The sequence below is a fragment of the Muscardinus avellanarius genome (assembly GCF_963383645.1).
Source record: "Muscardinus avellanarius genome assembly, chromosome: 12".
Lineage (NCBI taxonomy): Eukaryota > Metazoa > Chordata > Mammalia > Rodentia > Gliridae > Muscardinus > Muscardinus avellanarius.
The window spans coordinates 86,269,031-86,341,119 of record NC_137798.1 but is presented as its reverse complement, the minus strand read 5'-3'; the positions used below and the strand labels follow the sequence as shown (position 1 = coordinate 86,341,119).

General features: G+C 35.8%; 1 pseudogene across 1 annotated transcript; it reads left to right on the top strand.

The window, feature by feature from the left end:
• The first annotated feature begins 15,053 nt into the window (after window positions 1-15,053).
• LOC308271062 (small ribosomal subunit protein uS5-like) lies at window positions 15,054-67,673 on the top strand (annotated as a pseudogene). The gene is made up of 2 exons: window positions 15,054-15,095; window positions 67,107-67,673. The product of its transcript is annotated as a small ribosomal subunit protein uS5-like (transcript).
• The last annotated feature ends 4,416 nt before the right edge of the window (window positions 67,674-72,089 follow it).

Below are 72,089 nucleotides of genomic sequence, written 5' to 3'. Positions count from 1 at the left end.
AGTTATTCTTCACCAAGGCAGTGATAATGATTAAAATGATTAATGAAACATTGAAGACATAGTTTGCCAGTGAATAACACAGCAGAGAGATTGTGAAAAAACATTCTGGAGCCTGACTTCCTAAAATTGAAACCTAAGCACTACATTTAGCTGTTAATCCTGAGTGAGCTACTTAAAGTCTTTAAGTGTCTAACACATTGTAATATATGGATAATAATAGTATCATATCTACTGCATAGAGGTTGTTTAAAGGTTAAAATTAATAACCTTTTCCTATGGTCAGTATTGTAATTTAAAACATAGTCAGGGGCAAAAACATATTAGCTACTAATACTAATCCTAATTCCTGTTTCAGAAGAATACTTTCATTTAGTTTTGATTGGGTAGAAATAAGAATATCCAAGTAGCAGGACCCACAACAAAAATCTCCTGAGTAATGGTTACATGAAAAATAAAATATCATTAATGCTTTACTAACATACCTCATTAATGACAAACATTTCCTCTGTATTTCAGGTAGAGCACTTAGATCCTTGGGGAATGAAGAATTTAAAAAAAAGAAAAGAAAAGAAGCTAAAGCAAAATAGCACAAAGCTACATGACAAATCCCTTATGGGTCTCCAATGATATAACCATCAAGCTGCAGTCAGAAGGAAAAAGTTGCAGAATTGTTAAAAGGAATGAGAACTCACTAAGGGTAACTTCCACTACGGGTCCTTGAAAATTCATCTTTCAGAAAATGAAGCAAAGAAAATAGTGTCATCTTTTTAATCAATGAATAATTTATGGATGATCAGCAAGAACATCTATGCAGGCAGCTGATTAAATGCAAAGTATTTTGATAACAAAAAGTTACCACCGCAGGCCTCAGAGTGGAAGAAAAGTGTCCCCAGCAATTAATGCCAGTCCATATATTGATGGATGTTGCACCATCTCTTCTTGGCAGGCTATTTCCCCATCACACCCCCCTTGATCTCTGGTAGGAAAAGTTACCTCCTCTTTGAGTTTCTTTCTCCTGTCAAAATGATAGAGGTTAAATGTGGATAAGAAAGGCAATTAAAATAGATCTGTCACAAGCATGCTATCCCAGTTTGCCATCCTGATTTCCTTCTCTGCTGTGAACTGTTACCGAAGGATGGTAATTGAAATTTGTCAATGTTGACAGCTGATGACTAATATGGAGATTTTCATTACGTATCCCTCTCCTGGAATAGAAAAAAAGATGAATGCATATTAAACTCCAGATGGAGGCAAGTGTGGGACAGGAAAACACAGACACTACTGAAGATTGCAGTGCAAAGACTGTTTAAAAAAACTAAGACCCTCTTAAATTATTTTTTATGGAAGCAGAGACTGCATTAGTTTTCTTTGTCTTGCTACTGTGTAACCTCAGAATTTTTAACATTATCATTATCCTCATGGACCATGTTTGTTAATATGACCTGAAAACCCCAACAAGTCCCTTATGGCACTGAATTTGAAAAGGCTTAATACATCTTGCTGCTGCTTCGAGTTTGAAATGCTGTATTTTTACAACATAGAAGCCCAGGACCCATTTCTCTTATTCATTTGCATTATTTTATATTTTTCATGTGGTTTTTACACATTTCAGAATCATTAAAAGCTATTTTTGTGGTACTGGGATCCCTGGAAACCCTTCTACCTCCAGGCTACACTCCCAGACCCATATTTATATTTTTATTTGGAAACAGGGTATCTTAAGCCAGCGAGATTGGCTTCGAACCTGCGCAATCCTTCTGTCTCCACCTCCCAAGCCCGAGGATTATAAGCGTGCTCCACCATGCCTGGCTTAAAAGCAATTTAATTAATTATATTGACCAAATATAATTCTTCCAAAAATGCCAATAAATCTTCTTTAAGTTAAAATTTTGCTCAGTTTTTGCATTGGTCAAGAATGAATACCAATTTAAATGGATTTTCAGTGTGTAGGACAGAGAGTGAAGGCATTCCAAATCATGATGTCCTATCTCAGATAATTATCACTGCATATAAAACTACCCCATACTACATGGCTGAAAACAGCTCATTTATTATAGCACAATTGTCTGTGGGCCAGGAATTTAGCCAGGACTCAGGCAATTCTTTAGTTCCACATGATGCCAATGGAGTTCCCTCAGTAATACTATACTGGAGGAAAGATTGGGATTGAGGATATAAGGTGACTTTGCTTACATTTCTGTATTAACAAAATTTTCTTATTAGCTGTATTATTTTTTTTGAAATGGTAGGGTTGTTTTTGCTTTTGTTCTTGTTTTCTGGGTCTGTGGATGGAACCCAGGGGCAACCTCTCAACTACACCCCCTGCACTATTTTTTATTTTTTATTTTGAAACAGGGTCTCACTAAGTTGCAGAGGGCCTTCACTAAGTAGCTGAGGCTGTTCGCAAATCACAGTCCTTCAGTCTCAGCCTCCCGAATGCTGGGATTTCGTTTTTTTTTTTTTTTTTTTTTTTTTAATTGGCGCATTATAGTCATACATCTCAATGTGGTACAAAATGGTAGAGGCACACATGCACACATCACTCATTTAGCCCTTCCCCAATTTTCATTCCATTCCCTCCCCCTCCTTCCTTCTCATGTTTGGTTTAGTGACTGACTGATATGCTTATGAATGTGCTTCATGTACATTAGAGAATTTCCCTCTCCCCACTCCCATCCTCTTCAGTTAGGTCTTATTTGCCCATCTATGGTTTACTATATTCTTGATGCTCTGGAATTTGTGGTGTTGCTGACCCAAGAGATACTGTTCTTCCCAAAGCAAATTCCTAGAGATAGCAAACTATTCCACTGTAAGAGTAACTTTTATATGCAAACCAATCAAAGCTCAAGTCCCCAACAATACTCCCCAGCACATGCACACACAGGCACACTCGCATGCACGTGTGCACGCACGCACACACACACACACACACACACACACACACACACACCCCTATCAGGTTCTGACAGAGACCTTATACTCAGATCAACAGTCCCCTCTCCTAATCATTTCAGGTTAACATACTGGTCTACTTGAATGGACCTCTCCACCTAAGAGTCTGCTTGAAACTATTGGAATTAGCCAGTCCTAAACCTTTTTACCTCGCCTAGCCCATTTTGTCCTATTGAAATAAAAATGAAGGTCCTCATTCATGCTTTCTTCTCCTCCCTTCTGGCCCTTGACCAGCTCCACTGCTTGCTCCTCATGGCCGTGTTTGAAGTGACATACCTTCTCTTCTTGGAAACTGCAAGTAAGCAACTCTCCTTTAAGTGGCAGCTGGCTTCACATCTGTTGGCCTCACTATACCTGAGTAAAGATAAAACTTACATTGAATTTTTTTTTTTACCTGGTGGCTTAGAAGAGATGGATGGAAGGCAGGGACTATCTTAGAGAATACCTGTATATCATTTCCGATTAGTCAGGCTTCTCTTGTGTTCCAAGAGACTTGAGCAGAAGCTACAAGGCTTCTTGGGACCTTGCTCTATGAAGTCTCATAATGTCCTTTATCGTGAAGTGTTGAAGTTAAATTGCTAGCGCAGCCCAGATTCAAAGCAAGTGAATTAGGCTTCGTGTCTCAGTGGGCAGCATAGTAAAGAATGTGCAACCATTTATAATTTACCACAAGCAAGTTTACTTCAGCCAAGCCTTTACAAGATCCCTGGTTGATGATTAGTGCCTGTGGTAATTCTAAAATAATTCGAAAGGAAGTTGTTTCCTAATTTTGTGATCTCCTTGGGATTCATCTTTTTCAAAAGTATTTCCTGGGGTTTTTGCATAGTTTCTCTCTCAGTTGTACCAGATTAATATAGTCCTTGGTACACAAAAGCAGAAAAAAAATATTTTCTATTGGTCCTGGGGATTGAACTCAGGAGCATTTTACCTCTGAACTATATCCCAGCTCTATTTTCTTTTCTTTATTTTTTGAAACAGGGTGTCTCACTTAGTTGCTGAGGGCCTCACTAATTGCTGAGGCTGGCCTTGAACCTGTGATCCTCCTAACAGCCTCCCAAGTACTATCATTATAAGCATGTGCCACCGCACCTGGCTGAAATTTTTTTTTAAGACAGGGTAAAGTAATTTTACTTCAAGAGATTTTGTCAGTGCAGAGAGTAACACAAATATGACACTGTGATGATTATTTAGAACTAGGAAATAAAAAAATAATCCTTAGAGGTGTGCAAATTCCCTTAATGAGGCATTAGCATTGGGTTTGTATCCCATTTATTTTCTAAACTATATGCTTTCTAAACATGTTTTTGCATTTGGATCTAATGAAAAGAATTCAGCTCTTACCAGCTGAAATGCCTCTAAATGTGAAAATGATGAAGCTTAAAAGTAAGGACCTCAGTTGATCAATCACCCGCAAGCTAATGGTCCCAATTTACCCAGAGAGCTTTCCCTTGAGACCAGCTAGCTAAGAGCTAAGCCTCTTTCCAAGGCTGTGTTTAGTGTTTCTGGGGTAACTCAATGTCTGATAGAAATGTTGTCACCACCTACAAAGGAAGAGAATTCACAACAAGGCACGTTTTACTCTTTTTAAAGCCTCAGCTATGAAAAGAGACATTGAGATGTGCAATGAAGCATTTTTAAATGTTTCTCCTATTTATTTTCTATCAACATGTGGCAAAATATAAATATCCCCTAAATCCACTTACATAAAAAAAAATTACACATGCAACTACCTTACATTTCACTAAAAAGGAGCAGTCATTTCACCAGACTGCATCCAAGAGGCAATCGCTTTCCTATCACCAGACTATTGTGCTATTTTACATAATCAGTATTCCGGGGATGGTATTTTGCTAATAGGCAAAACCCTACAATGACAATTTAAATGGTTTGAAACATGCATGAGATAATTTGGAGTCACAGCTCTGCCAATTGCTAAACAAGTACAGCAGGAATGTCGGCTCTGCAAGCATCAAAAGTGCTGTTGGGGAAACAGCTTGTCCAGTCCGATCAAGGTAGCTTTGCTCATATCCAGTGAGGAACTAAGGCAGCTAATTACATCATTTCACACTGCTGCTGGGCGAAAGGAAGTGTCTTTGCTGGATAACGCCATTGCTCACCATGAGCGGGAACACAGAACAAGCAGATGGCTTTTAGTGCAAGCTCAGGCTAGAATAACAACAATAAAAAAAAAACCTCTGTTTGAGACTGAGTTCTGCTGCTAATTAGTTCTGAACTTAGGTAAAGACTGTGATTTCTCTTAAACGGATTCTTCATCTCTTTAAAAAATAAAGGTAGGACTTAGCTTCCTAGAGCTGTGAAGATTAATTGAAATATGAAATGAAAAGTAATACAAAGTCTGACAGATTGTAAGTGATCAATAAAAGTTAATATCTGTGGCTTGAGTGAGGAATTAACATATTTTGTAAACTATAAAGTTCACATTCATAGGCTTGAGGGGTTCATTGACTCTCCAGAAAGTTACAAGATTCTATCAAAAGGAATTCAAAGCTTTCATTGAAGGTTCAAATAGGTCCATAACACCACCAACAACAAAAAGTAAGACTCACTATCTTATGTGTTTTTCAGTAGAGAAGAGGAATGTTTATGGGTTTTCAACAGATATTCTTGAAGCATTACTAAACACCAGGCATCTTGCTAAGTCCTGAGGATAAAACAATGAGTCAAACACCATTCCTAAGGAAGGCAGGTACAGAGAAAAGAATAACAGAGATAATTGACTAATCCACAGATAAATGCAAATTTAATAAATCTGAAAATGGAGAGCCATGTGTTTTCCAAAGTATATATTAGGTGAAACCACTCTAGATTACTCACTAGACAGTTTTTCAGGCCTAACAGTCAAATCGATTTGGCTCCCCATGTTGAGGTGGACAGGGGCTCATTCACCTCACACTTGGACAGGAGTGGATGAAGGCTGGCAGCCTCAGCCCAGGCTAAGTGCAAAATGTATAGTTACTGCTTCTTCTCAGTTGTCATGTCTAGTGCCCACCTTTCACCACAGTGACACACTGCTCTTGCCAATCTGTCTGAGGTATGGGACACACAGCTAGCCCAATTATCCTGTTCTATAATCAATTTATTACAAAATTTCAATGAACTGAAAACATAATACAAATTTAGCTTTATTAACAACTGCCCCCTACCATCAAATGATCGGTTCTCCCTTTCGTGCCAGAAGCTGTTCTTTAAACAATGCTTTGCTTCTCTATGACATTTTTGTATTTATTCTTTAAAGTGTCCAATAATATATCTATATATAGATATATATTTACACAAATGTAATTAATAATTTCTGGCTTCTTTGTCATGTCTTTTTTTGAAATGATGGTCATTTTATTTTTTTCTTTTATGATTTTATTGGTGCAATGTAATTAATACATCATAGTGATATTCAAAGTGATACATTCACATACACATAATATATCTTGGGATTTCATTCTTTTTTGCTTTTATTCCTTTCCACCTCTTCCTTCCAATCACATTACTTCCCCTATAACATGTTCTTATTAGTAGTTCAGATAATGTTATATTTATATCTGTTTGAAACTGTATTATGCATGTTTAGAAAGCCATACATAGGTGTGTATATGTTGATATAATACATAGTATTTTTCATATATGATTATAACGTATATGTTATATAGGTAGAGATAACTAATTATTTTAAATTAATTAATTAAATAAAACAGGATAACTAATTATTTTCCTTATCTGGCTCTTCTAGTAAACAATCTCATGGTCATTCCTCCAAGTCAATTATTATACCTTTAGTAATAGTAGTAGTAGTAGTAATAGTAGTAATACTGGGGATTGAACCCAGGATCATTCTACCTCTGAACTATATTCTCAGCCTTATATTATTTTTATTTTTGAAACTGGGTCTCACTAAGTTGCTGAGGGTCTTTCTAAGTTGCTGAGGCTGGCCCAGAACCTGAAATCTTTCTGTCTCAGCTCCCCAATTCTGGAATAACAGGTATGAGTCACCATGCCCATATATATAGTTTTAACTGTTGCGGAATATTCTGTAGTACATATATTCCATGATGGCTTCCACCTTTTTCCTAATATAAGCTACTCACTTTTTCTAGGATATTACACAATAAGCACCATTGCCATAAACATCTCAGTTTTTTATATATTGGTAATTCCCAAGAGGGAGTCCTCTCTATCAAGTCATGTGTCTTTATAATTGTAATAGCTACAAGCACTTTGTTTTCCCAAATGACTAAGCAATTCTCATTTTGTTTCCACCACTGGAGGCTCATGGGAGATACTCAGTGTTAATTTGTACCTTATTCCCAGACTCCAAACTTCCCCCAGAGCACTTTACCCAAAGATGACTTGTATGAGTCACAAACTAACTTTTAGCACCTTAGAGACTGAGACTTAAACTCCACTGGATCACCAAACACATGTATTGAGCCTCTAAGAATTCTTTATTGAATATTTTTCAGCTATTTTGCAGAACATGTTGGGAAACATAGGCAAATGAGAGAACTGAAAGCAAGTACAATGAGCGTTATATAGAATTGAAGTGCTGGGAAGTGTGTGGTAGACAAAGGTCAAGAAAGACTTCCTTCACTGCAAATATCCCACTCTGCCACTTTCTAAACTCATCATATTAGTTTCTTGTGGCTAATGTAATAGGTTCCCACCAATTTATTGGCTTTTAAAAATACCACAGGAATGCATCCTCTCATATTTCTGCAGGCCATCAGTCCAAAGTCATAATCACAGCACTGGCAGAGCCAGACTTCTTTCGGGAGCTCGGGGAAGGTGCTTCTTCATCCTTGTGGGATTCTGATGGCTGTCAGCATCTGCAGTTGCATCTCCTCAGTCTCTGACTCTTTGGTGGCATTGCCTCTTTCTCTTCCGTGGTAAATCTTCCTCTGTCCCCTCTCCTAAAAACACATGTAATGGGACCACTGGAATAATCCAGAATAATCTCTTTATCTCAAAAAGTTATATTTACATCTACAAAGCTATATTTTTTTGTTGTTGTTGTTGTTGTTGTTGTTTTGGTGGTACTGGGGTTCCTAGAAACCCATCTACCTCTGGGCTACACTCCCAGACCTATTTTTTATACATTTTTATTTGGAAACAGGGTCTCTTAAGCCAGCGCGGTTGGCTTCGAACCTGCACAATTCTCCTGTCTCTGCCTTCCAAGCGCGGGGATTACAAGCGTGCGCCACCACGCCCGGCTAAAAGCTATGATTTTATACATCAAGTAACATTCATAGGCTGCAGTGATTAGAGGATGTATATCTTTGGGAGGGAGCATTATTTGGCCTACTACCCTTATTTATTTTATTTATTTTTTGCTTTTATAGAATCTTCATTCTGCAATTCCTATTAGAATGAGAAAAATTAGCATACACCTTACCCATGGTTCTGGAAAAATAATATAGGCAGTGATTCAGAAAGCCTGAGATTTTTATATTGCTTGGGTGGAGTGGGAATCAGAAACATTCTGCTTGGTCATTTTATCCTCTGGTCTTAATATGTCACAATGCTAACTATCTCTCAGGATCCGTGTTACTGTTATATTTAAGACGAAAGAGATAATACTTATAAAGCATTTCACATATGTATGTCTAATGCTCATATGCTATCATCATTTAACTCTTCCAACAAAAAAATAGCAAATTAAGAAAGCTCTGTAGCACTGGGCAAGATTTTCTCTTGCAATAGCTGCTACCTCAACATTAGCATTCAGTACTTTTCTTATTTTATTTTCCATTATCTCTTGCCCCTTTCCAGTCCTTTGTTTTCTCCATCTGATTTGTATGTTCCCAGATTTGTTTCAACTGCATAATCAGGTTTCCAGTATACCTTTTACCCAAACCCTGTCTACCTAACCATTTACTCGTATTTGTTTATAATTTTTACTTGGTTATGAAACATAAGATAGATTTCATGAACTAATTCAATTATCTACAGTCCTAAAATGAGCAGAATTTTTTCTGTTTTCTGTATTAATTGAAAAATTGTTCCAGAATTATTGTTATTGGACACTTAGTTAAAAATTTTAAATTACTTATTAAACATGGCAAATGTTTAACATTTGTGTATCATGTGCATATATGATATATAGTTACAACATATATATATATGTTAGCACAAATATACTCAATCTCATATTGTTTGTAGCTGACATTTACTTTTGATGAGAAACATTCACTCATTTTTCCCATGCCTGATGTTGCTAGTCAGTCACTGATGCCATTTTTTGGTAGTACTGGGTAGTGAACCCAACAGTGTTCTGCTGCATCCCCAGCCCTATTTTATTTTATTTTTGAAACAGGTTTGCTGGGCTTGGTGCTGCACATCTCTAATTACAGTACTTGGGAGACAAAGACAAGAGGATCACAGGTTCCAGGCCAGCATCAGCAATTTAGTGAAAATCTCAGCAACCTAACAAGACTCTTAAAAAAAAAAAAGTGCTCAGAGGTAGAAGAAGAGAGGGAGATGAAAGAAAGAGAAAGGAAAAAAAAGAAATAGAGAAAGAAAGAAGGGAGAAAACAAAGAAGAAAGGAAGAAAGAAAAGAGGAAAGAAAGAAAGCTTCCTAATATACTGAGTCCTGGGCTTGAACCTGAGATCTTCCTGTCTCAGCTTCCTGAGTACTAGGATTATGTGCATAAGCCACCATGCCTGGCTCACTGGTGCACTATTTTCAGTTGAGATTTGTCTCCTAAGTCTGTGAATGGAACATTCCAGAAATCACCAGTATGACTGAGCTTGCACCTGAAGAGAAAGCTCTTTCCCATTCTTGGATAGTCACCTTTCCTAATATCCCTCTTCATCTGAAACATTCCAATAAATTTCCTCAGGTAAATGGTATAGGAAATGCATTCTCAGTGCATGGTAAATCTGCAGGAAATTCATATTTTTAATCATTCTTCCATTGGAAATGACCCTTTGTGCTCCTTCATTCAGTGAGTTGCCTTTCCTGATTAAGGAATTATAAGAACCAAAAATCAGAGAGAAGAGGAAGGCCAGTTCTGTTTTCCTTCAGGATCCATGTTTTTTTTTTTTTTTTCACCTACTTGCTGGCATTTTCTCTTTTTTTTCTGTACAAAATAATAATAAAAAATAATAAGTAATAAATATTTATTGTAATGTTATGTAGCACTTCAAATTCTCTGCATAAAATGTTGAGAGATTGTAAGTCTATCAAAAAGTGAAAATGTGTTTCGAGGTGCTTTCTGGTCATAAATTAATTATAGTGTTTATATAATAACAACAGACCCTGAGGTGAAAGACAAACATCTTATGAGAATGTCAGATGACTGACACCCCAGAGGAAAATCGGAAATTAAAATCTTCACAGAGGAAACTGACAACCTGTTTTAAAGCCCAAGTGTTGATGCACTTGACTAAACCTCCAAGATTGAACTATTATGTACAAAACAGAAACCAAGGGCACTTCTGGAGCCCTGTCTTGCTAAACAGTAGCTACACATCTGAGACCAGAATTACTCACTCCAGGATTTATGCTTTGTAGTCAAGTGGATCTCGAGCCAAAGTCTGTCCCGGTGCCTGCTTAACTGGAAACTTTAAAGAAGACCCTCTGCCTCTCTGAGTCTCCTGTTTCCTTCTTTGCAGGAGGGAGTGGGATGTAAAGCGCCAAAGCAGTGCCTTAGTGACTTCATTAGACATCAGCTTCCTGCTGGGCAAATGATTTGTCTAGAGCTAGCGTAGATCAAGTAGGTGCTCTTTGGAATTCAAAGATTAGAATTATTTTAGTAGCCAGCAGTTTCCCAACAGACATCACTGGTATATGCTAATTTTAAGTTACGCTGATTTCTATGCTTTCTGATCACTTCAGTCTCAAAACTAGCTAAGTGCTAGTTGATTTTCTGTGGTTCAAATTATATTAATATATAGATGAATATGAAAAGCTTCCCATTTTTCCCCACTAAGTTGTTAGAGCTACTGCTTTCACAAGGGGCATTAAGCCTTGAATCAAGTTGCTTTTCTTTGTTGGGCATCAATTGTGAGGGGGACCATAAAGGTCCCTCTGCTACTTCAGAGGGTGAAAACTATTAATAGGGCATTCTAGACTCTCCAAATAACCCAGTATCCCTAATCCTCACCCTTTAAACTGAGTAGTTTCAACCTTATGTGTTATATGCTATGAGATTCTGTGTAAGGTGGTTTTAAAGGATTCATAAATTCAAATAAATAAATAAAGCACTGTTTAAGAGGGGATACTCTCTGCCTGGTCAGATCCTGCCTATCTCTCTGATCACATTCCAGAATATTCTCTTTCTTAGTCTCAAATGGACCAAGCTCTTTCCTCCTATAGAGACTTTCCTCATGCTATTTGTTCTGCTTATCTTTTAAAACTAATTTTCAACTGGCCAATACTGTCTTTAATTCTTTGGACCTTGCTCATTTATTACATCTTCCAAGCAAATTATCTTATATCACAATGCCCATCTGAGTTACTTTTTGTCCTGGAGTTGCCAGATGAAAGACAGGATACCTAAACAAATTTGAATTTTATACAAACAAATAAATTTCAATGCCTTACACTAAAATATTATTTTCTGGGTTATCTAAAACTCAAGTTTATCTAGCTGTCCTGTATTTTTATTTGCTAAATCTGATTACCTTGTTTTTATTTTGTATTTCACTTTTTCTCAGAAAAATAGAATTTTTCCTTCACAGCAGTTGAATTTCAATTGTGATTATTTAACAAACATATCTCTGATCCACTGGTCTGTAAGGCTCCAGTCGGCAAGGTTTCTCTTCCATATACCAAGTAACTAGTGCCTGCTGTAGTGCTTAGTACAAAAGCAATCTGTATTCATTGAATTAATGATTAATACATAAATAACTAGAAGGAGGCATGAGTTTAAATCTCAATATTAAAAAATTACAAATTTATGAAAGGCTTCTTTGAAAAAGAGGTATATAAACTGCAGTGTTATTTATAATTATGTCTTTAAAAATTAGAACTAGATTTATATAACCCCCAAGACTATCTTGAAGTCAAAATTCCTTAATTTCAACTTTGCAATAAATAAAGTACTTATTAATACTCCTATAATGATAACTGAAGTTCTAAAATATGTCAGCATGACCACAAAAACAGATATGTTTATTTCACCAACTACTATACACTAAACACTTTGATTTTAAAAGGATACAAATATGCTATCCCAATATATAATATTTAAAAATTATTTTGAGCTAGAGGTGAATTAGAAACAAATCATGTAGAAAAAAGCCTTCTCAGAGCCTCCCTTAGCTAGCTACAAGAACAAATGTGTGAAAAGTTAGACTCTCATAAATTCCTTCTCTCAGGAGGCTTATGGCGATAAAAAGATGGAAAATTAGCACCAATATAGGTCTGCAAACAAACCTTACCAAAATTACCTTTATCTTCTATTATATACTATTATATATATATATAAATAACATCATGATATATATTACATGTCATATTATAATACACATAATATATCATTATAGACATCAAAATGACCTATATATCCTAGTCATTTTGCCAGTTTACCATTCCTAAAGCCAAGCCCTTTTTTCTGTCTTGTCACATCACCTTAATTTATCCTTCTTTATTGAAAAGGTATTTAATTCTCAAATCTATACTTTTCTTTAGTTCTTCACTTTTCATTGAAGGCGTCTATAAAAATATGAAAGAATAAGATTTTTTCCTATTAATCTGTTATTTATTTATTTGTGGTAAAGGGGTTCCTGGAAACCCTTCTACCTCTGGGTTACACTTCCAGATTATATATATATATATATATATATATATATATATATATATATATATATATATATATATATATGGCTAGCTTCGAACCAGTGTGATCCTCCTGTCTCCGCCTCCCAAGTGCAGGGATTACAAGCATGTGCTACCATTCCTGGCTGTTAATCTGTTATTTGTCCATTTATTTCTAAAGCCCTGGCACTTAAGAGAGTAGAAAAAACATCTCCCCTCCCCTATTAATTATATGATCTATTGTCCTTCAATGACCTTTCAAAATAGGGATTAGATATGTTTTACAGAAGAAAAAAGTTGAAACACATGTCTTAAATTATACAGAGAGTATACAAGAGATTCTGGATTGTTCCAGTCAATCCTCATTTGACCTTGTCATGCTCAAACTTATATTTCTCAGCCCCCCTCAAACTAGTTAGCTATACCCAACTACAATACATACATATATATATAATCTTCTTTCTGATCCTCAGTCTTGTTGCTGGCTTGCAAGACCTTGTTGCTTATGAGACCTTGAAAATGTGAAAATTTCCTACAGTAACAATCTAATGCCTTTGCCTGATCTCCTGGGTGTTAGGAAGTAGTTACAATGGAAGTGAGAGACTTTATTTCTAGCATCTTCCTGGGGCCAGCCTCAAAAGTAGAATTTTCCTCAGGGAGCAGTTACATATCACTCGGAGTCACTCCAAGGTGCATAGCTCAGAGCCTGTTTCTTCAGGTCCTTTAACAATTTTATACGTACCTAATACCTTGTTTTATTTTTATGTTTTTACTGATGCATTATAGTCTCTCACATCATCATGTTGTTCATGATGACAGTGACATCCATGTACACAGCACTCAGAATTTTCCCCTGGTTGCCTCCCCACTCCCCTTCTTTCCCATATGAGAGATTGAGATCAGCATTGGTAGTCTCACACATGTACGTACTCTCAGTGGAAGTGCTTTCTTCATCAATTCTCCTCTCCCCCATCTCCTCTACTCTCCCCCAAACTGACCTCCTTGTTCATGCTCACGGGAGTTTCTCTTCCATTTTCTAAAGTCCCTCTCAATCCAAGCATGGTGGTATACTACTGGAATCCCAATACTTGAGAGACTGAGACAGAAGAATCACAGGTTCAAGAACAGCCTCAAAAAGTAGTGAGATTCTCATCAATCTAGTGAGACATTTCAAAAGTAAAGATAAAATAGGGCTGGAGATGTAGCTCAGAGATAAAATGCCCCTGGATTCAATGCCATGTTTCAAAAATAAATAAATAGGGGAGATTCAAAATGGCAACTGAGGGACACAATACTTCTCAGTAGGTGAAATAAATAAAGTTCAACTACCTAGAAAGCAGCATCTTAACCAACAAAATAAATGTATCTCAGGAACCAAAACAGATCCAGGAACCTCAGAAGAAGGAATACAGAAACCCTGAACTGTGAGATCCACTGTAAAAAAAAAAAAAAAAGTTCGGGCATCGGACCTGCTGCAGACACAACCAGGCTGCCCACCAGCGCCAGCATGGGTTGCCAGCCCAAACCACAATCCCTGGACCTGACTGACATCACCATGGCAAAATAACCCAAGAGTTTGAAAATGGACTTAGAGCTCCAACATCTTAAGCAGCAAGCGACATCCGAGTCAGAAGCCTGTGTGCTCACCAAAGACGGGACCACAGCGGCACAGTGAGTCCTCCAGACACCTGGATAAAGGAAGCCAGGTATTTGAGTGCGTCCAGGGAAGCTGTGGGTCTTTAGCATAAGCCCCAGGTCCAGCAATAGGCCTGGGCATCTGTCCCCTGCCCCAGGATTCAGCACTATCCTTGTGCACCCTGCCCCCCCAGGACCCACGCTAGTTGTCTGTGCCACCCACACCCCTAGACTCAGTGCTTACCTTGTGTACATAGCCCAGGTGCCCTGCCCAAGCCCAAGCGCTAACCTCGGGGACCCTGCCTGCTCCCCGGCTGGCAATAGCTGAGTTCGGCCCACCCACACCCGGAGACCAGGAACTATCCTTGGGCCCCCAGCCCATGCACCAGGTCCAGTACTAGCCTTGTATGCCCACCCCACACCCTGGGACCTAGCGTTACCCTCATGCATCCTGCCTGAGCCAGAGACCACTGCTAGACCCTGTGCTATGCCTGCACCCCCGGCCGTCTATGCCCGCCTTGCACCCCGACCTACCTCTGGATGGCTGTGCTCGTCCTGCAGTTGGAGATTCGGCTCTAGTCTAGAGCGCCCAGCCCGTGCCCTAGGTCGGGCTGTTGCCCTGTGCACCCTGCCCGAGCCCAGGACCAGGCACTAGGCATCTGCGCCCACCCGCGCCTGGGGCCAGTGATAGCCATGTACCCAGCCCAGGCCCTGGGAACTGACATCACTCTGGCAGTAATTGTGTGTGCCCAGGGACCCTACAGCAACTCTTTGCCTAGAGTGCATCTTGGGACCCCATGGGCTAGCCCAGTTAGAATTTCCAGAGACACAGGAAAAGTCATCAAGATGCAATACCAGCACAGGGCCTCAGGGGGAAGTTCCAAGACTACTTTGGATATCCTCCACCCCTGGTAGGGAAGCACAGGGCTGAGTCTAGGGTGGAGAGTGCAGAGGCACTGACTATAGGTTGGAAATACACAGAACCCAGGACTTGTACAGAATTTATTAACAGTGACACCAGATGCCCTGACACCTAAACCCAAAACTGTCAAAAAAAAAAAAAGAAAGGTGTCCAAATACCCAGAGAGTGGCTTAAGAAGCTGACAATAGAGTACAGAGCAAATTAAGAGACACTGGATTATACTCTGAAAGCTACCACAGCAATCAGACATTCAAGTATTATATGGACCCAACCCCATATTAGGATATTAGGACTGTTTTTTTGTTTTTTTTTTTTGTTATTGTTTTGTTTTTTACCCTTCTTTCTTTTATTTGGTTATTTTTTATATATTTGATAGCTTGCTTTGTTTTCTGGTCTCACTGTCACTAGTTCTTTTTATTTTATTTTATTCTTGTTCTTTTTTCCTCTTTCTTATTCTTTTTTATTTCTTTTTCCTCTTTCGGTGGGTTTTTTTTTATCTTTGATTATATAATAGTTAGCTTTTGTATCTTGTGTTGATACTTTATTTGTGTTTGTTTGTTCCTCCCACCACCCCTCTTACAAACTTCCCCACTCTTACCTATTTACTCTCTTCCCTCAAAACTTTTTCCCATATTATATCTTCTTGTTTAATATTCAACTTATTTCATATCTCTATACTTAAATACTAACTAGAAGAGTCCTACTATTTAACTCTCTCTCATTCTCAACAAGATATTACCTCATCATACTTAAATTCTTACTGAACCTAAACATATCCTCTATCTAAGCCAACTCCTTATTTACTTTTTCTTTCTCCACCTCCCTCTCTCATATCTTTTCACCATTCTACTTGGCTTGTTCCACATTTATCTGAGGTCTTTTTGTTTTTTCATTATAGAGCTATTTACATTTCAGTAAAAAGAAAAAAAATTACAAAATTTTAGACCTAGATAAATCCTTTGAACTCTTAAATTTTAAACATTTAACTTCAGAAAAGGAACTGTTTCATAGAATCTAGTCTCTGAATGGAAATGGTGGTTCTGTATGGGTGTAAAGTCTTATGACAATTCATAGTTCTTAAATTATTCTCTATAAATTTTTATCTAAAATCAGCACCCTTGTTTCAGGAAAACATATTTTGGAATAGTTAAATATAATATTATCATATTTCTACCACTATAACAAAATCCCTGACACTAGATATTTATAAAATAAAAAAAGATTTACTTGGCTCATGCCAAGTACAAGTTCAAGATCAGATAATACTACTGGTTTGGGGCCATCAATGATGATATCACATCATGGTGAGAGTGTGTGGCAGAGAAAACCAACAACATCATCATCTGGGAGTAGAGAGGGAGGATAGATGGGATTACACAGTCGATTAGAGGGCATCTTCTCAGTGACCTGAGTTTCTTCCATAATGGACATGTCCTCAAGGTCCATCGCAATTCCCAATACAAACATTGTGGGACCAAGCCTTTACATGTGATTAAAACCATAGAAAATATCAATTTATTTATTAGAAACAAATCAGTACTTATGTACTCATCAGATTTTCCCCCTTTTTATTATTGGTGCATTGTAATCATGTATCTTAATGAGGTAGAAGATATCAGAGGCACACATGCACACATCACTCATTTAGCCCTTCCCCAATTCCCACTCCACTCCCTCTCCCTCCCTCATCCTCCTGTTCAGCTTAATGATTGACTTTGATGTGACTCATCTGCTTTAAAACAGAGTTGCTGCTTACATGGCACCCATGCAAAAGGAAGAAAAAAAATGCCCCTTTGGGATCTTTGCAAGTGTCTGTCAAGCTAAAATTATGCTAAAAACCTAGAGTTGACTTTGAAAATTAATCATCTGAATATGAATGATATTTTCTGAATTCCAGGAAACTTCTGTTCCCTTACCTGCAAAAAAAGATGAGGTAAGAACACAGACTTCATTAGATCACTGCAAGAATTAAATTAAATAATAAATGCATACAAATTAGCATAAATCTGACAGACACTTAACGAGAGAAAAATCAGTGTTTGCTGTTATTACTAACAAAACCTCAGAGGTATTTATCCCTTCCCTTCCCACTCACTTGTTTCCCTATTTTTGGAATCTGCAGGGAGTGTTAGCCATAATGTCAAATATCTCCAGGCCTTTCCACCCATGAGAAGAATGATAAAGACAAGTAATATACATCAGATTGATCATCATTCATGGTGCATGTTTGGCTGTCAGTCTGTTTGTCAATGCATAATTTGAATTGCATATTACATGATGGAGGATCATTAAGGAAAAACTTCACAAGGAAACAAATGTTATAATATATTTTAAATATTAAAATAGACTTCAAGCCATAGCTTTTATTCACTGTACAGCTGAACCTTAAATACTCTAGATGCAATTTAATAGACATCTGTTATAAATTATTATGCTTCAAGGAGTTAAGAAAATGAGAGAAAATCTGAGGTCAGTATTTATCCCAAAGAGTGTTAAATCATGCTGTAAATAACATCAACAGAAAAATACTTCAATTATATACACATGTTATGAGTGAGAAATATATGGAGACTTTTATCATAGGTATAAATTTTTTAAATCTGTCAGTTTAAAATTTTAAGACTATTTTATTAGGGGATAAAATTTGGGAACTTTAAGAAAATCTTTGTTATTTGCCCTTAGCACAAAAATTATAAAATAAAATTTGCATATGCTATTATATATGACCAGAAAACCAAACCTCTTTTTTTTTATATTAGACTGAGTCTTCTATATTGCCTGAAAATAGAAGAAACAAGCCTTAATTTTTTAGGCTAAAGGTGTGTGCATTTAATTATGTATTAACACCTTTAAAAGAAAGAAAATGGACTAGTTAAGATTTAGGACTTGTTCTACATCATGAAGTTCTTAGGGGAAAATGAATCTGAGAAAAATACTGTTATGTCTTTTCCAGTGTGAATAGAAAGGAAAGGTGAGGAGAGGAGAGGAGAGGAGAGGAGAGGAGAGGAGAGGAGAGGAGAGGAGAGGAGAGGAGAGGAGAGGAAAGGATATTTGGAAACACATTAGTTATACTCCCAGTAACTAAGAACTTAAAAGGATGGAGGTGGAGCCAGTGTGGGTGGTTTTCACACATGAAACTTATTGAACAAGTCTCATTGTTCTACTAGGAAATGATTTGAGGGGCGGGTGGTGTCTGGCAGTCAAAAATCCCATCCTTGTAAATTCTTACATACTGGGAGTATAACTAAAGTGTTTTACAATTCTTCTTCTCCCCTCCCTTTTCTTCCCCTTTACTCTTCTCTCCCCTCTCCCTCTCTTTCCTTCTTCCTCTCCTTCTTCTTCCTCTCCTTCTTCTTCTTCTTCTCCTTCTTCTTCTTCTTCTTCTTCTTCTTCTTCTTCTTCTTCTTCTTCTTCTTCTTCTTCTTCTTCTCCTTCTTCTTCTTCTTTTCTCTCTCTCTCTCTCTCTCTCTCTCTCTCTCTCTCTCTCTCTCTCTCTCTTCTCTCTCTCTCTCTCTCTCTCTCTCTCTCTCTCTCTCTCTCTCTCTGTGTGCACATGTGTGAACTCAAACCTCCTCCTCATTTTCTCTTCCATTCCTATCTCTCTGGTGCAATATAGTGGAATAGTGCAGTTTGTATTTTTTAATTAATTCTGTGCAGTGAGCTGATATGCAGTGCAGTGATTTAAAACTTTGATTCCAGAGCCAGACAGCCTGCATTGAACCCCATCTCTACCATTTATTAGGTATGGACTCTGGTGATTTACTTAACCTCTCTAGGCCTCAGTTTTCTGATCTGGAAAATGGTGATAAAAATAGCATTCTCTCAGATGAGTGTTGTGAAGATTAAGTGAGTTAATATTTATAAATATTTTAAACAGTTCCTAATTCTCTGCAGTTATTATTCATTACTGCAGAGATTTCTTACTATTGGTTTCATGCTTTATAAGCCTGAATCACCCATGAGAGAAGAATCAGGCAGTATGTACAATCTATGTGGTGCAAATTTGACAAAGAAAATGGATCTCCGAAACTCCACAACCAAGAGTCTGTCCCTGCATTTTGTAGATTGCTTCCCATGAAGCAACCTTAATGTGAAAAGTGTCAGAAGGAGCCTAGAGAAGCCTGCTAGAGAGAGGGGCGGGGTGGCTTGCCAAAAGGACTTAAATTTATTTACCTTTAGTTCATTATGCATGAGTTAGACAAAGTATCTTGTTATAATTGGCAGAATACTGCACCCCTTTACCCAGAAGGAAATGTCCACATCCTACATCCCGCACCTGGAAAGGAGTTAACCTTACAGGTATAAGGAGTTTTGCAAGTGTGTTAAATAATTTTCAAATGAGATTATCTTGGATGATCTGTTTATTCCAAATGTAATCACAAGTGTTCTAACAAGTAAAAGAAGGTCATTTTGGATTTTTGTTTGTTTGTTTGTTTGTTTGTTTGTTTGTTTGTTTGGTGGTACTGGGGTTCCTGGAAGCCCTTCTACCTCTGGCTGGCTACACTCCCATGGGCTACACTCCCAGACCTATTTTTATACTTTTTTAAAATGTGGAAACAGGGTCTCTTAAGCCAGGGCAGCTAGCTTCAAACCTGTGCAATACTCCTGTCTCTGCCTCCCAAGCATGGGGATTACAAGCGTTTGCCACCACGCCTGGCAAAGAGGGTCATTTTGAAGATGATTTACTGCTGGTTTTGGAGCTGGAGGAAGGTGCCTACAAGTCACAGAATCAGTACAACTTCTAAAAGCTGGACCACCTGGTAGGTGTGTGTGTGTGGCAGGGGCAGGACAGACTGATGCCTAATTCACTTCTAGAGCCAACAGAAGAAAATGTAGCCCTACCAGTACCGTGTTTTTGCTCCATGAGAAATGTGGTAGGCTTCTAAACTATTAAACCCTAGGTGATCTGAGAGTGGAACTACATATATGGAATCCTAGTACTTGGTAGGCTGAGACAGGAGGATCTCAGCTTTGAGGAGAGCCTCAGTAATGTAGTGAGACTTTGTAGTGAGACACAGCAAGGAATTGACTAGCGACCAGCATTTTCTGCTCCAGGTAAATATTTCCTGATATATGCTTCATAAAGACCTGAAACTCTTGTTTATTTCAAGGAAGGAGCAAGGGGACTAAAAACAACTGAGGTGGGACTTTAGTAGGAACCCTGAGATTTATATAATGAACTCCAATTCTGAAGAACAAATCCAACTTTTCTGGGCAATTTAGCAAGATATTGGTTCAGAATAAAATATAAAACTCTGGGGATGAAACCCAGAAATAGAATACTAGGTGCAATCCCCTGTGCAAAAAAATAATAATAATAATACAAGGTGACAACTTTATGTGGTTTTAAGACAATAATTTGATATTGAAACAATAAAAAGTATGTTTCTACATAATTTTTTTTCACCAAGAGACACTCAAAGTATCATCAATATATTTGACTTCTTTGAAGTCACTAAAATACTACAGCATAAGGCCAAGTGGGTTAGAGAGGTGTCAACATTTGCTCAGCCTGCATTCTGCCAACTCCACACATCTCTTGTCAGTCTCCTCTCCTAAACTATCAAAAAAAAAAAGATTCAACCCATTTTTAAGATTTGGTTGAAACTTAGTTATGCATAGGTATTAGAATATTTACATTGGTTTTCATAAAGAAAGCTCTGCTTCTTCTAGCATGAGAAGAGTAAGCATTTTGAAACCATAAAGTTCTCCTAACTTTATCATCTTTCAAGGCCAAGGTTGTCTAAGGAGAATTGCATTCTTTTTCTTTTTTTTTTAACTCACTTGCACCTTAAATGGTATTGCAAGATCTCTAATCAACTTTCTTCCTATAACTCTGCCTATAACTTCAGCCAGTAGTTCAGTAGTGAACTAAACTGATATCTTAGGTCATTGCTCAGCCCACCATAGCAGAATACGTGGCCCTAAGAATGCACTGACATTGATCCCTTTCCTTTTACACATTGCTCTACATTTGAGTCTGTCCCCTGGCCTCTGAGCTACACAGCAGGGCCTTGATTAGCGACCACCATTTTCTGCTCCAGGTAAATATTTCCTGATATATGCTTCATAAAGACCTCAAACTCTTGTTTCTTTCAAGGAAGGAGTAAGGGTACTAAAAACAACTGAGGTGGGACTTTAGTAGGAACCCTGAGAAATATATAATGAACTCCAGTTCTGAAGAACAAATCCAATTTCTCTGTCTTCTATCAGTGAGACTGTTAGCTTTTTTGTGATGATTTTATTCAACTCATTGCAACACAAATTGATTGAGACCTTACTCTGGGTAAAGAATAATTATAATTAACTTGGACGTGGTATTAGGGAAACTGTGGATATTTGTGTTGATGACAGATACTAAAAAATTAACAAAATTAGAAGGGAAAGCCTAAAAAATTGCTATGGTGGAATAAGAGTAATACTAATTACAGTAATTTATGGGAACTGCTTATCGCTAATACCTAATTATTATGCAGCACAATCATGATTATGCATGCCATCAAATGTGTGTATGAAGAACTTTGCTGTGTGTTGTATTAAGTTGCATTCAAACAATGCCCAATTCTCATAATGTGTTACATTTGCAGTGATTTGTCATCCCTTCACAATTTTTTTTTAAAAATAGAAAAAATGCAATAGTCCACAAATGAAGTAGCTTGGTTCTTTCCTAGCAGGGAAACTAAAAATTGATTAGTGCACTTGATTTTCTAAATGAGTCTCCTATCATTGCTAACAAGAAATGGAGTATGCCTTTTTTTCTTCCCAATCTTTCTTGTAAATAATTTTAATTTCTCTTTTATAGCATCCTATTCTGAAGTAAATGCAGCTCTTAGAGTCTCATTATCCTGATAGTCGGCAGAAGGGTTGAGATAGATAGAGTCAAACCAGTCCTATTTGGGTAGGCCAATTGATCCAGTCATTTGTAGATTGTATGTCAATCAGTTAATCAAGAGGACAGTATCCATTTACCTCAGAGTTCAGTTAAAACAGCAAAATAAGAAAGTATTAATGTCTCTGTGGTTGAACTCTTCACAACGTGGCATTTATCTCTCGACAGAAACTTCTGGTATGAAAGGATTTGGAAATAAAGAACAGCCTCAATTCTTCAGAATTGAATTCTGACTCTACTCATTCTTTCACCCACAAAGAATTAGAAATCAGTGTGTTTCAGGCACTGCACTGCACATTTGCAATGTAGAGATTTATACTTAATTCCCCAGAAAACTTTTGTGGAGAGTAGGAGTTTCTTTGAGGTGTACACATATTGCAGCAAAGCTGCCTCTACTTCGTTCATGAACATAAACTACTTGTATACACAAGAAAATAAGCATGGACAATTAACTTTTGAAGGCTTAAAATGAAACAAAGCTGAATACATTAAAAATCAGGCAAATGTATACATGCCCCATCTTCCCACAGCACACCCTTTAATTCAACACCATTGCCAACTTCTGGGTTCAGAGATACAACAGCCTATGCTGCCATTAACTATATGTTCTGTTTCATGAATACAACTTCATTAGTACCAGCACATAAAATATTTGGGAAATAAGGTGCATGGCTATAAAATAATGCATATTCTATTTGAATTTCTATGGCCAGTTCCTGTAAACTACAGTTCTACCCCATTCTTTATCCTCTGCATTCCCAAACCTTTCACTAATATGTAGTCTACAGGTTCCCATCAATGTCTGTTTTCACTCATGGGCTCATGAAAATGAACCCCCTGAGGTAAAATTCCTACCATACTTTTATTTCTCATAGGAATATAATTCCTATAAATTCTAGAACATTCCTTCACATTATGCTAGTAATTAATGTCTCTGTGGTTGAACTCTTCACAACGTGGCATTTATCTCTCTTTGAGGTGTACACATTTTTAATCCAGTACTTGGGAGGCTGAAACAGAATTGCCAGTTTGAGGGCAATCTGGGCAGACTAATTAGACAGTTTCAAAATAAGAAAAAAATAAAAATGGCTGGGTATAGCTCAGAGGTATAACTCTACCTTAGGTTTGATTCCTAGTTTCACAAATAAATAAATTAAATAAATAAAAACCTTCAGAACAAACTTAATTATGCATCTCAGGGGTTTCCTTTAGCTGGCCCTTCCACTATGACTTTTATGACCTACGCTTTATCCTTTCCTTAAAACACTGCTCCACCCTTCCTCCTGTTTATAACTGAAAACTGGCTTTCATAGCTGATGAGGAGAGTTAACTTTCTTGTAATGACTGCACTAAAAACCATTTCTCCCACTAAGAGCCAAGGTGAGCAAAATAGTTGTATCTATTCAATTCTCATCATTTTTATTGCTGTTACTCATGGCCCTGTAATTATTATGATGTGTCTGAGGGTGAATATCCATGATATCATATCACTATTTTGGTGGTGCATTTGCCACTAGGTGGCTGATTATTGATGCTTTACTATATTTCAATAACAATCCTCATTTAAAGTTTGTAACATTCACTTATTTAGACTCCCTAGATTTGATGGAGCAGGTCCTACCATACACAAAGGTGTCTATCTATAGGAGCCAAATTCCAGCTAAGGCACCCTCAACTCTACTTTGAGATCTAGCCCAGACAGCATGATTTTGAACCACAGGAAAGCAATGTGTGTACAGTTATTACCCTGGTTTTAAGCCACTCTCAGGAATAGTAGCATATTCTAAGTCCTATAACTTACATATTCATAAGCTTCCAGTCTACCACTTTCTCTGTGACCACTGATCCACTAATATGGATCAGTGATGATTAAAGTGTCAACCTCTCAGACTCTTAACTTCTTGAACTCTAGAAAATTCAGGTTAATTTTACTTGGTTGGCCATACCTTGAAGTTGATCAGTGTTTGAAATTCTTCTACTTTCAAGATATAAAATATAACTTTCCCCACTTTTACCATACCTTTCATCTTTCTACTTCCTCTACTTACTCACTGTGTTGTACATATCCTCCTTGTTACCAGTAGTCCTTCAGTCTCTCTTTACCCTTATGAAGTTGGTAGTTTTTGTTTGTTTGTTTTTGGTGGTACTGGGGGTGGAACCCCAGAGGCTTTCTACCTCTGGACTATACTCCTAGACCTATTTTATATTTTATTTGGAAACAGAGTCTCAATAAGTTGCTGAGAGTCTCACTATGTAGCTGAGGCTGGCTTCGAACCTGTGCGATACTCTTGTCTCAGCCTCCCAAGTGCTGGGATTACAAGCGTGCACCACCAGTAAGTGTCCAGTGGTAGTTTCTTTTCCAAGTTCATTTGTCTTGTCAATCTTGGTCAGTTATTCCACTTATTGTCATAGTCACTTGAATGTCTCTATCATTAATTCTTACTGCTTCATTATATCTATGCTCTAAGCAGACTCTGTTACTCACTCAGCCTCTCAGGTTGTGAAAAAGTAGAATGGTACAGCCAGTGTTATTGGATGTGTTTCCACTCATCCTCATGTTGGCCATTGTTGCTATTTTCAGCAAAAAAAAATCCACTCTACTTTTACAAGAGGATGTTTAAAATTCAGATCTCCATTTCTTGAATCTTAAGTTGGGAATAATAATATAAATATATGTATATGTGCTATATAACCTAATAATATCAGTTACCTAAGCCAATGTCTTACACCCCTTATGATGTTGATATTTTTTATTTTTTTATTCTGCTGCGGGAATGAACCTCAAAAAAGCCTACTTGTGGATGCCACTGACAAATTGGACTTTGAATCTCATTAAAACAATAGAAAGTTGCTGTGATATCACCAATGGTCAGTCAAAACGCTATACAGACTGAGATTTGAGACAAGTTTTTAGTATACAGAAGAGTGTTAAAAATCACTGCAGAAATGGCAAGGGAATCTTTCATCATTCTCTGCATGAACTGTGCATATCTATATTCTGTAACACCAAATGTGAATTTAAAAACTTTGTATTTACTGTATGATTTTTATTAATGGTATCACATTATCATGGTAAGAAATATGCTTTACTCTCTTCTACCATCTCTTCCTTACAATAGAGCTCCATGTGTGCCCACATGCTTTCTTTCTCCCAACATCGAAAGAAAGAGAACTAGCATATTGATCTTCCAGGTTAAATTATTATTTCTTTGTAATCCTACTGCATTGCATCTTTATTCTTTTTTCTCAATTGTATCTGTTCCATGACTCGATTTGCTGTTTTGGGGTTTGGTAGATTTTTTCCACTATTTAATGTTTTAAGTTTTATATATCTCATATAATTTCTAATTGATAATTTTCATCTTGTAAACAAGAATTCCCCTCCTTCTAAAGAAAAAATACTATTCCCAAATTGAAGGTAATACTTCCATCTGTTGAAATAGTATATGAACCCATCTGAAAAATTTATGTTCTCAGAATACAGGCAAGTACAAAAGAAAATATAACATGCAATAGCCAAAGAAAGCAGGACTACTTTTTTTTAAAAAAAATAACTATTGACTTCAATGATTTCAAATAGTGGAAATTCAATCAAATTATTGTGTCAATAAACTTTCAATCATAAGTCCTCATTGAAAATAAAGAGCCATTTGTTTGCAATAGATAACAAAAGCTACTCCAAGGTCTTCATTTTCTTCTAATAAATTTTCATTGTTTAGATTCTAAGAAAAAATAAAGACAAATCATAGCATTTATTTCTATTCTCCTGATTTTTCATATAAGTAGATTAGGAGGTGGCATGTCAAAGATGAAGGCAGAATGAGAAGCATTGAAAAATGCTTAAGTTAGTGCCAGGTTATTGAGCACAACAAAATTTGAATGGGAAGGAAACTTTTCATGACTATGATGTATGTCTTTGAATAATTGTATCTAAGACTTTCAAATTTAGAACTACACTGGATTGATGTAATTACCTGTAATGGCAATAATTACCCTCAAAATAATTCACAAATGACAGCAAAATTTTAAATCTACACATGGAGATACTTTATAAAATTTAAAGAATTAGAATTGTACATCACCCTACCACAAAATAAAATTATATAATAGCCTCTGTTTCTCACTACTTTCTTCTATCAACTCTTCACATTTAAAATCCAAAAGCTCGGAAGATGGCGACCGAGAAAAGCGGGGCTTAAGAGCCCCGCTAACAACAAACCTCCATTACCACAAAATCAGCGCCTTTCATAGCCAGAAAACACCATCACCAGTGAAACAAAAAATCACCAGGCTCCAGAGAGAAAGCGGACTGAGAACAGAGCCACAGAGGAGATAACCGGCCTATCGCCCGAGGACGCGGCAGACGCGGCGGCAGCAGCGCCATACTGCCGGCGAATTCACGGGACGGCTACAGCAAGCCGAGGTGAGCCACTACGGAACAGCCAGGCAGGATTTCTCCGCGCAGAGAGCATCTAAAGTTCCCAGTGGCCGAGCTCAGCACACGCTGCAGGGATTCAGAGTGGAAACCAAAACCAAGAAGAAAAACACCAGCCCCACAGCCGAGGGCGTAGCAGCGGCGCCATATTGCCACCGGCGGCAGCAGCACCGAATCCAGCGAGGCCAGTACAGCTACATCTGCGTACTCAAGAACAGTGAGTCAAATTGCGGCCACAGAGGAGAAATCCCAGTACTGTACTCCCTGGGACTTGACCCAGTGGGGGAGGGGCGGTGGCAGAGATATCACACCATAGGAGAACGTGCAACCTGGCACCCCCCACAGTCTAAAGCAGCCTCTATCGACTCTCTGGGTCGGAGACTCTGTGATAAAACCCAGTAAAGGAGTAGTGGGGTCTGAGATACTACTGACTCGAGATCCAGAGCACCTTAAGTGAAGTCATAGTGACCCAAGGGAAGAACCCAGAGAAGGCACAAACATCCGAAATCATGGGGAAGAGGAATAATACTGGAGCAATAAATGCCCACAATCCCACAACATCAGAACCCGATAAAACTGAAAATCAGAGATTTCTAGAAGATCAAATCAGGAAAATAACTGTAGAAATAATAGAGGTGCTTCGAAAAGAACTCAGAGAGAGCCAAAAAGAGATAAAGGATGCAATTAATGAAGTAAAGGCCTCAATTCAAAGCACAAACAACCGATTAGAATACATGGAGAACAGAATCTCGCTCTTAGAAGATGAGCAATCCAAAAATGAACGCATGGTTTCTAATCTAGAAAAAAATATCCGACAGCAGGAATCTGATATTGAAGAAATATGGGCCCATCTTAAGAGAGCTAACCTAAGAATAATTGGAATAGAGGAGGGAAAAGAAAGTGAAACCAAAGGGATCAACAATCTCTTCAAGGAAGTAATAGCAGAAAATTTTCCAGACATAGAGCAAGAGGTCGATACACAGGTCCAGGAAACTTATAGAACTCCCTTTAGACAGGATTGGAGAAGAGGATCCCCACGCCACATAATTGTCAAAATGACCAATGTGGAAGCCAAGCAGAGAATCTTAAAGGCAACAAAAGCAAAGGGCCAAGTGACATTCAGAGGCAAACCAATTAGAATCACTCCAGACTTCCCAAACCAAGTTATGAGAGCCAGAAGGGCTTGGAGTAACATATTCCAAACTCTGAAAGAAAACAACTTCCAGCCAAAATTTTCCTACCCAGCAAAACTTTCTATCAAATTAGAAGGAGAAATAAGAAGCTTCCATGACAAACAGAAACTGAAGGAATTTATGTCTTCAAAACCAGCACTAGAGAAAATACTCAAAGAGATTAACTACAAAGAAGAAATAGGTAACACACTCCAGAACTAGAGAAACAAGATTTTCCATCCAACAAACAACTAAGATTGGTTATCTGTGGAGATTCATTATTTATGTTAGTCTTTTACCTATCTCTAAAGGGTATTGTTTGCCTTTATTGTTGTTAATTTCTAGGATTCCTAGTTGGAATATTAATACACCTTCAGATATAGCATTTGGAAATATTTTATCCCATTCTATTAGTAACTGTTAACTCTGTTTACATTGTCTTTGGATATACAATTTTTTTTTTAGGGAGTTTGTATACTCCTCTGTTGCCTGTGCCATGGAAATCATAACCAAGAAATCACTGCCAATTTCAATGTTGTGAGGTTTAATGACCCAGATTTTCTCCTAAAAGTTTATAGTATTAAGATTTATACTTAGGTCTTTTATCTATTTTGAGTTAATATTTGTGTATGTGTTAGGTAAGGGTCCAATTTTATTCTTTTCCATGTAATTATTATTTTTTAACAATATTTAGTTAAAAGATTAATATTTCCACCACCAAATGTTCGTGGAAACCTTGTCAAAAATAACTTGACAATATAGGGAAGAATTTAGCTCTAGGCTTTTATTTAACTCCAATGGTTTATATATCTGCCTTTAGAATAGTACTACACTGTTTCAATTATTGTAGCTTTATATGGTTTGAAACCAGAAAATATATATCTTCTAGCTTTGTTCTTTTTCAAGATCGTTTTGGGTACCTAGAGTCCATATTCCATATTAGGATAGATTTTTTTCTGAAAAATAAATATATAAATATATGATAGTTTCACCTATAAATTAGAAATAAAATATTCTCTGGTAAGAAAGAAAGCAAAAAGAAATATTGAAATGTTATCTTTAAGTCATCAAAAGCTTGGTATCAGACAAATGAATCTGTTATGTGAGATTATCATTTTTAATTTTAGATAAATTGCCATAATACTAGATGTCAACTACTAAGCCAATCATGGGAGGGAGGGATAGGGAGAGAATGGGGTGGGGATTGGGTGGGGGCTGACTGGGAATAGTGTGCATGTATGATGTATGTCTACAAAAGTATGTATCCTACTATGATGTATGAATACAGTGCACCAATAAAAATAAATAAATTAAAATATATATATAAAAAAATAAATAAATAAATAAATAAAATAAAACTAAAAAAAATAAAATAAAAATAAAATTATAAAAAAAATTATTAATATCTGAGTAAATAAAAATGTTTATTACCTTGTTTGATCATTACATATTGGATACATGTATTAAATTATTATAGTTTACCCCATAAAGATATAAAAACTATGTGGATATACCATGAAAGAAATTGTTTTATACACTTTTATTATAGTAGTCTCACATTGTACATAATGTAGTTCAGAGTGATAGTTACATACATGCACACACCACTCAGTGAGCTTCTCTCTGGCTTCCTTCCTACCTCCTCCCCTTTAATAAAAAATTAAATTAAAAAAAAAACTGTGAATATGTCATTAAAGAAATCCAAATTAAAAAAAATAAATAAATAAATAAAATCCAAAAGCTCATGTTTTTCTCAACATTTTCTCAACTATATATATCTAGAAGAAAGCAAAGTCTGACATGAGACAAATACATATTTTCTTATTTTTGTGTTTTCTAAGAAAAAAACACTTAAGCATGACAAATTTTAATAGTTTGGTGAATGAGAGAAATAAATGACAGCCAGAAAAATATTGGTTTCTCAGTAATGCCTCCAATAAGCTCATATGCCTATGAATCTCATAGGTCAGTTGAATCATTTTAAGTTTTACTTAAAATCAAGGGATCTAAATAATAATGATGAGTTGCTTTCACTCTGAGATATAAAAATCCAAGAAAAATACAAATGACTTAAAATATGTCAGGGGAGATTCTACACATAAAAATTTTGGAATAAATTACAGTGAAAATATCTAGATTAAACTATGCACTATTTCAGATATGAGTTTGCAAATAATCAAGAGAAATATTATTTTATATAATGAAAATATTAGTTATATATAAGAACTGAGGTAATTATTTTATTTATACTTATAATTTCAGAATAAATAAATAAATAAAATTTTAGAGCTTATGAATGAGAAAGGGAATTGCCAGATCAGATAGGATATTTTTGTGGAGAGAGTGAGCACAGGAAATTAAATGTAGGGGCATTCTACCTCTAAGAGATATCCCAAATTTATTTTGGTTTTTTTAGTTTGAAACAGGGTCTTGCTAAGTTGCTCAGGATCTTTCTAAATTTCTGAGGCTGGCCTCAAATCTGCCATCTCCAGTCTCAGCCTTGCAAGTACTGAGATTACAAGCATCTGCCACCACACCCAGATTACATTTTTAAGTAATCTATGTCAACATCAACTTTAAAATAGCATTGTTCCTCCAGGCTTGGAGGCACAGATAGAATTTGGATATATTCTATCTATCCATATCTTCACCTCATCAGAGCCCAGCTAAAATAAACAAAATGATATAAAAATAAGATGAAGATATTTTAATTTAGGAACTATGATTTTTTATCATAAATTTGAGTTTCTTTGTCCAGTCATAGGACAGGCACCTATAGGACTGAAATAAAATGAAGGTTTCCTTGCGTGGCAGAGGCTTTTTAATATTAATAAATGATAGCACAAGTAATAACTCAATATACTATACTAGCTATTTGTAACAGTGTGACTATGATGCAGAAAGAACACTGAGTCAGTGACTTCTGCAAACACAGAGGAAATGCTAGAGATGAAGCCAATTTATGGAAACAAGGTAAGCCATGGATTCTCTTTCTCCCCAGAAACTACAGAATTAATCATTTAATAACATAAAGCTGAATTATTCAACTAATTATTTCTAAATTAAATGAATGGATAAAATAAGTATTAAAAATAGACAACCATTCCTGTTGGGCCAGCATCTTTCCCATTCCTGATGTCACCTGCTATAGTGGACTAGCACAACCCTTTTTCCATTTCTGTGCTTATTACTCATTCCCAGGGCAAGTAATTTTATTGATAAGAGAGTTTTTGAAGAATAAATTCAGCATCTCAACTCAGATTTCTCTTTTGCTTTTGAGAGTGCACTAACCACAAGAGATATATATCTACCTGTTCCCTAAATAGAAAATATGCAAATTGTATTCCCTGACTGCAAAACATAAGAAATAACATTTAGAGTGGAAACATCTGGGTACAATGAGTATGTTCTCTTTGGGAAAATTCATCTAGGTGTACAATCATGATGTGGAAACTTTTCTGTATGTATATTTCATTTCAGGTCCTACGAACAAGGTGCTGAATCTTCTATTTTCTTAGATCTTCATAAGCATTTCACATGATAAGCATTTAAACCCTATTCTTAATTAATAAGGTTCTCCAAAGTAAAATACCTAAAGAGGGACAGCCAGTATAATTTACTATAGATAAATAGATAGATAGATAGATAGAGATATATACATATATATATATAAATTATATATACAAAATTTTCTTCTCTCACATCACTTAAGCTAAAAATTTTTTAAATATTATAAAAGTACATATAAATATTTGACATGTATAGCATATATGCAAATGTATGCGCATATGTGTGCACATACATATATACATATTAGTATTCTTTTTTAATATCATATTCAATTCCTGGAAGCAATTATTCTTACTCCTTAGAAATTTTATTTTCTCTAAGAATTGCTTCATTATATAGTAATACAGGTGTTTTGGTCTCACATAAAAGCAAAGACACCTGCATTTTTAGTTGGCCTTCATCTCTAGTTATCAGCACAATCATAGTCAAGTTATTACCATGTTTCCGTTTCCTCTACTATAAAATTAAATCCCTCAACAAGGTCATTTCAGAGTCCCTTTCTTCTGCAAAATTAAATGAAAAAGAAATCCACAATTCTCTGAGCACCAAGCACCCTTCAGTGTGCCTCACAAATAATAATAATAATAATAATAATAATAATAATAATAATAAAAATAATAATAATTTTCACAGAGTGCATAGCATCAAGTAAGGATTGTTTGCAAAATGCAATTTAAACAAATCGCATTTTATGTCTTACCATTTACTGTCATAGTAAATAGCAAATAGGCAGTTGTGCCTACATGCATTTGCTGATCTGTCAAAACACTGAAAATAAGGCCAGTGCATTATTCCTTTACAAACCAGGGCACGCATTCTTAATGCCAGGAGAGGCATTAAATTTTTATTGAAAGCGACAAACCACTGCAGCTAGGGTGAACCACAGAGGGGGCTCCTTTCGTTACTGTTTAACATATGCACACACATTTTTTCACAAGGAGTGCCTCGATTTTCTTAGCTTGCCACTGCTGAGATTTGGAGTCAGCATCCCCATCTATTTCAGTGATTTTAAAGACTACCATTTGCTCATCATATTTTATCTACCCATGTCAGGCTACAACTCAGCTTCATTAAAAAATTCCACTTATGTGACTTCCTTCTTTCTGATTCTTCCCTTCCATGTCTCTGATATGATTTGATTCTATAGCTACCAAACATCTTTTTTCAGGCCCCAGATGGTGATTCCTTCACAAGGTGAAATCTGTTAACACTCTTAAGATAATGTCTTTTACCCTCCAAAATGGAAAGAGAATAACAATAATCTCTGATTCTCAGTGTAAAATATTTTAACATTTATGCCTTTTTATATAGAATGCACATAAAAAAGCCTAGGTCTCATAATATTAGCTCTCCTCACATCCAAGAAATAATGAAAATTTCATATGATTTATATAATTATAGATTGATGAATTGGGGTGTACTTTATGTATTTTATTTTTATGAAATCTTGCAATTGATGGTTTGCTGTAACTCAGTTGTCATCTCACGGGTTGGCTGAAAATAAAAACACTACTCTGAACTACATTATACATTAAGTGAGATCAGCCAAGCACAGAGAGAGAGGGGACATATGTTTTCTCTAATATGCCCAAACTAGGGAGTAGTGGGAATACCAGAGGGACTCCAGATAATGGAGGGGAAATCTCACCAAAGCTAGAATGGAAGGATAGGAGAGGAAGAAGGCTGATTAATGGAGGACCTACATTGAAATATGTGCAGAAGTATGAATATAGCATGGTTAACCTGAACACCTACTGTTGAGAGGGGGGAGGGGAACCGGGGGAAAAGAGGGCATCAAGCACAGTCTAAATGAATACCATTTTCAATATGTTCCACATATAAATAAAATAAAAAAAGAAATTTCAAAAATCTCATTCATGCTCTTCATTCAACAAGTCAAAAGTGAAGAATATTTAAGTAATAGGTCTGATTTGGTACAAATCTTTCAAAAGTCACGGGCAGCTGATTAAAGTACTGAATTATTTGCTAGTATTTTAATCTATTTGTTAGAAACATTATTTGTAATACAAAAGATACCACTATCACATTTTTTAATTTGTTAGTGTTCACTTTGTGACCCAGGATGTGGTCTATTTTGGAGAAGATTCCGTGAGCAGCTGAGAAAAATGTAAATTCAGCAGTGTTGGGTGGAATATTCTGTATATATCTAATAGATCCATTTGGTTTATGGTGTTTTTTTGATCTGTAGCATCTTTACTCATTGTCTAGAAGATTGAGCTAGTGATGAGAGGACTGTTAAAGTATCTCAATATTATTGTATTGGGATCTTTGTGTGACTTAATGCCACAAAAAGTTTGTTTTATAAAATCAGCTGCACCTATGTTTGAGGCATAAATGTTGACTATCAATATTTCTTCTTCTTATATTGTTCCTTTCACCAGTAAAAAATGACCTTCTATGTCTCTTCTGATGAATTTAGGCTTAAAGTCTAATAGGTTTGATATCATAGTTGCTACTCCTGCTTGTGTTTGAGTTTCATTTCCATGGATTACTTCACTCCAACCCTTTCCCTTTACTTTGTGAGTATTTTCATTCTGGTAGACGGAACATTCTCTTTGTGATTGAGTGAGCACAATAAAGCACTTTTTTCAGATATGTATATATTGATAGGTAGTATAGGTGAAAAACTCTCCCAACACCATACACACCTTGGAGATTACTCTGCAATCTAGTATCTGGGCATGGTGGTGCACGCTTGTAATCCCAGCATTTGGGAGGCTGAGACAGGAGAATCACGGTTCGACGACAGCCTCAGCTACTTAGTGAGGCCCTTTGCGACTCAGTGAGACCTTTTTTCAAAAATAAAAGAATTTAAAAAATAGGGCTGGGGTGTTTCTCAGAGGTAGAATGCCCATGGTTTCCATCCCCACTACTGCAAAAAGAAGAAAAAAAAAAAAGAATATGTTGCCTAACTTATAGAAGTTCTAAATACAGTATATAATCCTATGAACTCAGTCTGGGATTATTCAAAGTAACATCTAAGTAGAATCTATTACTATTTTCCCCTTAAATGGGCTAGTTTCATTCAATATTTTTCACACATCACAATATGTATCGTTTACATGTAGTTTAGAGAAAAAAATAATACCTAAGCACAATTTATATAAACAATCTTGATTAACAAGAGTAAAAGGAAAGCTTCCTATTTTTCCTCTATTTAAACATTCATGCATTCCAAATCACTGAGACAGTCACATTCAGGGCTGTGGACTATACCATAACAATCCTGAGGATCTTCTTTCTCTTTATGCATCCTAGTCAAGCATTAAGTTATACTTTCACTGTGGCTTGGCCACCTAATAGAAAATCAGACCTATATAATCTTGAATACCCTCAAAAGTGATGCTTACAGAAGAAAGTCTAATAGTTTAATATATAATGCACTTTAATATAGTACTCGATAATATACTTGCAATTATTAAGTAAAGATTTCATCTTTAGAAAATTACTGAAAATATCCAAGCTTATAACTATTGTTTTTCTTTATTTTATGTAATATATAAAATTACCTTAAAAGTTAACAATATGGATTTGTGCTTGCCACACATAATTCACTAATCTTAGTGCTTTAGAAAGTTAACTTTTTACTTCAGTTGGGGTTACATTGACTGCAAAGAAAAAATTGGTTTTAATGTTGACAGGAAGAAATTATGATTAAAAATCTATAAAGCATTGAGTCTGCAATTAAAAGGCTGAGTGTGTGTGTGTGTGTGTGTGTGTGTGTGTGTGTGTGTGTACTTATGCTACAGGTAACAAATTGCAATCAAAGGACTATGACTGAGAATGTCCTCTAAATAAATTCTATCAATAGCTGGGTAGAATTATGAACATCCTTTTGGATTTAGATTATTATATTAGATCATTAGAATAATGTCTTGAGAAAAGTTTGTATGATCTTTATAAAGTCACCTCAGACCTCAAGCCAGACCATTTACCTTTAAATTGGGAATAATAAAAAATATACTGCTGAAAGATACTTTCCCTTTGGTTCTTCACATTTCTGTATATCTTGTGACCTGAAGCCCTGATAAGAGTTTGTTTCCAAAAATATTTATGTAACAAACAACCTTAGAATGGTACCTAGAAATGGTACCTGGGTACAAACAATATATTTTGCTCCTCTGAAAAATTGCAATAATGTCTATCTCTAGCATAAAACTTTGGCATATTTGCTTATAGAGCCTTTAAAATATTGGGTTTACCTAAACTTGAAATTCTTCTCATATAATGCAACCCAGAAGTCACCTACTCTTCATTACATTGCCCTGTGGGAACTGGACTTGGGAACTGGTGCAAATGTTGATACTGTGGCTTTTGCTACAAAATTACAAAATAAATATTTCTGTAATAAATAGCTCTTTTTCTCTCACCAAGAAATTTCTATCTTTTCCCCACACCTATGAACCCGTTTCTTGTTAGCTTGCTGTTGGTAAGTAGAGGAGAAAAAATTCTCAGACCCTTCAAAATTGTTGATATATATTTCATATATTCAGTCTTGTGATCAAATTATATAATGCATTTATAATCCTTAGCATGATACTTAAATAAGATAGCATTCAAAAACTTCCAGCTTTAAAGTTATTAATTATTACTCAATCCAGTTTAATAGCTTCTTATGAATTTATCATTATACTTCACTTTTCAAAAACTTTCAATTACAAATTTCTAGGATTTCATATAGTTTAGCTTTTATTTTCTTTCATAATTAAATTATATTTAATGAACATTTAAATGGCTTAAAAGTTTCATTTTTAATTTGCTTAATGATTTCATCTTTTTAGCACTTTTAATTCTTTACTCATTTAAGAAGAAAAAGCATTGTGACACTAAATTGTAGAATAATTGCACAAATTCTGCTGCACAAAGAATTAATATTGCAAAAAATGAAGAGTTTTGTGAGTTGGCAGGTATTCCAAACCTATATATGAGCATATATTTATCAACTGGTATAGGAAAGCAGATTCAGTATAATGTGAGCATTTATACTTATAGATATCAAAAATTGGAAGCATGCCATTTATGGGTGGGGTCATAGAGAAAAATACCAGTATTCATCAGGAGGCAGAGAGACAGAACCTCTACTGTGGTTTTTGTGGAAATGTATAAAAAGGAGGGTAATCAGGTTTAGGATGGCTAGTTTAACTAACATCAGCAAGCCAGGTGTGGTGGTGCATGCGTGTAATTTCTGCATTGGGAGGCTGAGACATGAGAATGGCACAGGATCGAAGCCAGCCTCAGCTACTTAGTGAGGCTCTCAGCAACTTAGTGAGACCCTGTTTTCAAATAAAATATAAAATAGGTCTAGGAGTATAGCCTAGAGGTAGAAGGCCTCTGGGTTCCACCCCCAGTACCAATAAATAAATAAATAAATAAATAAATAAATAAAGTCAAGAGCCTCTGGTGCTCAGGAACTATTTCTAGTTGTCTCCTTTCTGGCTTCTATGATTTAATGTGTTTGCTCCAAAACTAAGGTGATAGAAGGTGGGGCTTTTAAATGTTGATTAGGTTTTGAGGGTGGAGCCTTTGCAGATGGGATGTGCTTTCATAAAAGATCTTGAGGAAGGAATTTTATCTTGATTGACCTTCTGTTTTTTACCATGGGGAGATAGGACATTATCCCCCTCTGCAGATGTATCAAAGAGGCACTATCTTTGAAACACAGAGCTGCCCTCACCAAACTGCTGAAACAGCTAGAACCTTGGTCTAGGGACTCCCAGCCTCCAGAACTCTATAAAATAAATTGCTATTCTATATAAATTACCCAGTCATGGGTATTAGGTTACAGAAGCAGAAATGGACTAAGCCGGGTTCTAGGGTGGCTAGGAGAGGGGGAATAGTGGCCTACAGAATTAGAGCCTGAAAAAGTAAGTGACTGGGTATGTGGTCTCTAGACTGGGTGGAAAACACCCCTGCAGGTGGGTCCTTCACTAACTCTAGGTACTGATTGGCCTGGAAGGGCAGCTCTCCCACAGTTAGCAAAATTTCAAGCTGACAACCACTCAGAAACACATGGTTGATACACAATACTTCACAGGAAAGCTACAAGGCTTTATTGATCACTACTTATGAGCCATTTACCAATATTTTTGTGATATTATCATGGAAGAGTGTAACAGGTTTGTACAAGTGAGGGTTACATTGCAGATAAAAAGGAGGCAAGAGATGTCTCTCAATAAATAAATGATAGGAAGATATACAATGCTATCTATTTATATAAGGGAGGTGAGAAAGAAAAGAGGGGAAAAGAGAGAAAGAGTGAAAGACAGAGAAATATATTCCAAGAAAGTGTCTTTGTGAAAGTCAGACATACATAAAATCTTTAGAACTTTTGTAATGTTGTATAGGGCAGACAAATAGGAAACAGATAGAAACCCAATAGCAGTTTACAAACAGAATATCTTCTTTATTAGAAAAATCTCAGTTCCCTTATTAATCTCTTTCAACAGATTGGATCAGGCCCACCTACACTATTCAAAATAAGCTTATTTTTATGTAATTAATTTTTTTTATTGGTGCATTGTAGTCATACATCTCAATGGACTGCAACATGGTAGAGGTATACATGCACACATCACTTAAATAGTCCTTCCCCATTTCTCACCCCATTCCCTCTACCCTTCCTCCTTCTCATGTTTGGCTTGCTGATTGACTATGACATATTTATAAATGTATGTCATGTACATTAGGAAATTCTTCCTTCACCTCTCCTATTCTCTTCAGTTAGGTCTTGCCCTTGGTTTCCCCGTCCTCATCTAAAGTTTCTCCTACGACCTTTTTCTCCCTAGGATCTGCATATTAGTGAACACATCCAATTGTTTACTTTTTGTGATTAACCAATCTTAATTAGTGAATAGATTCAATACAATACCCATTAAATTACAAAAGTCATTCCTCATAGACACAGAAAAATCTGTCCCTAAATTTATTTGGAACAACAAAAAGAATAGAATAGCCAAAGTACTTCTCAGCAACAAAAACCATGCAGGAAGCATCACAATACCTGAATTTAAACTACATTACAAAGCCATAGTCATAGAAACAGCATAATATTGGCACAAAAACAGACACATAGACCAATGAAGAATAGAAGACTCAGAAATAAATCTGCACACTTATAGCCAATTGATTTTTTACTAAGGGGCCAAAATCATACACTGGAAAAAAGATAGCCTTTTCAACAAATAATGTTGGCAAAACTGGTTAACAATAGGCAAAAAATGGTCATAAACCACACTTTTTCACCCTGCACAAGAATCAATTCAAGATGAATCAAAGACTTGAAAATTAGACAAGAAAACTTGTACCTTTCTGAAGAGGGCATAGATCCAGTACTTCAACACATAGGGACAAGTAAAAGCTTTCTCAACAAGACTCCAAGGACACAAGAAATTAAAAGAAGGATCAATATGTGGGATTATATTAAACTGAGAAGCTTCTGTAAAGCAAAGAAAACTATCAAGAACCTCACTGAAGAGCCAATAGAATGAGAGAACGTTTTTGCCAACTATTACTATGATAGAATACCATATCTAGATTATACAGAGAACTCAAGAAACTCATCAATAAGAAAACAAATAACCCAATCAAAAATGGACAAGTGAACTTCACCAAAAAAATTCAAGTGGGCAATAAATGTATAAAAAGTTCTCAATATCTTTAGCAATCAGAGAGATGCAAATCAAAAGTACCCTGAGATTTTACCTAATTTTAACTAAAATGACAATCATTAAAATCACAGACAACATCAAATACTGATGAGGATGTGAAGAAGTGGGAATTTTAATATATTGTTAATATGATTGCAAATTAGCACAAGCATTTTAGAAAGGAGTATAGAGGATTCTCAGAAGCTCAGAAGAATGGGAATGAACCTAGTATATGATCCAGCAATACCACTTCTGGGTATCTAGCCAACCAAAAGAATAGAAACCAAACTACCAAATGAATGCATGCATATCTATGTTCATAGCTGAACAATTCCCAATTGCCACACTATGGACCCAGCCCAAATGCCCATCAACAGATGAATGAACTACAAATCTATGAGATATATACACAATGAAATTTTACTCGGCCATAAGAAAGAACAAAATTATGTCATTTGAGGGGAAATGGATGGAACTGGAGAACATTATGCTAAGTGAGATTAGTCAGTCACAAAAAGCAAAGTAAGCCTTTTATTTATTTTATTTATTTATTTTTGCAGGTTTGGGGATGAAACCCAGGGGCATTCGACCTCCAAGCTACACCCCCTGTCCTACTTTTTATTCTTTATTTTAGAACAGTGTATCACTGAGTTTGGGAGTGTCTCACTAAGTAACTGAGGCTATCTGCGAACCACAGTCTTCCAGTCTTAGCCTCCCAAATGCTGGGATTACAAGCATGTGCCACCAAACCTGCTCAAAATAAGCTTTTTGAAAGCAACTCTATAAGCATTAATCACTTCCATAAGGTGCCATTATTACAACAGGTGGATTAGTAGGATTCTTTTCTTTTGATTTGTTTTTGTAGTACTACAGATTGAACCCCAGATCTCACACATGCTAGGCAAGTACTCTACAACTAAGCCTCATTATCAGCCCTTTTTATTTTATTTTTTGTGTTAGAGTTTCACCAATTTTTTTAAATTTTTATTAGTTCATTGTAGTCATACATCTTAATGGGATAAAAGGCTTGTAGAGACATACATGCACACATCATCCAATTAGCCCATACTCAATCCCCACCCAATTCCCTCCTCATCCCTCCTTCCCATGCATGGCTTAGCAATTGACATTGATATTTTTGTTTAAGTACATCATGTGCTTTAGAGAGTGTCCCTCTTCCTCCCTCCAATCCCCTCAGTTAGGTCACCTTGTTTGCTCCTCTATAGGATCTCCTTCTTCATCTAGAGTTCCTCCTGTTACTCATTTCTCCCTTACATTCACATATTAGGGAATGCATCTGATTTCTTCTTCTTTGTGACTGACTAATCTCTCTTAGCATAATGTCCTCCAGTTCCATCTATTTCCATGTAGATGATGTAATTGTGTTTTTCTTTATGGCTGAGTAAAGAAAACATTGTGTACATATCCCACAGTTTTGTAATCCATTCATCTGTTGATGGACATCTTGTCTGGTTCCATAGTTTGGCATTGGTGAATTGTGCAGCTATGAACATATGTGCATGCATAAGTTTGGTAGTTTGGTTTCCTTTCTTTTGGGTAGATACCCAGAAGTGGTATTGCTGGGCTTGCCTCAAACTTGCAATTTGTCTGCCTCAGCCTTCCAAGTAGCTAGGATCATAGGCCTGCAACACAATGAGTGGCCTAGATTAATGTTGGATTGAATGGCTGAGTTCTATTACCTAGTCACATTAAGAACAAAAATGACCATCAGAGGCCTCATCATTTCAAAGAGGTTTATATTTTATTTCCTTTGTTATATGCAGTCATCCAAACAATGGTGGGATATGAAATAAGAATAAATTGAATCTAGATAGAATTAGGCTGATTGAAACAATTTTTCATAACAAGTACTTCATACCGTTATTTTTCTGAATACTTAATTACTAAGCTGAAAAATAAATATGTAGTAAGTAAATTGCAAATTATAAGAATAAAGAGAATAAAGAATTAAAAATCATAAAATTGTATTTGTTAGCTATGCCTCTTCCATACTCTGGATTTAATTTTCCTCTAAAGTAAATTATTTGGTCAATTAGAGAGAAATATTTTACTTGAATTAAAAATTATTAACACAAATATACTTCAGTAACTAAGGAAATGTATCATATAACAAATAAAAATAATAATATGCAGAGTATCTTATTACAAGTAATTCTTTTTACCAAATTTAAGATTCCATTACTATCTAAAACAAATTTTCATAACAACTTACATGAACATTTTAAATAAAAAGTTTACATTTGTGATATCTAAATAACTTTAAGATTTAGTTATATGTACTTACATAGCAAACATATTTTCAATTTTGTTTGTTGCTAACACAAAAGAAAAAATTAGAAACCTTACTGAATATAATAAATTATCTTAGCACCATTAAGTATTCAGTTGTGACTGAAGTAGGCATTTATTTGCTTAACTACTCTATGTATTTCTGTAGCTTTCAAAACAAGAAAATATATTGATGAAGAGTAGGGAAGGTAATTAAAACATGTGATAAGATTACAATAGTGGAAAAAAATTAAATTTTGAATAAGTTATAAAAATTTCATGTTTTATTCCAAAGAATATACATACATTTTCTAGAGCTGAGTATAATAATGATCAAATAGTAGAGTTATAATACACTAATATTTGTACAATTTTTTACAAAAATTATAATTAAAAAGGCAAGTTTCTAAAAATATAAGGACATATGATGGAAAATCTAGTTCATTAAAATATGAAAATTTATGTGTTCCACAAGTATACATTAGTTCATGTTAAATGCCTCAAGTAATAAGAATACTATTTACATAATGCTGTTTATTTTTTTTAAATGAGATTATTTTTTATAACAATTTTTTTATTGAACATAAATAGTATACATTTACACTATATTTGGTGCCCTCCCCCCCGCCCCCATTTTCCCTCCCCCCCCCACCAATGGTTGTCCAGGTTAACCATGTCTTATTCATAATTTTACACATGTTCAAGTGTAGACCCTTATTAATCAAGACCGGCCTTCCTCCTCTCCTATCTTACCATCCAAACTTAGCTAGTATTTCCCCTTCAATATCTGGAGTCCCTCTGGTATTCTTTGTGTTTCCTAGTTTGGGCATATTAGAGGAAACGTATGTATCTTCTTCTTCTGTGCTTGGCTGATCTCACTTAACATAATGTTCTCCAGGGCTTTCCATCTTCTTTCAAATGATATAATTTTGTTCTTCTTTATGGCTGAATAGAATTCCATTGTGTGTATTTCCCATAGTTTTGCTATCCATTCATCTGTTGATGGTGATCTGGGTTGGTTCCATATTTTGGCTATTACAAATTGTGCTGCTATGAACATAGGTATGCATATGTTGCTGTAGTTCTCTGAATTCAACTCCTTTGGAAAGATACCCAGGAGTGGTATAGCTGGATCATATGGTGGATCTATTCCCACCTTTCTTAGGAATCTCCACACAGATCTCCATAGTGGTTGAACTAGTTTGCATTCCCACCAACAGTGTAAAAGAGTTCCTCTTTCCCCACATCCTCGCCAGCATTTGTTGTTATTTGATTTCTTTATGCTTGCTACTCTGACTGGGGTTAGATGGAATCTCAGTGTAGTTTTGATTTGCATCTCCCTGATGGCCAGTGATGAAGAACATCTTTTCATGTATCTATTAGCCCTTTGTATCTCTTCTTTTGTGAAGTGTCTATTTAGTATTGAATGGGGAAAAACTGCAAGAATTTCCGCTACAGTCAGGAACAAGACAAGGATGCCCACTTTCACCACTCCTTTTCAATATAGTCCTTGAGACTCTTGCTGCAGCAATCAGACAAGAGAAGGAAATCAAAGGAATTCACATAGGAAGAGAGGAATTAAAATTATCCTTATTCTCAGATGTCATGATCCTTTATCTGGAAGACCCAAAGAACTCAACCAAAAGACTTCTGGACCTGATTGACAAATTCAGCAAAATCGCAGGTTACAAAATCAACCTAAAGAAATCAGTGGCTTTTCTTTATGCCAACAACGAATCCACAATGAAAGAAATAAAAACAACAATTCCATTCACTATAACCTCAAAACCAATAAAATACCTAGGAATAAACCTAACCCAAGATGTAAAAGACCTCTACAACAAAAACTATAAAACATTAAAAAAAGAAATAGAAGAAGACCTTGGAAGATGGAAAGATCTCCCGTGCTCATGGATAGGCAGAATAAATATCATCAAAATGGCCATTCTGCCAAAACTGATCTATAGGTTCAATGCAATTCCCATTAAAATACCAGTGACATTCTTCAGAGACCTAGAAAAATCAATCATGAATTTCATATGGAGAAAGAAAAGACCTAGAATAGCCAAAGCAATTCTCAATAACAAGAAACACGCAGGAGGCATTACAATCCCAGACTTCAAACTATACTATAGAGCAATAGTAGTAAAAACAGCATGGTACTGGCACAAAAACAGATATACTGACCAGTGGATTAGAATAGAAGATACAGAAACAAACCCACACTTCTTTAGTCAATTAATCTTTGACAAAGGGGCCAAACACATACGCTGGAGAAAAGACAGCCTTTTCAACAAGTGGTGCTGGGAGAACTGGCTAACCATTTGTAAAAAGATTAATCTAAACCCCTATATCTCACCAAACACAGGAATCAACTCAAGATGGATCAAAGACTTAGAAATTAGACCTGAGACTGTGAAGCTAGTAGAGGAAAGCATAGATTCAACACTACAACATATTGGCACAGGCAGTAACTTTCTCAACAAAACCTCCAAAGCTCAGGAAATTAAAGCAAGAATAAACATGTGGGATAACATCAAACTAAAAAGTTTCTTCTCATCAAAGGAAACTATCAATAACCTAAAGAGGAAGCCTACAGAATGGGAAAGGATCTTTACCAGCCACCATTCTGATAGGGGGCTAATATCCAGAGTATAGAAAGAGCTCAAAAGACTCTACACTAGCAAAACAAACAACATAATGCTGTTTATTTTTAAGGTAATTTACCAATATTATATAGTTAATTGGAATAGACTAATCTCACTGCAAACTTTAAGACTCCCGATGGCATTTCTATGATTTTGATTCTGATTAAATCCAGAATGACTTGTTCTTCCTCGAAAAACATTTTGCAGCAATTCTTTAAACCATATACATATTCCCAGTAGCATATCATCTGGATAATTTTAATTTTCATAAACCTATCTATCAAGTTTGCTTCCTAATACTATCCACTGGTCTCTCTAAAATTTTAAAACTAATGTATTTTACCTTAACAATGGGTACCATAAACTTCTCCTTTAATCTACATAAAAGGAAAGTTGCAGAAATTACAGCTCACACATCAATTTTAACTTACGAGAATAAAAGAAAAAATGACATTAAGAGCAGGATATGTAGCTTAGTGATAGAGCCCTTGCCCAACATCTGCCAGGCCCCAAGTTTAATCCCCAGCACTAAAAACAAAAGAAACTAGATTTCTTTTGAATTTTATTACACTTCCCAATTAATGATCAGGCCCAAATTATAAATAAATAAAATTATTAAGGATGTAAAATACCTTACTTTTATTGTTTTTCTTTTTCATTTCACTTTTTCTCTCTCATTTTTAACCATCTACTCATGCTTCCCTAGGCTTTCTTGTTTGCTTTGAATTTTATTCAACAACTCCCTAAGCTCTTGTTTTCTCAGTCAATAATCTGATAAAACAAGTAGAATAGAATCAGAAAATGTCTGTCCCAGAGAGATAGTAACAATGCCTTGAAGTCAAGGGATCCCAATTCAAAGTGAAGCTGCATTTGCACATTGGTTTAAATTAAGAACTTGTTCTTTCTGTAAACTTTCATTTCTGCATTAATGTAGAGCGGTTTTGAGAACAATCTTGCTACTTTTTCTACAATAATAATGTTACTTCTGACCTCACTAACACTTTTGCTAGGAGAAGAATTAGATAATATTTATCATATTAATTCTTAAGTAAGTAAAAATATCTAAAACTCATTATCTTCTCCAAGGACTTCTCCAAGGACAACTATATTCTCACCCATTCTCACTCACAGTGCTTTATAACATTTGTATAATCCAGGAAACTTTATGTCAAAGCACAACTTAAACTAGCAAGAATTTATAATATGACTCCAATATTAGTTTCTTGCCTGATTAACAGAAATTTATGTTTAAAGAAGCCCAGAAACTCCTGATATTCCTTAATCAATTTTATGAAATAAAAAGAAATGGGACTCTCCCAAATACATTCTATGAAGCCAACATCACATTAATACCAAAAAAATAAGTAAATAAAGACAGGTCAAGGAAGTAAAACTACAGGCCTATAGCATTGACGTATTTGAATGCAAAACTGCTAAACAAAATACTAGCAACACGCATTCAAAACCACATCAAGAAAATCATACACCATGACGAAGTATGGTTCATCCCAGGATGCAAGGCTGGCTCAACATATGAAAATCAATCCATGTAACTTATCACATAAACAAAACCAAAGACAAAAATCATATGATCATTTCAATAAATGCTGAAAAAGCATTTGACAAAATCCAACATTTATGCTAAAACCACTGCAGATAATCAGAATAGAAGGAACATACCTCAACATCATAAAGGCAATCTACAAGAGGCCCCCAGCCAACATAATAATAAATGGGAAAAAACTGTGAGAATTTCCCCTAAAAACCAGATCAAGACAAGGATGTCCATTATCACCAGTCCTTTTCAGTTTAGTACTTGAGACTCTAGCTAGAGCTATGGGCAAGAAAAGGAAATCAAAGGAGTACAAATAGGAAAAGAACTCAAACTTTCATTATTTGCAGATGACATGATACTATACTTAGAAGACCCGACAAACTCAACCAAAAGGCATATAGAACTGATCAACAAATTCAGCATTGTGTCTGGATACAAAATCAATCTTAAAAAATCAGAAGTTTTTCTGTATAACAACCATAAATCCACTGAGAAAGAAATCTATTTACACTCTACTCAGAATATCCCCTACACACAAACAAACAAAAAAACCTTACTTAGGAATAAACCAGAAACTCATTTTCTTTTTTTCTATAACCTTATTTTATTTAAATTTATTTTTTATTTTTTTATTTTTATGTACATCATATTGAAAATGGCATATATTCAGACTGTGCTTGGTGCCCTCTCTCATCCCCTCTTTCCCTTCCCTCCTCCCAACAATGAGTGTCCAGATGAATCATGCTACATTCATACTTCTACACATATTCGGATGTAGCTCCTCTATTAATCAACCTCAGCCTTCTTCATCTCCTACCCTTCCATTTCAGCTTTGCTAAGGTTACCCCTCCATGATTTGGAGTCCTTCTGGTACCTCTTCCTAGTTTGGGCATATTAGAGAAAACATATGTCCCCTTTTCTTTCTGTGCTTGGCTGATCTCACTCAACATAATGTTCTCCAGGTCTTTCCATATTCTTGCAAATGACATGATTTTGTTCTTCTTTATAGCTGAGTAAACTCCTTTTCTAAGACTAGGTTTCAAAAACCCAGTACAGGGTTTTCTTTGGAGCTGTCCTGGGTGCTGAAGTGGAAATATTGTAAAAATATATGAATTGAGCCGGGCATGGTGGCACACGCTTGTAATCCCCACGATTGAGAGGCGAAGACAGGAGGATCACACAGGGTGTCTTAAGAGACCCTGTTTCCAAAAATCAAAAGTATAAAATAGGTCTGGGAGTGTAGCCCAGAGGTAGAAGGGCTTCCAGGAACCCCAGTACCACACACACACACACACACACACACACACACACACACACACACAATATATATATATATATATATATATATATATATATATATATATATATATATATATATATTCTTCTTAGAATTAGGCTCAAAATGAATGAGCTGGTTTCTAATACAGAGTACCAGTGAACTCGTTCAGAATCTTAGACTTTATAATTTTGATAAAACTAAAAATTTTGTTAGCAGAACAATAATTTTCTTAAACACAAATCCATTCAAAATTAAAAAAAATAATGGTAGGAAAGTTGATATGACAAAAATCAGTGGTAGTTTGGAGAAATCCTCAGAGTCCACAAAGACTCCCATACTGCTCTCCCCTCACAGGCCAGGACAGATATATTGTGAAATTCCAGAGACGCTACAAAACAAATTTTTAAAACCACAATTTCGCCGGTGTGGTGGTGCACATTTGTAATCTCCACACTTGAGAGGTAGAGGCAGGAGGATTACGCAGGTTCGAAGCCAGCCTTACTGGCTTAAGAGACCCTTTTCCAAATAAATAATATATAAAATAGGTCTGAGAGTGTAGCCCGGAGGTAGAAGGGTTTCCAGGAACCCCAGTACCTCCAAAAATAAAAAATAACCCCCCACAATTTCCTGCTTTTATTAATTTTGAGAAAATTGTGGTTTGTTAAAATGTATTTAGTAGAGCCTCTGGAATTTCTCAATATATTTGTTCTGGCCTATGAGGGGAGAGCAGTAAGGAGTCTTTGTGGAACTCTAGATGAAGAAGGAGATTCTATAGAGGAGCAAATAAGGTGACCTAACTGAGGGGATGGGGGGGGACTCTCTAATGCACATGATGTACATTAACAAACATATCAAAGTCAATCACTAAGCCAAGCATGGGAAGGAGGGAGGGTGATGGAATGGGGTGGGAATTGGGTAAGGGTTAATTGTATGATGTGTGCATTTATGTCTCTATAAACCTTTTATCCCATTAAGATGTATGATAAAATGCACCAATAAAAATTAAAAACACAATTTCAGCAAACTTATTGTTGTTAAACAAATATTTGTGCTGGAGTTGGACATAAAGGTCTAAGATGGAGTTGGTGTCTCTAACAAATCCATTTTAAGGTTAAAACATGACCTTGGGCTCATAGTAACAGTATTTATTCAACTTTATTTGGCTAATGTGTCAAAATATCAGATGCTAAATGAAAAGAAAAATGTTATTCACCCTTCCACTTCAGTTAGGTATAGTTTAAATAACTTTTAAACTTACATATGGTTTGGGCTTCTACATATAGAGTATCCTAGAAACTGCATACAGTTCTGTAAAAGAATTATTTAATCCCTTACATGACTGGCATATTTGCCTTACATATTTAAGACAAATGAAAAAATAGAACATTTTGCAAAGTTTTACGGTATAATCCTTTTAACCAGTTTTGGTGTTGTAACAGATACCTAGACTGGGTGACTTAAACAACAAATACGTATTTCTCACAGTTCTGGTATTGGAGATCAAGGTGCCTTCATTGTCTGATTCTGATCTGGGCCCCATTCCTAATCACAAGCTGCCAACTTTTTACTGATCTCTTTTATGGTGGAGAAAAGAAACAAGAGAACTTGTAGGGGTCCCATTAATCTTGTGGGACATTAGTTCCATTAATAAGAACTCTACCTCCATGACTGAGATATCTTTTCAATGCCCCACCTAATAATATCATTACAATAGGTGGAAGAATTTCAACATAGATATTTTGGGGAAAACATTCAATCCATAACAATAATCTTACAAAATATTTCCATAAATTTTTCTACTTACTCGGGGAGTAAGCATTATTTCATCTTTATAAATGAAGAACCTAAAAATTAAAGTTTAGAGAAAAAATAGCATTTGCTTAAGATCATCTAAATAAAACAATGACAAAGTTGTGACTCAGACTTCACTTGAGGTATATAAAAAGAGAGAAAGGGGAGATAAAATGCAAAAATGAAAAAATTATGAAAGAAAAAATTAATAAATTGGATTTTGTTAAAATTTAAAACAGCCTCTATGAAAAATATTCTTAAGAGTATGATGAGGACAACTAGAGACTTGGAAAAATATTTACAAATCACATACCTGATGAAGATATGTAAAGAAAATATACAAAGAACTCTTAAATTAAATAATTTATGATGGGCAAAATATATGAAGATACCCCTCACCAAAGAATATATACAGGTGGTAAATAATCACATGATACAATTCACAGCAGGAAATTAAAAATTAAAATAATAAGATACCACTATTAATTATTAAAGTAAAAAATCCAAAACACTGACACAACAAAGACTAGAGAGTTGTGGAGTTATAGGAACTTGCATTTATTGTTGGTGGGGATACAAAATGATAATAGCCACTTTATAAGACACTTTGACAGTCTCTTCCAAAAATAAACTTAGCCTTACTTACCAAAATCTCAATACTTACACTCCTTACTATTTACTCAATTTAAATTAAAACACATATGTCCATATTAAACTTGCACATTGGATAGAAGCTTTGTTAAAAATGCAAAAACTTAAAAGCAATCAAGATATTCTTCAATATGTAAATGGATGAACTGTGGCACATCCACAATTCTCTATTATTTTAATCCTAAAATGTAATAGGCTGTCAAATCACAAGGTGCTGAGAAATCATTTCAAAGTTAATCTTAACTCAGATAAGAAAGAATCCTGTCTCAATATATTAGATGATAAGAAATATTATTGTTATAAGAACTTTATAATCTTCCACTTAATTTATATATATTTTCAGGAGAAATTATTATGTTTTCAATTTAGAATATCACCCTCAAAAGCTCTTGTGTTAGGTAAATGTTCAGATGTAAAAAAAAATTGGATTATGAGGTCTCTGACCTCATCAATGGGTTAATCTATTCAGTGAATTAATAATTTGAATGGATTCCTAGGTAGTAACTACAGGCAGGTGGGCCATGCCTGAAAGAAAATACTGAGGTTCTGAACTTTTGGACTATATTTTTCTGTTTTTATCCTTTTCTCTCTGTTTCTCACCTGCCATCAGCTGAGCAGCTTTTCTTGGGCATCATGATGCTTTTGCCTTGGAGCCATTCTATGGACTAAACCTCTGAAACCATGAACCAAGATAAATCTTTCCTCCTCTAAGTTTTTCTCATTAGTTATTTTTGTCAGAGTTGCAAACATATGACTAACACAGTAATGATTTATTTATAGTTCTTTTTTTCAAAAATCATGCACAGCTAGACTCAACCAGCATGTGTGTGCACACATGCACATACACAGGTATACACACTTGACAGAAGAACAATTATTCATTTTATTATAGAACTTAGATTAAACCTGACAGCTAAGTCTCTAGAAAAAAGGAAATACTCAAGGAAAATAAAATATATCAAAGCTCTTAAAAATTCAAAATATAGAAATAAAAAGGGGACAGATGACAGACAAGTCACTAATCATGTCATGATTTGCATGAGCATGCTAGAAAATATATTTAAAAACCTAAGTAGGGAAATACTGCATTCTGGGGAGCTTTCAAGTAGGCAACTAGCCCTTGAATTTAATTCTCAATTTAATTGAGCTCCAAGTAGTTGAATAAACAATAAATGATGTAGGGAGGAGGAAAATTAAGAGAGGCAGGCTTTTGCATAACCTGTCTTGAGAATGGAGGAGGGAAGAGGGAGTTAAGAATGAAGGTGAAAGGATTAATATTCAGTGTTATTTTTATTGCAAACATCGACAGGAAGATAATGAATTCTGGGCCTGGCTCCTGAGATGCAGGTTACCTCCATCCAGGCGAAGGAGGCATGAATAATTAATAACCCACTTCAAAGTTCACAACCCCCATCTCTTCCCTGAGGTAGTCATCAAGAGAAGCAACAGTCAGCTAATGGGAGGATTGCTTAGTACACCTCATGCAAATTGATGCTCCTCTGCCTCAAGGTTTGCTCTCTTTTGCCAGCTCAGGAAGCAGCTGGTTCCCTGAACTCCAGGAGAGAACATTTAGCCCCTTTCAAGCACAAATCAGCCACCAGTAGTAGCTTCTTTAAAGGTTCAAAACACTGCAGGGTTCTGGCCATCAATCAGTGATTGTGTTTTTCACTCAGCCCCAGTGTAGTTGGAAAGTTATTGTCACTAGAGAATGAAGTCTATTAAAAGCACAGAGCTCCACGTGCACAGGGACCTCATTTATCTGTTCACTCAAAACCAAACTAGATAGCCTTTGTCCTTCGTCAAAAGCTGACTATCTTGCCCAATGACCTAATATCAGACTGCTACACTGAATGATTTTGATCTATTTTATTTTTTGAAGTTATTCCACAAACCCACTCATTATCATAGCTTCAAACTCAGTAGTATGCAGAAATTGTTTTAGAAAATTGGTTTAAATTGGAGACTGTATACACTACCCCAAAGAAGTTTTGACTAAGGGGGTTTTGATGGGGGGTGTATTTTTACCAAAAATAGCTCAAGTGATTATGATAAAGGAACTTGTTTAGCTGCACTAGAAAATACTCAATGTACTCACACATTTAGCATCCAAGAACTACATATTTTCAGTTCTGATTTTTTAAAATCAAGTTCAAAGTTTGTTTGCAGGATCAAGACAATACACTATTATGTTTACATTTCTCAAGGTGGCTTAGTGCTTGCTCATCTCTTTTGTAAAAATCCTCACAAAATAGCTACCAAAAAAGGAAGAAGGGAAAAAGAAAGGAAGGAAAAACCTTTGAAATAGTAAAGATTCATAGCAGTTTGGTGGAAGAACAACTCCAAGCAAGCCAGATTAACTCTTGGAGCCATGTCTGTAAGATTCTCAGACCTTAGACAGCAATAAGAATATAAGAAAATTTGAATATACATATGAAAACACTTTTACATATTCATATTCTGATATTAAGAAAGGTATCAATATACAAGTCAACCTCATGGAAACTCCAAGGTTATAATCTACAAAATAAGGTTATTGGATTAGATTCCCTTTAGCACAAATATGTATTATTTGCCGGAAACTTAACAGTGCTTACTGTATGCCTATAATATTAGTCACTTTAACTTACTGCTGAAGCACTTTTTCTATTTCTGAATTACCTGTTTTTAATGTTTTATGTATATGTTTCTATGTAAATATGTGTCTAAACTTTCCATCAGTACTTAGATGGGATTTACTTTTCATATAAGTGATTAACTGTTTTATACATCTGTGTTACTCATGCTTCTGAAGTTAAACAATTGGCACATTCAAAATGCATAACTGAAGATTTTTAATATGTACTTTTGGGGGGAAATAAGAAGAATTGGTAAGTACCATACTGCATGATTTAAATATTTATATTCTCTGAAAGTTATGTTTAAATTTAATTGGCATTCTACCAATGCTAAGTGGACTTGACTTTTTTATTTTTTGATGTGCTAGGGCTTGAATTTAAGGCCTTGCATATGCTAGGCAAGTACTCTACTATTGGGACTCTACCCACAGCCATAGAGATGAGGCCTTTAAGAAATGATGTAGGTCTTGCAGGCTTTATACTCATGAATGAATTCATGCCCTTATCATGGGAGTGGGTAGGTTAGTTACCTCAAGTGTGGCTCATTATAAAAACAACTCTGATCTGTGTGCTTTGCACATTCTCAGTTCTCAACATTACTTTTCTGCTCTTTCAATATGGGAGGTCACAGGACAGAGGCCCTCCTTGGTGTTTATGGGTTGAGAAAAAAGATTCAAAGAAGAGTATTAAAAGTTGCATTATTGTCCAGCTTTAAAATTTATAATTCTAGTTTCCCTGTTGGGATTTAAATTTATTTGGGGACTGTTGGTCCTTTTTCTTGCTTATTTCTCCCTTTTGGAGTGGACTGTTTGCCCTATATCTGTCCCACCATTGTATTTTGGAAGTAGGTAGCTTGTTTTGATTTCCTAGGCTTACATTTGGATTAAATTCTCAGAATGAGAGAATCTTGAGTCTCATCCATATCTGATTCAGATGAGACTTAACTTTGGATTTTTAGGTAACTCTCAAATGAGTTAAGACTTTCAGGCTATTAAGATAGAATTAATGTTATTACTTGTAAGAAAGACATGAGTTTGGGGTTACTAGTAGCAAAATACTATGCTCTGAATGTTAATCTCCCTCAAATTCATTGAAATTTAATTGCTATCATGACAATGCTGAGTTAGCATTGAGTTGACTAATCCATAAGGGTTCTGCCTTCATGCATATATTAATGCTAATATCTGGAGAGTGGCTTCATTATAATTGGAGTGGTTCATTACAAAATGAAAGAATTTGTTCCTTCTTATTCACATTCTCCCTTACCCTTCCTGCATGGGAAAATGCAACCAGAGGCCCTCATCAGATGCTAGCCTCTGGATATTGAACTTTCCACTCTCCATAACTGTATGAGAATGCATTTTGCATATTATCCAGTCTGTAATATTCTAACAACCCAAAATAGTCTAAGGAAGAAAGTAATTGAAGAAAATTTAGGTATCACTAACTACCCAAGCACTCTTTCTCAGAGAACCACATACATATCACTTGCTTCTGTTTCTTTCCCCTTCCTCCACTGTCTTTTAATTTCTTTAATTACCATCTCTTTGCCCCACTAGGTTGCAGAAACTTTTTGAGGCCTTAGTAATAGTTACATCTATATACCCAAAGCATACCACCATACTTTCACAAAGTGCACATCCAGTTCATGTCTATTTAATAAATGTAAGATCTTCAAGGATCTGCAATTCCATCCCATTACACACATAAACTTTTCTTCATGCACAAATGTAAACTGAGGCTCCAAAAATAGAAGTAAAATGTCTTAGGTTTAAAGCAGAGGAATCCAGGTACACTGTCACTTTTTGTTAGTATTCTCCATAACATTTTGTGACCTCACCTGTTTGCAAATAAATGTATTCAGTCACTTTCCTCATCCTAACTCTGTTAAAAATATTTCCAGTCTTTCTTCAACAAGTGACTTAAGAGGAACAAATTATAGGAAGAGATTTTCTGCTGCTGGAAATAATACCCCTATATGTTCCTTTCATCAACATGTATAAATTTGCAGTATTTTTAATACTAATTACTATTAGAAACTACAAGTAGAGTCAGTCTTTGTCATAAGTACAGACCTGGAAAAGAGGAAAGGTAACACTTAGTGATGGAGATTTTGACCTTAAAGAACCCTTTTATGTCTAATGTTCAACCTACACTCTGTATTCTGTAGATTTTCTCTCTGTGAGGTATCAAAGAAGCAAATCTTACAAATGTTATACTTTGTTTTCCAAGGGTAATCCATGAAAAACTGTTTTAAGTGTTCAAAAAATATTACTACACATATGGAAACTTTTAAGTTTTCTTTTTATTTAGCTCCATTAAGGGAACATTGCTTATAATTTCATTATCACTGAGTATATTTCATTACTTGTTATTTACTTTCACACTATAGATAAGCTAAATATTTTCACTCATCTACTCACATCAACAAAGGAAAAGCACAATATCATTGTCTAAAGGTATTGTGCCACAAGTTGGTTTTCCTCCCAGGTACTCTGTAGGTATTACCAAGTATATAAAGAGACTCTTCCCCTCTGTGCTACATCCTGCAAAACCTTCCTCTTCACACTATATTTAGCAAATTTTTCTCTAACACTAGTCTTATTTCTTTTTTTTTTTTTTTTTTGGTGGTACTGGGGTTCCTGGAAGCCCTTCTACCTCTGGGCTACACTCCCAGACCTATTTTATATTTTTATTTAGAAACAGGGTCTCCTAAGCCAGAGCGCACGGCTGGCTTCGAACCTGCGCGATCCTCCTGTCTCTGCCTCCCAAGCACGGGGATTACAAGCGTGCGCCACCATGCCCGGCTAACACTAGACTTGTTTCATCAATTGTATTTTTTATGATTCCTATGGACAAAATGAGAGAAATCTTTTTATGAAAATATCACTCCCAAAATGTATTTTAAATAATGAATCATTTTATTTGTACACATTCTTCACTGGTTTATGCTTGAGAGCATATAAAAATACCTCGAATTACTTTTCTATTGACTTATATACAAGAAGATGATTCAAATAGATCATCAGGCCAGCTCTAAAACATATTAATCAAAATCTGATAAAGTAGATACAGGGCATCTACATGCTTTAAAGGACCACTAATAATTGTGACTATAAGCCAGGTTTGGCAACATACCACTGAGCCCAAAATGTACCCATATAGCTACTGAAATTAACTGTGAAATACTTGTGTGCATGTTAATTACTTTTTTTCTTAGAGAATCTGTTTACTTTTGTAAATTCTCAAAGTCACCTTGAAGAACGAAATGGCTCATGGATGGAAATAACTTATATGCTGAAGATTTGGGATATTTTAGGAGCTCAGTTCTCCTAAATTCGGAACAAAAAGAATCAACTCTTCTAAATTCTCTGTTACTGAGAATTATAGTTCTAGAATATATTGGTCTAGAAAGCCATAATACAATGATTCTTATCTTATGCCAAAAAAGCACTTTAAAATATATCTACTAGTTTATATTTCTTTTTTATTGAATCCCATTATATATTTGTCTAGTATCTTTTACTTATTTTATACCAGTATCTGATATTGTGTCACATAATGCCTTCCACAGCTATCTTTCCTAGCATTTACTTTGGACTGGTGTGCACAGTTGAACAGGCTGGCCCTGCCCAAGGGCATCTGGGAAAGGAGGCAGTGAGTTCACACACCATCAACCCAGGGCTGCATCCAACCAGGGAAGGTGCTTTTTCCAATTCCCTTAAAGGTGGTATAAATAACTAGCAGCAGCCCTGGCTTTCTTCACTCTGTTTTCTTCCTACTGGGGAGAATAATGCATATAATGCATATATTTGGATATTCTGCATATCCAAAGATTAAGAATCTTGTATAACATGTCTTCTTTCAACACATATCTTTATCTGGTTCTTGAATTGTTCCAAAGAATAGAGAAATTGTAAGTCTATTTCTTCTTCTGTGCATTAAATATAATAAAGTCAAGTCAGAGTAGAGATTAAAAACAATGATATCTCCCTACTTAATAATCAACAAATTCTGTGGTATAGTTTGACTTTTGATGCATAAAAATTTCATCTGGTTCTATTTTCTAAAATTTGAGTGGGCATCTCACATGAAGGTAATGAAGCCTAGGTCCTCCCTAGTAATTTCAAAGTCTCTGGTCCAAGATCCTAGTCTTTGATAATTTTGAGTTGAGTATTATATAAGGAGAAATTGTGGTTTAATTCCATGTTTCCACAAATGGATAATTAGTTTTCTCAACACCATTTGTTAAAAGGCTATTTTATCCAGAGTATGTTTTTGGCACCTTTGTCAAAAAGCAATTGGCTAGAAGTGCATATAATTTTTTTCGGTATCTTCTATTCCATTCTACTGGTCTATGTGTCTGTTTGGGGCAAATAACTTTTTAATTAATCTATAGTATAATTTGAAGTTGTTGTGATTCCTCCTGCATGGTTCTTATTGCTAAGAATTATTTTTGGTGTTTTGGGTATTTTTTTCCAAATAAACTTTTATTTCTTTAGCTCTGTGATGAATGAAATTGGTATTATAATAGGAACTAAATTGAATTTATAGGTCACTTTTGGTAGAATGGCCACTTTGACATTTATTCTTTTTATCCTAGAGCATAAGAAATCATTCCATCTTCTAAGATCTTCAATTTCTTTCTTCGGTTTTTTTATAATTTTTATTATAGAGGTTTTTACTTCTTTGATTAGATTTATTCCTAAATATTTTATTGTTTTTGAGGTTATTGTGAATATAATTTTTCTCTAAGTTACTTTCAGTAGATTCATGGTTGGTATATAGAAAGCTATTCTTTTTTTTATTATTGATTTTGTGTCACACTATTTGGCTGAATTTGTTAGTAAGTTTCAGAAATCTTTTGGTGACCAACAGTCCAACATATAGGCTCTCATGGAAACTTCCTTAATAAGACCCCCAAAGCTCAGAAAATTAGAAAAAAAATAAATAGGATACCATTAAATTAAAAAGTTTCTGTTCCTCAAAGGAAACCATCAAGAGTCTAAAGAGAAAGCTTACAGAATAGAAAAGATCTTAAAGCACTTAAAAGACTTACTGCTATAAAAACAACTCAATCAAAAAATGGACAACTGAACTAAATAGAAACTTCACAAAAGAATAAATAAAAATGACCAATAAATATATTAAATATTTTCAACATCATTAGCAATCAGGGAGATGAAAATCAAAACCACATTGAGATTCCTTCTTACTTGAATCAGAAAAGCAATCATCAAGAAGTCAAACAACAATAAATGCTGGTGAGAATGTGGGGAAATAGGAACTCTTAGACACTGTTGATATTGCAAATTAATGCAGCTGCTATAGAGATCAGTGTGGAGGTACCTCAGAAAACTGGGAATTGGTTATATAATCCAGCTATACCACTCCTAAGCATCTTTCCAAAAGGAATACAATCAGAATGTTATACAGATAATACGCATATCCATATTTATACAAGCACAGTTCACAATAGCCAAACCATGAAATCATCTTAGGTGTCCATCAACAAATGAATAAATTACAAAATAGCGGGAAACACAAAGGTATTCAATTAGCAACAAGGAAGAACAGAATTCTATTATTTGCAGGAAAATGGGTGGGCTTGGAGAACATTATGTGAAATGAAACTAGCCAGTGTCAAAAATGTTTTCTCTTATATGTGGAAGTTATGGAATAATGGAGACACAGAAGGAATTTTAGATAATGAAGGAGAAGCCCCAGTGAAAAGATAGAGGGGTTATAAGGGAAGTGCATATGGTGGGAGGAGGGAAAATTATTTAAAGAAATACTTCCACCGAAGTTACATATATATATGAAATTACTAATGCCAATCTCAGTGTCATGTATGTGGAAGGGGAGAAAGTGGAGAGAGAGCTGGGAGAATGGTCAATGAGTATTATTTGCATGTATGCCCCTATTTCTCTGAACTAACTACTGATTTGAGATTACAAGGCACCAATAAAAGTATTAAAAAAGAGTAGGGAGAAATATCTTTTTTTTTTTTTTGGTGGTACTGGGGTACCTGGAAGCCCTTCTACCTCTGGGCTACACTCCCACACCTATTTTTAATATTTTTATTTGGAGACAGGGTCTCTTAAGCCAGCGCGGCTGGCTTCGAACCTGTGTGATCCTCCTGTCTCCGCCTCCCAAGTGCAGGGATTACAAGCATGCGCCACCACGCCCGGCAGGAAGGAATATCTTAAGGTATGATACATTATTACATATTTTATAAAATCTTACAAATAATGAAAACCCTTAAATAGCATTAGTATTATTGTAGTATTAGTATTAATATAGTATTATTGTAGAAATGCAATAAAAATTTCCTTTCAGTAAAGACAATAATGTTTAAGGTTATAAAATTAAACCATACTTCTACTTCAAAGAGCTTGCAAGTCAGTGAAGAACATAAGACGATTTATAAAAACAATTTACCAAGATGAGTGAGGAATAAAAAATAGTAATTGACCCAAATGATCAACAGGAGCAAAAATATGAGCTTTGGACTGAAGTAGTGCAAGAAAGTTCACAGAAGAGGCAGAATTTAAGAGTTGGTTGGGATTTGCATACAGTGATGAGAAAGCATGGGAAACGTTACTTTATTATAATAGTTTTTCTTTTCACAAGTTCTTCAGCTAAGAAGCATTCCAAGTGTTTAATAAACTCCTGCTCCTTGCAGACAAGGTCATTAGGAGCATAATGTAATGGAACCATCCTAATAGGCAGATCAAAATTAATAAGAGAATGGCAATTAGAGAAAAATGTAAGGTCATATTGAAACTGCCTTGGGTTACAGCTACCATTTATTGTCAGAGTGTTGGTTATGTCGTCCTATCCACCTTGCTCCTGGTCAAGGTTTTTGGTCTAAAACAATGAAGCTAAGAAATAAGGTATTTTCTAAACAAATGTGTCACTTTGGGCATATAGTAAAGATGTTTGTGTCTAGACTTTTAATCCTCTTTTAGAATTTCATAACTTAGAGAGGTTCTCTTCTATGAACTATTCTACTGTACAAAGACTCTTTTTTTATTTACTGTTAAATTTAAGCCTCATGTCTGGGCACATTTATGGATTCCAATTCAAATGTTGCATATTGAAAAGAAAACTGGTTTTTATATTTTCAGTATGTGAAACGAGATCAGGACCAAAACACCCTTTCCATTCACAAAGGTAGAAAAAAGAATTGTGAAGACTTGGAAAAATTCCTATTAACAGAAATTAGATACAGCACAATTTATTTGCAACATTTTTGTTACACAGCTAGAAAATTTATGGAAATGGAGAAAGAAGAAACAGTAGAGAAGACTATAGAAGGTTCGATAGAATAGAGATTATAAAAAAAAATTAGAAGCCTGAACTGTCAATTTAGGTAAATGAAGAGGACAATCATATTATATGGTATGGAAAACAACCAAACATTTTATGCACATTTTCTTTTTTTTGTGTGTGGTACTGGGGGTGGAACCCAGGGGCTTAGCCGGGCTACCCTCCCAGACCTATTTTATATTTTATTTGGAAACAGGGTCTCACTAAGTTGCTAAGAGCCTCACTCAGTAGCTGAGGCTGGCTTCGAACCTGAGCGATCCTCCTGTCTCAGCCTCCCGAGCACGGGGATTACAAGCGTGCGCCACCACGCCCGGCTTCTATGCACATTTTTTGAGATGGTAACCTGTTAGCTTTAATCCAATTTTGTATTACATTATGTAAGTTTTCACAGTCCTGGTTGCCATTAGTAATGAGAATGGCCACAATTCTTAGTAAACTCACATAGTCTGCAGTGTGTCTACCCTTTAACATGAAAGAAAAAATAAAAAGTGCCTGGATTTCACAGCTTAACTCAAGGAACACATGGTGATATTACTTAATAGCCTAGATTATCTTTTTGCAGTAGTGACATTTATTGTGACATAAATAAGCTATTTCTAGACATCACATGAAACTTTAGTAATCTATCTGGATGCCATGCTATTGGCTTTTATTCTTGAAACATCCGCCTATTTCTCTCATCCATGGCCTTCTTTCTTGCTCCATTCCCTTCAACCAAATATTGTTTCTAGTAAAACACTCATTTAGAATTCAACTAAATTAGCTCAAGTTACCTAGTTGAGATTCTATTTCTTTCACTAGTACATAAACTACATTAAATTTAGAAAGGAAGTTTAAGCCCAGCATTGGTGGTGCATGTCTATAATCCAGTACTTGAAAGACTGAGACAAGATCACAAGTTTGAGGCCACTTTCAGAAACTTAGCAAGACACCGTTTCAAAGTAAAAAATAAAATAGAAATGGGAGTGTAGTTCAGAGACAGAATGACCTCAGGTTCAATCCCTAGTACCAAAAGAAAAAGGAATAATAATAATAATAATAATAATAATAATAATAATAATAATAATAATAATTAATAATAATAATAATAATATGTCCTGCCAGCTTTACCATTTTCTGAGAGGATTGCATTCAATAACATAGGAAGCCAAAAATGAAAATATGAGCTGTTTTATTGAGACAGTGATACTATAGTGAAGCAATGTTGCTATTCACTGTTTTCCAAAAATTTTAAAAGAGATTGGGTGAGAGGACTCCCTTTTTTCTATTACTATTTCCTCTGTTTCCTATATCCTAAGTAACACCAAATAATGTTTTAGCTCACTACATAGTGATTTGATATAAACACCTGAAATAGTGCCTAAAGTTTATGATGTTAAAATATATTTTTCTGTTTCTGACTTTGAATTTTCCTTTTAAAAAAAAGAATAGTGTTTTGTTTTTCTTTTATCCTAAGTATCGGTATAAAGCACAGTATTTCTATTATGGCAAAATTCACCATCCCTACTAAAACTGTCTAGTGAAGGCAGGTAACAGAATGAGCTAGGTGCAGAAGAAAAAGACGATTTAAAGTTCATAAATTTTTTAAAATGGGGAAAATAGTTCTGTGATTTTCCATAAAGGGCTTTTTTTTCTTTCTTTTCCCATTTTCTAGTTCTATACAATACTGAGCATATCAGTACCGCTCTTAATAAAGGTGCTATTTTTGTTATTATCAGATACCTATTTATTAACCAGGATACTTGTCAGGTTATTTACATAGCCCCATTTAGAGATAAAGAATATTATGCTGGACTAGCATTTAAATCTAAATGCTTTCACTCTGAAACCTGAGCTCACTTTCTTGTGCTATGCCAGGACCTAGGCATAATATTATATGTGATTTTATGATAATATTTTATTATGAAGTTATTATTATTTGGTGGATCACATTTTTTTCTTTTGGCAATGCAAGGGATTGAGCACAGGGTCTCGCCATGATAGGTAAGCACTCTATGATAAGCTATATCCTCAGTCCTTTTTTTCTCTTACTGTTTTCATTCTGAGAAAAGGTCTCACTCAGTTGCCTCGGCTAACCTTGAACTTATGATCCTCCTACCTCAGCCTTCCAAGCAGCTAGGATTAGAGGCATTTGCTCCATTTTATTGTATACTTTCAGGTTTGCTATATCCTTGAGGATAAATGTTTTTCCTCAAAATTCAATTTTAATGAGAGTATATCTCAGAAACCATAATATAAATGGGGGAGAATAATTATTATACAATGATCTGATTTACAAATCTTTGAGTTAAACAAAAGTATTACTGAATTTTCATTTTCTACAATGTATCAGCATGCAAAGTGGAGACATTGTCTTTTAAGTGTTTCATAGATCTCAGATACAATGAAATCTTTCCTCTGCCTGAAAGTACCTCTGTAGCTATATCAGAGTGAAATGGAAAAATGTAGATTTTTTCATGAACAATATATGTTTCATCAAAAGAACAAAGAAATAGAGTTTTAAATGCTAGATTTTCTGCTTTGCTGAGATGTTTAAGATCATCAGAGGATAACAGGTTCTGAGATTCCCATTCTGAATAGTAACCTTCTGACGTGTCCTTACCACACTGAAGACATTTGGAGAACATGGGCACTAGAAATGACATTTATGGATTGCTCCCTATATGGAACAAAGCTAAGCCCTTTGCAGACATTTTCTGATCTAATACAAGATTTGTTATCAAATTAAAGAGAAATAAAGAAGCACATCCTTCTGTCATGACTAGAAAAAAGAAAATATGATTGCCTATTCTTATATCAACACATAATGAGATATGCAATGCTACTTTACAGAATCCAAATGGAATCTACACCAACAAAACTTGTTTCCAGTCCAAATAAAACCATCCACATATTCCAACAAAGGTTGTAGGAGTTGGCCACTGTGGCATATACCCATAATCTTAATACTTGAGAGGCTGAGACAGAAGAACAGCAGGTTCACGGCCAGCTTCAGGAGCTTTACAAGACCTGTAGAGACTTAGTGATGTGTAGCTCAGGTGTAGAATGTCCCTGGGTTCAATCCCCAGTATAACCAAAGGAAAAAAAGGAGGGGGGAGTTTAGGGATAGTCACCCATATGAGAAGAAGGGTCACAGAGGTTAAGTTTTATAGTGCCCATCTAGGAATTGACTAGAAAGAGGGATCTTTGCAAATTAAGAACAACTATCCTGATTCCATAGGCAAGGCCTTCCTTAGAGGCAATGGGATTCTAGCCATAGAAATTCAAAGTGCTCCAGTCCCAAAGCACGGCTTAGGGTGTCCTACCCTGCTGTCATTCTTCAAGTAATTAATCTCACTACCTTTGCTCAAAGTCACTATTCCATAAATGTTCTTCAATTATAATTTGTCTTCCCAGACTTTTATGCTGGCAAGAGAAAAACAGGCTGCTTGTGGAAGGGTTGAAGATTCTTGCCTCTGTGGCAAAATTTAATTTTTTATTGTAAATCAATATACTCATGTCTTGATTATGGGCTGGATTCCCAAGCCTATCTGCCTATGGGAAGAAAATGAACAAATCAGTTTAACAAGTCTTCTGGTCAACAACAGAAGCTGTATCACGCAAGAGAAGTTAATGAATCACCGTGGTGATTTCATGCATCCGTTTCATCCTTTTGTTCACGTGGGTGCATCCCTAAGAGGGATATGGCAACTTAGGGCTGCATTCTGAACATGAACTTGAGAGCCAGCTCTGATCCTTGGTATCTTCACTGTGAGTTATTTTGTGGCTACTAAAATAAAATACCAGAAACATGGTGGCCTAAACCAACCTACATTTATTCTTTGATAGTTCTCTTACAGTGGTTTAACTGGGCCAATCCAACCTGAAGCCAGCCAGCAAGGAAGCCCCAGGAAAGGAGGCACAAAAGACAATCTCTCCATCACAGAGCGGGACAGAGAAAAGTAGAAAATAAATGTGAATTCCGGAGGTGGAAAAGAGTGTAACTAGCAGACACATCATCCCTACATTACTTGTGAAAGATGAGTTTCAGAAAAATGAGGAATTCAACCAAAGTAACATAACATATAGTTCACCTAAAATTTGACCCCATATTTATATTTTTTAAAAAATCCTTTTTATTTCTCTCTCACAGCTTTCCACTTTATAGCATCTGGAGTTTCAGTTTGCCTCATTTTATATATCTGCCTATGAACTGCTTAACAACAACCAGGCAGTAAAGAATCACTCCTGATTTTTATAGCCATTTAATACACAAAATTATGTTATCTCCTCATTTATAACCTCAAATTGGGTTGTCTCCACCCACTGTGTCTCATCCCCAGTGCTGCTTTCTCTGGATTGAAGGGAAAAAAAAGTCTTGATTGTATTCAATTACTCATTCTCATAGAAAACCCTGAATCTGGAATAATTAAATTTCATATTTTTCACCCCGATTCCATCCATATTCAAAATAGTTTGGGTTTCTTCTGTGACAGCTCTCAGTTTCTTGCTTGCTCACCAATGCCCACAATGAAATATTGATTTATATGCAGTGTCTGAAAATAGATCTATTATTTTCTTGGTCCCTGCCTGGATTTCCAGGTTTTAAATCATTTTTCCAGAAAATAAAAGAAGTAATTTTAACTAAGAACACTCTCCTGGTCTTTGTTTTGTTTTGTTGCAGAGAGAGCTAATGTACTCAGCATGCCCTCCATCAGAGCACTACCTGCTGCCTCCCTGTCTAAAACGAATTCAGTCTTTACCCACTGGCTGAATCACCATCCTCTCCTGCCTGCCCCTCTGCTGGCATCTTTGACTCATCCCTCCCATCTCCTCCTCTCCACTCATTACCACTCTAAAGAGACTGCATTGAGTGGTACTGCATCTGCTGCGTGGGAAATCAGAGCCTTGCTCCAAATCCTGTGGACTGTTAACAAAGCACTCCTCTTCTTGCCCTTCTCCTGACATCTCCTTGCAGCCGGAAATTCCCAGAAGAGAAGGGAAAAGGAGCAATCAATAGTATCTCTAAACAGAAGATACCACTGGCAAGGAGATAGCACTCAGCCACTCCTGCCATGAACTACAGGCCCCTGATTAAGACACTAGTGAGAGCCTGATTGATCTGCCTGCCTGTGCCACATGCAAGCCAGCTACCTGCCTTCCCTCCCTACACTGCTTCATTCCTTTCCCAGAACAGAGAGCACTTCAAGAGAGAAGTGCTGCTCCAGTCTGCAGAGAGCTTAAAAGGAATTACCAACCACAGATCAGCGTTTTCTCAGAACTCAGGTTCTGCAATCAATTAGGAGAGATCTCTTGAAATGGCGATTGGAAAGAAAAAAAAATCCACATTAGGTCACAGCAGCCAAGCTCCTTGCATCCTTCCCCATGAAAGAGAGCTAGCTCCCAGTGGTCTATTTGTTCAACATGACCTCGTCTAGCTTAGATAATCCTCATGTTTTCCTGACAGAAAAGACACAGTCAAATGAGCTAAACAGCAATTGAAACATAGCTGACTCTTGGACCATAGGTTTGGTGGATTTATCAGGCCCTCCCCAAGGTGGGAAATGTCCAGACTACTTTTATTTAATGAGGATCCAGGTATAGAAATACATACATAGACATATAGTTTATAATATATGCACTGGGTCACCCACTGAAAAGGAAAGGTAATAACTGGCATTTATATCTTGCTTAATTTTCTGTGTGTGTGTATGTGTGTGTTTAAACTTCCATAAAACTGTACAGTGTGGATATAATTAGCTCCTTTTACATAAGAAATTAAAACAGAAAAGTCAATTTTTTCCTAGTAAGCACTAAGATTAGGACCCTGTGATTTGTTCATTGACAGGAAAACACAGAAGGTTAGGTGCATTCCCTGTCATCTAGTAATTTCCAATTATATGAAATTGATTTACCTGTGTATGTCTTATTCTGGAAATATTTCCACAATAAAATATACACAGGTAAAAGTTTAGGTAATAAAGCAAAACCATACAGGAAATGTCCTGAGTAATAAAAATGACTAATTCTAAAAAGAATGGTATAAACAAGTGCTCAGAGCTCATCAGAGAGAAAGAGCTTCCTTGCTTTTCACTGTTCCTAGTCACTCTGTCTGGAACCCTTTCCTCCATTTCCTCTTCTTTCTAGGTGTTTATACCTACCACAAAACTCTGGCCAATTATTCTTCCCCATCATCTTGTCATTTACTCAAGTTTATTATATACTTGGCCTCTGACAGTTCCTAAAAACTCAATATATCCATTCTGCCACAGACCATATTTTCTCTCATTTGCTGAACTCTTTCCAACAGTCTTATATCTTTCTGGAACTGTGCCTCTTCATGAAGCAAAGGGAACAAATCAGCCCAAATGAAACCAAAATTGTCTGAAATAAACACCCCAAGTTCTGTGCACATGATGGGTGGAATTAATCCCACATATTTCTCAGGAAGAGTACGACTTGGTGTATACAAGCTACTTGCCTATAAGTAAATGTCTGGGGGTATGGGAGGAGGGCAAAGTTTAAGTGGCAGTCATTAAAACTGGACAATATTTTGTAAAAAATTTAGAAAGACCTTCAGTTACTTAAATTGCATTTTTAAAGTATTATTTCAGTTATCGGATTCCTTCTAATAGTATCTCACTCTTACAAAAGTTGGAGAGGACATTTTCCATTCTTACCCAAATGCATGCATATATGCATGCATTTGGGTCTTAGTACATTTCTATTACTAAACAAAGTTATCTACAGTATATATCTATTTTCTTTTTTAATTTTTTATTGGTGCATTGTATTCATACATCATAATGGGTAGACATACATGCACACATCAACCAGTTAGCCCCTACTCAGTCTCCACCCCCTCCCTCCCCATCTCTCCCTCCCATGCTTGGCTTAGTGGTTGACTACAATATGAATAAGTACATTGTGTGCTTTAGAGAGTTTCCTTCTTCCCCCTCCCATCCCTACAGTTATTACAGGATTCTATAGTACATGTATAGATTAAGTAATGTAAGGATATGCAGCTAGTATGACTGGACAATAAATATAGTTTTAAGTTTACTGAAGTAGCCAATAAGAAAAGAAAAGAGAAGTACAAAGTTCCAGTTATATTTATTTGATAACAAAGAAGCTGATATATCTTCACAAATGACTTTTGTTGTTTCTGTATAAAAAGGCACTTGCTATGTGGAATGTGCTCAGTAAGCTTACATAATTTAATCATAATGGCAGGCACTGACTGATATAGTACTTAGTATGTGCCAGGCACTATTTTAAAGACTTTACCCATGTTAACCACATACAATTTCATAAATTTGGATACCATTTATATTATTATCACCACTTTACAGGTGGATAAATCAAAGCAAGGAGGATTAAAAGATTTTCTAAATGCCACAAAGCTAGTAAGACATACAACTGATACTCATACGTAAGTCTGCTCCTAGGTTTCAAATTGTTACCCATGAAGCTATACTGTTCCTCAATTTAGTCATCTGTAGTTGGAGATATCAAGAAGACCAAGTGACTGCACCAAGTCTACCACAACAAATTTTCAGACTCAGGATTCAAATCCAGGGATAACCTAGTCTAAAATCTACATTTGTTTTACTGCATTCCACTGAGGTTTATAAAAGAAATGGTCTCATGAGTCTTTATGCAAAGGGTATTTAAGAATTTTAAGCATTTTTATGCAGATATTATTTTCTTAACTGCTGACAAACAGAGAAGGCATTTCATTAAAACATAACTCAGAGGAAAGAACCAAATGGAAAATGTTGCTGGGGCATTCGGAGGGCTTAAAGGCTCCTGGGGTCCCCTGCAAGGAAGGCTGTGGCTTTGGTAGTGGACTTCTGGGCCTTAATCATAGCTGACATCAGAGCTAGGGCAGCAGCAGCCACAGAATTTGTGAGGTCAAGGCCAAGAACAAAACGTGAATCCTTGTCACCAAGCTTGGCGACCTAGTGAAAGACATGAAGATCAAGTCTACAAAACAAATACATCTCCTCTCCCTGCCAATCAAGGAATCTGAGATCATTGACTTTTTCCTGGGGCTTCACTCAAGGAAGAGATCTTAAAGATCATGACTTTGAAAAAGCAGACAGTGCCAGCCAGGGTACCAGGTTCTAAACATTTGTCTCTATCAGGAAGTACATTGGTCGTCTTGGTCTGGGTGTCAATAGCTCCATGGAGTTAACCACATTCAAGGGAATATCATCCTGCCCAAGTTCTTCATTGTCACTGTGCAGAGAGGCTACTGGAATAACAATATCCACAAGTTGCAGATTATCCTTTGCAAAGTGACAGGACTCTGTGGTTCTGTGCTGGTACACCTCATCCCTGCCTCCAAAGGCACTAGCATCCCCTCAAATCCTGTACTCAAAAAGATACTGCTGATAACCCATATTGGTGACCACTATGCTCCTTCTAAGGACTGCACTGCTACCTTGAACAATTTCACCAAGGCCCCTTTTGTTGCCATCTCTAAGACCTATGGCTACCTGACCTCTGATTTCTAGAAAAAGACAGTGTTCACCAAGTCACCTTTGTCAGTAAATCACAGAGATCTTGTAATTACTCACAGCACAATTTCTAAGCCAGGACTCAGGTTCCAGCTCTGGCTATAACATAGGTTATTTATATAAGAAAAATAAATTTAACCTGTTTTTAAAAAATAGTTTTTTAGGAAAACTTAGCTAACTAAAAATATGTCTGCAGGAGTTTACCAGGTCAGGAAATGATACATTCTAGAGATTTAATTTGAATCTAAGTAAAGTTATTTAGTCCTGGAGAAATTGGTAAAGAGAAAAGCCCTTATACGTTAGTCAACATTTTTATCTCTTAGTATTTTTGTAGAAGCTTAATACCAGCTACAGAAAGATTCACTTGTTTTTGCTACATGACAAAATATAGACAATGTTCAAAATTTACTATTAAATTCAGAAATTCTGACCTGAGTTCTAACAAGCTGTCACCCATATCATTGAGCTACAGGGTGGCATAAAAAATCAGATTAATTAGACCAAGTAAATACATTTGGAAAAGCTATTTGTGATGACCAAAATTTTATGAATGTTCATCATATTTCCAAGTTTCTCATACTTAAGGGACCATTTTAAATTTCAATAAGTGGAGAGTGATAAGTGTCACAAACAGTCGATAAAAAAAAAATGAGAATTTTCTTCCTTTGCTCTGGAAACACTGGAAGCTTATGTTTAAATGATGATGAAACTGCACATCATCAGATCTTCCCAGTAAATAAATTGTGAGCAGTTATGTGAAAAATATTTTCTTACCAACTGTGTTGGATGTGTGAATAAAGCCCAAATTAACCTTTGCTGTTGTTAGTATTCTTAGGTTATTAACACTTCAAGGTTAACTTGTTTTTTAGCAAACCGTACTCTATCCCGACTAATTTAGTACTTTAATACATCATAAAGAAGAAATATATGTACAAGGCCTAAATCATTCTGAGATTGCCTAAAGATATATTCTTAATTTTCTATCCATCCTTCATTTCTATATGTGATATGTCATTAAGTAGTATATTGCTTTTAAAGTAAACTTATGTACCAAAATTTTCAATCTGAAATATGTTTTTCTATTCCTTTTTGCTACTCCTTTGTACTTCAGTAAAATTTTATTCTATCTGTTGTATGCCAGCATCTATAATAATTTTTCTCTAATATCAAGTGTCTGGGCTTTGTTCTCTAAAATATAGTAACTCATTTTTCTGCCACCTTAAAGTGTCAAAAACCTCAGTTCCAATCTACAACTTGTCATAACATTAACTCCACAGTCATGCCTTTGGAGTAGGTACAGTTAAAAATATTAAATAGCCTGTATAATTATACTACTGGGAATTATCCCATATCTCAACCACCAGGTGGTAATTTTATCACATTATATGTCCCATTAGGAAAGCAATGGCCTAAATAGTGTGAAACGATTACTTTTTTCCTGGGAAGTTGGTGCTTTAAAAAAAATTAAAAAAAGCTGAGAGACACCAGTAACAAAGCTCAGGACCAAGGGTGAAGAGATGAAGGCAGGAGGTCACTGCTTTCTTCTTGCCTATAGTTGTATCCAGTATATCATAACCATTTTCTAAACTGTATACCCCAAATAAATAACTTAAAAGTCAACTGAGATCATGTAAAGAGACAAGTAGTTTTAGGGTTCCAGTAGACATTCTTAGACTCTAATGTTAGAAATTATATTATTTCTTGGGAAACTATAGACACCAGGCTATTTTTCCTTACCTAAGACTTTATGCTTTCTGTTCAATATTTCTACTTTTTTCCCCTCTTAGTACCTACTCAGTGATTGTCAACTTTTAGTCCACCAGAATCACCATAAGGGCTGTTCCCACTTCCAGAGTTTTTGATTTAATACAAGTACTGGTTTGGATTTATAATGAATTTTTAGTTCACACAGAAACAAGGTAGCAATGTTGAAAGTGGTACTTGGTTGGTAAGGAAGAGTTCCAGGTGTGGCCTTAGGCATTACAGAAGAGCCTGCCTCCGTTTGCTTCCTTTCTGCTTTCAGTGAGCTCCATGAGGTGAAAGTAGAGACCATGTGCTCTCCTCTCTCAGCTTCCCAACACCATGCTCTGAGTTCTACAGACCTGGCTTCACATAGTGTGAACCTTGAATGTCCCCAACCTGTGAGCAAATAAACCTTCCTTCCTCTAAGTAGTGTGGGCAGTTGTTTTGGGTAACAGAAGAGATAATGTTGACCTAGATGGTACATATGCAGTAGAGCTTGATAATTTACATTCCTAATGAGACCGAAGATAACGCTGATGCTGCTACTTAAGGAATACACTTTGAGAACCATTTTTCTGCCAGGTGTGATAGTACATGCTTGTAATCTCAGTACTTGGTAGGCTGAGACAGGAGGATCAAAGTTTCGAGACCAGCCTTAGCTAATTAGTTAGGCTCTCCACAACTTAGTGAAATCCTGTTTCAAAATAAAGAATAAAAAATAGGGCTGGGGTATAGTTGGAAGTAAAATGACTCTTGGCTTAATCCCCAGTGCTGAAAAAAGAAATAAAAAATTAAAACCATTTTTCCACTATGAATAAAACCTTGAGATGCAGCAGTGGAGAAAATATAGTCACTGCCTGAGAGAGCTACCTGCTAATTGTAAGAAATTTGACAAGACAAACTTTTAAACTTCACTTTTCCTAGAAGAGAAAGAAGATAAGCAGGCAGAAACCATAACAATGTAAAAAGAGCTAATAATGTCTTCTCCAACTTCGATATCAGCTAAGCTGGTCACTCATTGAGCTGTTCGAAAGCTCATTCTAACAGTTCCTTTTTTCCTTCCTTTTTTTTTTTCTTGGTACTGGGGATTGAACTTAGAGGCATTCTACCTCCAAGCTACACCCTAGCCCTATTTTATTTTTTTAATTTTTTATTGGTGCATTACAGTCACACATCTTAATGAAGTACAAGATGGTATAGTAGAGGCATACATGCACACATCACTCAATTAGCTCTTCTCCAATTCCCACCCCATTCCTCTTTCTCATGTTTGGCTTAACTTTTGGCTTTGATATGTTTGTGAATGTTCATCATGTACATTAGAAAACTCCCCTCTTTCCCCTGCTACTACCTCACCTTGGTTCCTCATCTCTAGTTTCTCTTTCATCTGGAGCTCGTCCTATGACCCATTTTCTCCCTAGCTTCCACATATTAAGGAGAGCATCTGATTTCTTACTTTTTGTGACTGACTAATCTCACTTAGCATAATGTTCTCCAGTTCCATCCACTTCCCTGTAAATAATGTTATTGTGTTCTTTATGACTGAGTAAAATTCCATTGTATACATATCCCATAGTTTTTTTAATCCATTCATCTGTTAATGAACAACTTGGCTGGTTCCATAGTGTGGCAATTGTAAACTGTGGGGCTATAATCATAGATATGCATGCATTAGTTTGGTAGTTTGGTTTCCATTCTTTTGGCTAGATATCCAGCACTGGTATTGCTCGATCATATGTTAGGTTCATTTCCATTTTTCTGAGGATCATCCATACTATTTTCCAAAGTGGTTGCACTAATCTGCAATCCCACGAACAATGTATTAGGGTTCCCATTTCTCCACATCTTCACCAGCATATATTGTTGTTTGTGTTTTTCAAGGTCTCACTAGGTTTCTTAGAGCCTTGCTACATTGCAAAGGCTGGCTTTGAACCTGCAATCCTCCTGTCTCAGTCCTTCTTCCCTTCCTATCAAGATTTATAGAGGAAGAGAATTACAATAAAAAAAAATTTAAAAAAAGCATATAAATACTCCTAAGAAGAATACCTAAGTGGATCATGGAAATGAAAAGTTCAGTGGTAGAAGTGACGCAGTGGATCCAAATGTTTCCTTGATTCATTCATTCTGCCCTTACCCTTTCTTTTTCCCCAACACCTCATCATTTGGCCCTACTTTCCTCAATGTTTTTTTGGGTTTTATACAGGCCCACTCTTTGAGATGAGCTTAGTGACCATAGGTAGACCCTGCTTGTACAAGGTACCCATCTATAGTAGGTTGAATGGAGATCCCCAAAATAAATGTTCACTTAGAACATTTATCCAGTGTGACCTTACTTGGAAAAGAGTCCTTGCATGTCTAATTAAGCTAAAGGTTTCAATATGGAATGATTTTGAGATTCTTTGTATTTTTTATAATAGACATGTTCTATTATATTATTTTTATAATAGCATGTTCTACCTCTGAGCTACACCCCTAGTTCTTTATATTAATATTTTAATTTGTAATAGTATCTCACTAAGTCACTGAGGCTTTCCTCAAACCTGTTATTCTTCTGTCTCAACCTCCCAAGTAATGAAGTAATGGGATTACACATGAGTGTCACCATGCCCAGATTCTAGATGGATTCATTTTGGATTAAAAAGGCAAATACTAACTAACAACATATGTTTT